We start from the raw sequence: 72,089 nt of genomic DNA, 5'->3' as shown, positions 1-72,089 counted from the left end.
AGCAACTCTTTGTTAGGAACACACTGTCTTCAATCTGCTGTAGGAACACACTGTATTCACTCTGCATTAGGAACACACTGTCTTCACTCTGCTCTAGGAACACACTGTCTTCATTCTGCTCCATGCACATACACCGCAACTCTGCGTTAGGAACACACTGTCTTCACTATGCGTTAGGAACATATTGTCTTCACTCTGCTCTAGGAACACACTGTCTTCACTCTCCTCCTTGCGCATAAACCGCAACTCTGCATTAAGAACACACTGTCTTCACTATGCGTTAGGAACCTACTGTCTTCACTATGCGTTAGGAACACATTGTATTAACTCTGCATTAGGAACACACTGTCTTCACTCTGCTCTAGGAACACACTGTCTTCACTCTGCTCGATGCAAAACACCGCAACTCTGCCTTAGGTACACACTGTCTTCACTCTGCATTAGGAACTCATTGTCTTCATTTTGCTCTAGGAACACACTGTCTTCACTCTGCGTTAGGAACATACTGTCTTCACTCTGCTCTAGGAACAAACTGTCTTCCCTCTGGTTCATGCACATACACCCCAACTCTGCATTAGGAACACATTGTCTTCACTCTGCTCTAGGAAAACACTGTCTTCACTCTGCATTAGGAACACACTGTCTTCACTCTGCATTAGGAACACACTGTCTTCATTCTGCTATAGGAACACACTGTTTTCACTCTGCATTAAGAACAGACTGTCTTCACTCTGCTCTAGGAAAACACTGTCTTCACTCTGCATTAGGAACACACTGTCTTTATTCTGCTCTAGGAACACAATGTCTTCACTCTGCTCCTTGCACATACACCGCAACTCTGCTTTAGGAACACACTGTCTTCACTCTACTCAAGGAACACAATGTCTTCACTCTGCTCCTTGCACATACACCGCAACTCTGCGTTAGGAACACACTGTCTTCACTCTGCTCAAGGAACACAATGTCTTCACTCTGTTCCTTGCACATACACCGCAACTCTGCGTTAGGAACACACTGTCTTCATTCTGCTCTAGGAACACACAGTCTTCACTCTGCATTAGGAATACACTGTCTTCACTCTGCATTAGGAACACACTGTCTTCACTCTGCTCTAGAGACACACTGTCTTCACTCTGCTACATGCACATACACAGCAACTCTTTGTTAGGAACACACTGTCTTCAATCTGCTGTAGGAACACACTGTATTCACTCTGCATTAAAAACACACTGTCTTCACTCTGCTCTAGGAACACACTGTCTTCATTCTGCTCCATGCACATACACCGCAACTCTGCGTTAGGAACACACTGTCTTCACTATGCGTCAGGAACATACTGTCTTCACTCTGCTCTCGGAACACACTGTCTTCACTTTCCTCCATGCGCATACACCGCAACTCTGCGTTAGGAACACACTGTCTTCACTATGCGTTAGGAACACACTGTCTTCATATGCGTTAGGAACACAGTGTCTTCACTATGGGTTAGGAACACACTGTCTTCACTATGCGTTAGGAACACACAGTCTTCACTCTGCTTTAGGAACACACTGTATTCACTCTGCTCTATGAACAAACTGTCTTTACTCTGTTCTAGGAACACACTGTATTCACTCTGCTCCATGCACATACACCGCAACTATGCGATAGGAACACACTGTCTTCAATCTGCGTTAGGAACACATTGTCTTCATTCTGCTCTAGGAACACACTGTCTTCACTCTGCGTTAGGAATATACCGTCTTCACTCTGCTCTAGGAACACACTGTCTTCACTCTGGTTCATGCACATACACCCCAACTCTGTGTTAGGAACACACTGTCTTCACTCTGCTCTAGGAACACACTGTCTTCACTCTGCATTAGGAACACACTGTCTTCACTCTGCATTAGGAACACACTGTCTTCATTCTGCTCTAGGAACTCAGTGTTTTCACTCTGCATTAAGAACAGACTGTCTTCACTCTGCCGTAGGAACACACTGTCTTCACTCTGATTTAGGAACACTGTTTTCACTCTGCTCTAGGAACTCACTGTCTTCACTCTGCATTATGAACACACTGTCTTCACTCTGCTCTAGGAACACACTGTCTTCACTCTGCTCCATGCACATACTTCGCAACTCTGCATTAGGAACGCACTGTCTTCACTCTGCGTTAGGAACACACTGTCTTCATTTTGCTCCAGGAACACACTGTCTTCACTCAGCGTTAGGAACAAACTGTCTTCAATCTGCTCTAGGAACACACTGGCTTCACTCTGCTCCAGCACGTACACCACAACTCTGCGTTAAGGACACATTGTCTTCACTCTGCATTAGGAACACTCTTTTTTCACTCTGCTATAGGAACACACTCTCTTCACTCTGCATTAGGAACACACGGTCTTCACTCTGCATTAGGAAATCACTGTCTTCATTCTGCTCTAGGAACACACTGTCTTCACTCTGCTCTAGGAACACACTCTCTTCACTCTGCATTAGGAACACACTGTCTTCATTCTGCCGTTTGAACACACTGTCTTCACTCTGATTTAGGAACACTGTTTTCACTCTGATCTAGGAACTCACTGTCTTCAATCTGCTCCATGCACGTACACCTCAACTCTGCGTTACAAGAACACTGTCTTCACTCTGCTCTAGAAACACACTGTCTTCACTCTGCTATAGGAAGACACTGTTTCACTATGCATTAGGAACACACTGTCTTCACTATGCGTTAGGAACACTGTAATCACTCTCCTCTAGGAAGACACTGTCTTCAATCTGCCTTAGGAACACACTGTCTTCACTCTGGATTAGGAACACACTGTCTTCACTCTGCTATAGGAACACACTGTCTTCACTCTGCATTAGGAACACACTGTCTTTATTCTGCTCTAGGAACACACTGTCTTCACTCTGCTCCATGCACATACACAGCAACTCTGCGTTAGGAACATACTGTCTTCACTATGCGTTAGGAACATACTGTCCTCACTATGCGTTAAGAACAAACTGTCTTCACTATGCGGTAGGAACAAACTGTCTTCACTATGCGTTAGGAACACACTATCTTCACTCTGTATTAGGAATACACTGTCTTCACTCTGCTCTAGGAACACACTCTCTTCACTCTGCATTAGGAACACACTGTCTTCACTCTCCCGTAGGAACACACTGTCTTCACTCTGGTTTAGGAACACTGTTTTCACTCTGCGCTAGGAACTTACTGTCTTCACTCTGCATTATGAACACACTGTGTTCACTCTGCTCTAGGAACACACTGTCTTCACTCAGTTCCATGCACATACTTCGCAACTCTGCATTAGGAACGCACTGTCTTCACTCTGCATTAGGAATACACTGTCTTCATTCTGCTCCAGGAACACACAGTCTTCACTCAGCGTTAGGAAAAAACTGTCTTCACTCTGCTCTATGAACACACTGGCTTCACTCTGCTCCATGCACGTACACCACATCTCTGCGTTAGGGACACACTGTCTTCACTCTGCTCTAGGAACACACTGTCTTCACTATGCATTAGGAACACACTGTCTTCACTATGCGTTAGGAACACACTGTCTTTACTCTGATCTAGGAAGACACTGTCTTTACTCTGCCTCGGAACACACTGCCCTCACGATGAATTAAAAACACACTGTCTTCTTCACTCTGCTCCATGCACATACACCGTAACTCAGCGTTAGGAACACACTGTCTTCACTATGCATTAAGAATATACTGTCTTCACTCTGCTCTAGGCACACACTGTCTTCACTCTGCTCCATGCACAAACCCCGCAACTCTGCGTTAGGAACACACTGTCTTCACTATGCGTTAGGAACATACTGTCTTCACTATGCGTTAGGGACACACTGTCTTCACTATGCGGTAGGAACACAGTGTCTTCACTCTGCGTTAGGAACACACTGTCTTCACTCTGTATTAGGAACAAACTATCTTCACTCTGCTCTAGGAACACACTGTCATTACATACACCGCACATACACCGCAACTCTGCGTTAGGAACACACTGTCTTCACTCTGCGTAAGGAACACACTGTCTTCATTCTGCTCTAGGAACACACTGTCTTCACTCTGCATTAGGAACATACTGTCTTCAATCTGCTCTAGAAAACACACGGTCTTCAAAATGCTCAGTGCACGTACACCTCAAATCTGCGTTACGAGAACACTGTCTTCACTCTGCTCTAGGAACACACTGTCTTCAGAATGCATTAGGAACACACTGTCTCCATCTGCTCTAGAAACACACTGTCTTCACTCTGCTATAGGAAGACACTGTTTTCACTATGCATTAGGAACACACTGTCTTCACTATGCGTTAGGAACACACTGTAATCACTCTCCTCTAGGAAGACACTGTCTTCACTCTGCCTTAGGAACACACTGTCTTCACTCTGCATTAGGAACACACTGTCTTCACTCTGCTCCATGCACATACACTGCAACTCTGCGTTAGGAACCCACTGTCTTCACTCTGCTCGAGGAACACACTGTCTTCACTCTGCATTAGGAACACACGGTCTTCACTCTGCATTAGGAAAACACTGTCTTCATTCTGCTCTAGGAACACACTGTCTTCACTCTGCTCTAGGAACACACTCTCTTCACTCTGCATTAGGAACACACTGTCTTCACTCTGCCGTAGGAACACACTGTCTTCACTCTGACTTAGGAACACTGTTTTCACTCTGCTCTAGGAACTCACTGTCTTCACTCTGAATTACGAACACACTGTCTTCACTCTGCTCTAGGAACACACTGTCTTCACTCTGCTCCATGCACATACTTCGCAACTCTGCATTAGGAACGCACTGTTTTCATTCTGCCTTAGGAACACACTGTCTTCATTCTGCTCCAGGAACACACTGTCTTCACTCTGCGTTAGGAACACACTTTCTTCATTCTGCTCCAGGAACACACTGTCTTCACTCTGCGTTAGGAACAAACTGTCTTCACTCTGCTCTAGGAACACACTGGCTTCACTCTACTCCATGCACGTACACCACAACTCTGCGTTAGGGACAAACTGTCTTCACGCTACTCTAGGAACACACTGTCTTCACTATGCATTAGGAACACATTGTCTTCACTATGCGTTAGGAACACACTGTCTTCACTCTGCTCTAGGAAGACACTGTCTTCACTCTGCCTTAGGAACACACTGTCCTCACCCTGAATTAAAAACACACTGTCTTCACTCTGCTCCATGCACATACACCATAACTCGGCGTTAGGAACATACTGTCCTCAATATGCATTAGGAACATACTGTCTTCACTCTGCTCTAGGCACACACTGTCTTCACTCTGCTCCATGCACATACCCGGCAACTCTGCGTTAGGAACACACTGTCTTCACTATGCATTAGGAACATACTGTCTTCACTATGTGTTAGGAACACACTGTCTTCACTCTGCGTTAGGAACAAACAGTCTTCATTATGCGTTAGGAACACACTGTCTTCACTCTGCATTAGGAACACACTGTCTTCACTCTGTATTAGGAATAAACTGTTTTCACTCTGCTCTAGGAACACACTGTCATCACTCTGCTCCATGCACATACACCGCAACTCTGCGTTAGGAACACACTGTCTTCACTCTGCGTTAGGAACAAACTGTCTTCACTCTGCATTAGGAACACACTGTCTTCACTCTGAGTTAGGAACAAACTGTCTTCACTCTGCTCTAGGAACACCCTGTCTTCACTCTGCTCCATGCACATACACCGCAACTCTGCGTTAGGAACACACTGTCTTCACTCTGCGTTAGGAACACACTGTCTTCATTCTGCTATAGGAACACACTGTCTTCCCTCTGCGTTAGGAACATAATGTCTTTACTCTGCTCAAGGAACTCACTGTCTTCACTCTGCTTTAGGAACACACTGTCTTCACTCTGCTCTAGGAACACACTGTCTTCACTCTGCTCCACGCACATACTTCGCAACTCTGCATTAGGAACACACTGTCTTCACTCTGCGTTAGGAACACACTGTCTTCACTCTGTATTAGGAACAAACTGTCTTCACTCTGCTCTAGGAACACACTGTCATCACTCTGCTCCATGCCCATACACCGCAACTCTGCGTTAGGAACACACTGTCTTCACTCTGCGTTAGGAACCCACTGTCTTCATTCTGCTCTAGGAACACACTGTCTTCACTCTGCATTAGGAACATACTGTCTTCACTCTGCTCTAGGAACACACTGTCTTCAATCTGCTCCATGCACGTACACCTCAACTCTGCGTTACGAGAACACTGACTTCACTCTGCTCTAGGAACACAATGTCTTCAGTCTACATTAGGAACACACTGTCTCCATCTGTTCTAGGAACACACTGTCTTCAGTCTGCTTTAGGAACACACTCTCTTCCCTCTGCATTAGGAACACACTGTCTTCACTCTGCCGTAGGAACACACTGTCTTCACTCTGATTTAGGAACACTGTTTTCACTCTGCTCTAGGAACTCACTGTCTTCACTCTGCATTACGAACACACTGTCTTCACTCTGCTCTAGGAACACACTGTCTTCACTCTGCTCCATGCACATACTTCGCAACTCTGCATTAGGAACGCACTGTCTTCACTCTGCGTTAGGAACACACTGTCTTCATTTTGCTCCAGGAACACACTGTCTACACTCAGCGTTAGGAACAAACTGTCTTCAATCTGCTCTAGGAACACACTGGCTTCACTCTGCTCCAGCACGTACACCACAACTCTGCGTTAAGGACACATTGTCTTCACTCTGCATTAGGAACACTCTTTTTTCACTCTGCTATAGGAACACACCCTCTTCACTCTGCATTAGGAACACACGGTCTTCACTCTGCATTAGGAAATCACTGTCTTCATTCTGCTCTAGGAACACACTGTCTTCACTCTGCTCTAGGAACATACTCTCTTCACTCTGCATTAGGAACACACTGTCTTCATTCTGCCGTTTGAACACACTGTCTTCACTCTGATTTAGGAACACTGTTTTCACTCTGATCTAGGAACTCACTGTCTTCAATCTGCTCCATGCACGTACACCTCAACTCTGCATTACAAGAACACTGTCTTCACTCTGCTCTAGAAACACACTGTCTTCACTCTGCTATAGGAAGACACTGTCTTCACTATGCATTAGGAACACACTGTCTTCACTATGCGTTAGGAACACACTGTAATCACTCTCCTCTAGGAAGACACTGTCTTCAATCTGCCTTAGGAACACACTGTCTTCACTCTGGATTAGGAACACACTGTCTTCACTCTGCTATAGGAACACACTGTCTTCACTCTGCATTAGGAACACACTGTCTTTATTCTGCTCTAGGAACACACTGTCTTCACTCTGCTCCATGCACATACACAGCAACTCTGCGTTAGGAACACACTGTCTTCACTATGCGTTAGGAACATACTGTCTTCACTATGCGTTAGGAACACACTGTCTTCACTATGCATTAAGAATATACTGTCTTCACTCTGCTCTAGGCACACACTGTCTTCACTCTGCTCCATGCACAAACCCCGCAACTTGCGTTAGGAACACACTGTCTTCACTATGCGTTAGGAACATACTGTCTTCACTATGCGTTAGGAACACACTGTCTTCACTATGCGGTAGGAACACAGTGTCTTCACTCTGCGTTAGGAACACACTGTCTTCACTCTGTGTTAGGAACAAACTGTCTTCACTCTGCTCTAGGAACACACTGTCATCACATACACCGCACATACACCGCAACTCTGCGTTAGGAACACACTGTCTTCACTCTGCGTAAGGAACACACTGTCTTCATTCTGCTCTAGGAACACACTGTCTTCACTCTGCATTAGGAACATACTGTCTTCACTCTGCTCTAGAAAACACACTGTCTTCAAAATGCTCAGTGCACGTACACCTCAACTCTGCGTTACGAGAACACTGTCTTCACTCTGCTCTAGGAACACACTGTCTTCAGTCTGCATTAGGAACACACTGTCTCCATCTGCTCTAGAAACACACTGTCTTCACTCTGCTATAGGAAGACACTGTTTTCACTATGCATTAGGAACACACTGTCTTCACTATGCATTAGGAACACACTGTAATCACTCTCCTCTAGGAAGACACTGTCTTCACTCTGCCTTAGGAACACACTGTCTTCACTCTGCATTAGGAACACACTGTCTTCACTCTGCTGTAGGAACACACTGTCTTCACTCTGCATTAGGAATACACTGTCTTTATTCTGCTCTAGGAACACACTGTCTTCACTCTGCTCCATGCACATACACTGCAACTCTGCGTTAGGAACCCACTGTCTTCACTCTGCTCGAGGAACACACTGTCTTCACTCTGCATTAGGAACACAAGGTCTTGCCGGGCGGTGGTGGCGCACGCCTGTAATCCCAGTACTTGGGAGGCAGAGACAGGCGGATCTCTGTGAGTTCGAGGCCAGCCTGGTCTACCAAGGGAGTTCCAGGACAGGCTCCAAAGCTACAGAGAAACCCTGTCTCGAAAAAACCAAAAAAAAAAAAAAATAGGAACACAAGGTCTTCACTCTGCATTAGGAAAACACTGTCTTCATTCTGCTCTAGGAACACACTGTCTTCACTCTGCTCTAGGAACACACTCTCTTCACTCTGCATTAGGAACACATTGTCTTCACTCTGCCGTAGGAACACACTGTCTTCACTCTGATTTAGGAACACTGTTTTCACTCTGCTCTAGGAACTCACTGTCTTCACTCTGAATTACGAACACACTGTCTTCACTCTGCTCTAGGAACACACTGTCTTCACTCTGCTCCATGCACATACTTTGCAACTCTGCATTAGGAACGCACTGTTTTCATTCTGCGTTAGGAACACACTGTCTTCATTCTGCTCCAGGAACACACTGTCTTCACTCTGCGTTAGGAACACACTTTCTTCATTCTGCTCCAGGAACACACTGTCTTCAATCTGCGTTAGGAACAAACTGTCTTCACTCTGCTCTAGGAACACACTGGCTTCACTCAGCTCCATGCACGTACACCACAACTCTGCGTTAGGGACAAACTGTCTTCACGCTACTCTAGGAACACACTGTCTCATTATGCATTAGGAACACATTGTCTTCACTATGCGTTAGGAACACACTGTCTTCACTCTGCTCTAGGAAGACACTGTCTTCACTCTGCCTTAGGAACACACTGTCCTCACCCTGAATTAAAAACACACTGTCTTCACTCTGCTCCATGCACATACACCATAACTCTGCGTTAGGAACATACTGTCTTCAATATGCATTAGGAACATACTGTCTTCACTCTGCTCTAGGCACACACTGTCTTCATTCTGCTCCATGCACATACCCCGCAACTCTGCGTTAGGAACACACTGTCTTCACTATGCATTAGGAACATACTGTCTTCACTATGTGTTAGGAACACACTGTCTTCACTATGCGGTAGGAACAAACTGTCTTCACTATGCGTTAGGAACACACTGTCTTCACTCTGCATTAGGAACACACTGTCTTCACTCTGTATTAGGAATAAACTGTCTTCACTCTGCTCTAGGAACACACTGTCATCACTCTGCTCCATGCACATAACTGCAACTCTGCGTTAGGAACACACTGTCTTCACTCTGCGTTAGGAACAAACTGTCTTCACTCTGCATTAGGAACACACTGTCTTCACTCTGCGTTAGGAACAAACTGTCTTCACTCTGCTTTAGGAACACACTGTCTTCACTCTGCTCCATGCACATACACCGCAACTCTGCGGTAGGAACACACTGTGTTCACTCTGCGTTAGGAACACACTGTCTCCATTCTGCTCTAGGTACACACTGTCTTCCCTCTGCGTTAGGAACATAATGTCTTCACTCTGCTCTAGGAACTCACTGTCTTCACTCTGCTTTAGGAACACACTGTCTTCACTCTGCTCTAGGAACACACTGTCTTCACTCTGCTCCATGCACATACTTCGAAACTCTGCATTAGGAACGCACTGTCTTCACTCTGCGTTAGGAACACACTGTCTTCACTCTGCTCCATGCACATACACCGTAACTCTGCGTTAGGAACACACTGTCTTCACTATGCATTAGGAACATACTGTCTTCCCTCTGCTCTGGAACACACTGTCTTCACTATGCCCCATGCACATACCCCGCAACTCTGTGTTAGAAACACACTGTCTTCACTATGCGTTAGGAACATACTGTCTTCACTATGCTTTAGGAACACACTGTCTTCACTATGCGGTAGGAACACAGTGTCTTCATTATGCGTTAGGAACACACTGTCTTCACTCTGCATTAGGAACACACTGTCTTCACTCTGTATTAGGAACAAACTGTCTTCACTCTGTTCTAGGAACACACTGTCATCACTCTGCTCCATGCCCATACACCGCAACTCTGCGTTAGGAACACACTGTCTTCACTCTGCGTTAGGAACACACTGTCTTCATTCTGCTCTAGGAACACACTGTCTTCAATCTGTTCAATGCACGTACACCTCAACCTTGCGTTACGAGAACACTGTCTTCACTCTGCTCTAGGAACACAATGTCTTCAGTCTACATTTGGAACACACTGTCTCCATCTGCTCTAGAAACACACTGTCTTCACTCTGCTATAGGAAGACACTGTTTTCACTATGCATTAGGAACACACTGTCTTCACTATGCGTTGGGAACACACTGTAATCACTCTCCTCTAGGAAGACACTGTCTTCACTCTGCCTTAGGAACACACTGTCTTCACACTGTATGAGGAAAACACTGTCTTCACTCTGCTATAGGAACACACTGTATTCACTCTGCATTAGGAACACACTGTCTTTATTCTGCTCTAGGAACACACTGTCTTCACTCTGCTCCATGCACATACACTGCAACTCTGCGTTAGGAACACACTGTCTTCACTCTGCTCGAGGAACACACTGTCTTCACTCTGCATTTGGAACACACGGTCTTCACTCTGCATTAGGAAAACACTGTCTTCGTTCTGCTCTAGGAACACACTGTCTTCACTCTGCTCTAGGAACACACTCTCTTCACTCTGCATTAGGAACACACTGTCTTCACTCTGTCGTAGGAACACACTGTCTTCACTGTGATTTAGGAACACTGTTTTCACTCTGCTCTAGGAACTCACTGTCTTCACTCTGAATTACGAACACAGTGTCTTCACTCTTCTCTAGGAACACACTGTCTTCACTCTGCTCCATGCACATACTTCGCAACTCTGCATTAGGAACGCACTGTCTTCACTCTGCGTTAGGAACACACTGTCTTTATTCTGCTCCAGGAACACACTGTCTTCACTCTGCGTTAGGAACACACTTTCTTCATTCTGCTCCAGGAACACACTGTCTTCACTCAGCGTTAGGAACAAACTGTCTTCACTCTGCTCTAGGAACACACTGGCTTCACTCTGCTCCATGCACGTACACCACAACTCTGCGTTAGGGACAAACTGTCTTCACGCTACTCTGGGAACACACTGTCTTCACTATGCATTAGGAACACACTGTCTTCACTATGCGTTAGGAACACACTGTCTTCACTCTGCTCTAGGAAAAGACTGTCTTCACTCTGCCTTAGGAACACACTGTCCTCACCCTGAATTAAAAACACACTGTCTTCACTCTGCTCCATGCACATACACCGTAACTCTGCGTTAGGAACATACTGTCTTCAATATGCATTAGGAACATACTGTCTTCACTCTGCTCTAGGCACACACTGTCTTCACTCTGCTCCATGCACATACCCCGCAACTCTGCGTTAGGAACACACTGTCTTCACTATGCATTAGGAACATACTGTCTTCACTATGTGTTAAAACACACTGTCTTCACTATGCGGTAGGAACAAACGTCTTCACTATGCGTTAGGAACACACTGTCTTCACTCTGCATTAGGAACACACTGTCTTCACTCTGTATTAGGAATAAACTGTCTTCACTCTGCTCTAGGAACACACTGTCATCACTCGGCTCCATGCACATACACCGCAACTCTGCGTTAGGAACACACTGTCTTCACTCTGCGTTAGGAACAAACTGTCTTCACTCTGCATTAGGAACACACTGACTTCACTCTGCGTTAGGAACAAACTGTCTTCACTCTGCTCTAGGAACACACTGTCTTCACTCTGCTCCATGCACATACACCGCAACTCTGCGTTAGGAACACACTGTCTTCACTCTGCGTTAGGAACACACTGTCTTCATTCTGCTCTAGGAACACACTGTCTTCCCTCTGCGTTAGGAACATAATGTCTTCACTCTGCTCTAGGAACTCACTGTCTTCACTCTGCTTTAGGAACACACTGTCTTCACTCTGCTCTAGGAACACACTGTCTTCACTCTGCTCCATGCACATACTTCGCAAATCTTCATTAGGAACGCACTGTCTTCACTCTGCGTTAGGAACACACTGTCTTCACTCTGCTCCATGCACATATACCGTAACTCTGCGTTAGGAACACACTGTCTTCAATATGCATTAGGAACATACTGTCTTCACTCTGCACTAGGCACACACTGTCTTCACTCTGCTCCATGCACATACCCCGCAACTCTGCGTTAGGAACACACTGTCTTCACTATGCATTAGGAACATACTGTCTTCACTATGTGTTAGGAACACACTGTCTTCACTATGCGGTAGGAACAAACTGTCTTCACTATGCGTTAGGAACACACTGTCTTCACTCTGCATTAGGAACACACTGTCTTCACTCTGTATTAGGAATAAACTGTCTTCACTCTGCTCTAGGAACACACTGTCATCACTCTGCTCCATGCACATAACCGCAACTCTGCGTTAGGAACACACTGTCTTCACTCTGCGTTAGGAACAAACTGTCTTCACTCTGCATTAGGAACACACTTTCTTCACTCTGCGTTAGGAACAAACTGTCTTCACTCTGCTTTAGGAACACACTGTCTTCACTCTGCTCCATGCACATACACCGCAACTCTGCGTTAGGAACACACTGTCTTCACTCTGCGTTAGGAACACACTGTCTCCATTCTGCTCTAGGAACACACTGTCTTACCTCTGCGTTAGGAACATAATGTCTTCACTCTGCTCTAGGAACTCACTGTCTTCACTCTGCTTTAGGAACACACTGTCTTCACTCTGCTCTAGGAACACACTGTCTTCACTCTGCTCCATGCACATACTTCGCAACTCTGCATTAGGAACACACTGTCTTCACTCTGCGTTAGGAACACACTGTCTTCACTCTGCTCCATGCACATACACCGTAACTCTGCGTTAGGAACACACTGTCTTCACTATGCATTAGGAACATACTGTCTTCCCTCTGCTCTAGGAACACACTGTCTTCACTATGCCCCATGCACATACCCCGCAACTCTGTGTTAGGAACACACTGTCTTCACTATGCGTTAGGAACATACTGTCTTCACTATGCGTTAGGAACACACTGTCTTCACTATGCGGTAGGAACACAGTGTCTTCACTATGCGTTAGGAACACACTGTCTTCACTCTGCTTTAGGAACACACTGTCTTCACTCTGTATTAGGAACAAACTGTCTTCACTCTGCTCTAGGAACACACTGTCATCACTCTGCTCCATGCCCATACACCGCAACTCTGCGTTAGGAACACACTGTCTTCACTCTGCGTTAGGAACACACTGTCTTCATTCTGCTCTAGGAACACACTGTCTTCACTCTGCATTAGGAACATACTGTCTTCACTCTGCTCTAGGAACACACTGTCTTCAATCTGTTCCATGCACGTACACCTCAACTCTGCGTTACGAGAACACTGTCTTCACTCTGCTCTACGAACACAATGTCTTCAGTCTACATTAGGAACACACTGTCTCCATCTGCTCTAGAAACACACTGTCTTCACTCTGCTATAGGAAGACACTGTCTTCACTATGCATTAGGAACACACTGTCTTCCCTATGCGTTGGGAACACACTGTAATCACTCTCCTCTAGGAAGACACTGTCTTCACTCTGCATTAGGAACACACTGTCTTCACTCTGTATGAGGAAAACACTGTCTTCACTCTGCTATAGGAACACACTCTCTTCACTCTGCATTAGGAACACACTGTCTTTATTCTGCTCTAGGAACACACTGTCTTCACTCTGCTCCATGCACATACACTGCAACTCTGCATTAGGAACACACTGTCTTCACTCTCCTCGAGGAACACACTGTCTTCACTCTGCTCTAGGAACACACTCTCTTCACTCTGCATTAGGAACACACTGTCTTCACTCTGTCGTAGGAACACACTGTCTTCACTGTGATTTAGGAACACTGTTTTCACTCTGCTCTAGGAACTCACTGTCTTCACTCTGAAATACGAACACACTGTCTTCACTCTGCTCTAGGAACACACTGTCTTCACTCTGCTCCATGCACATACTTCGCAACTCTGCATTAGGAACGCACTGTCTTCACTCTGCGTTAGGAACACACTGTCTTCACTCTGCTCTAGGAACACACTGTCTTCACTCTGCTCCATGCACATACTTCGCAAATCTGCATTAGGAACGCACTGTCTTCACTCTGCGTTAGGAACACACTGTCTTCACTCTGCTCCATGCACATATACCGTAACTCTGCGTTAGGAACACACTGTCTTCAATATGCATTAGGAACATACTGTCTTCACTCTGCACTAGGCACACACTGTCTTCACTCTGCTCCATGCACATACCCCGCAACTCTGCGTTAGGAACACACTGTCTTCACTATGCATTAGGAACATACTGTCTTCACTATGTGTTAGGAACACACTGTCTTCACTATGCGGTAGGAACAAACTGTCTTCACTATGCGTTAGGAACACACTGTCTTCACTCTGCATTAGGAACACACTGTCTTCACTCTGTATTAGGAATAAACTGTCTTCACTCTACTCTAGGAACACACTGTCATCACTCTGCTCCATGCACATAACCGCAACTCTGCGTTAGGAACACACTGTCTTCACTCTGCGTTAGGAACAAACTGTCTTCACTCTGCATTAGGAACACACTGTCTTCACTCTGCGTTAGGAACAAACTGTCTTCACTCTGCTTTAGGAACACACTGTCTTCACTCTGCTCCATGCACATACACCGCAACTCTGCGTTAGGAACACACTGTCTTCACTCTGCGTTAGGAACACACTGTCTCCATTCTGCTCTAGGAACACACTGTCTTACCTCTGCGTTAGGAACATAATGTCTTCACTCTGCTCTAGGAACTCACTGTCTTCACTCTGCTTTAGGAACACACTGTCTTCACTCTGCTCTAGGAACACACTGTCTTCACTCTGCTCCATGCACATACTTCGCAACTCTGCATTAGGAACACACTGTCTTCACTCTGCGTTAGGAACACACTGTCTTCACTCTGCTCCATGCACATACACCGTAACTCTGCGTTAGGAACACACTGTCTTCACTATGCATTAGGAACATACTGTCTTCCCTCTGCTCTAGGAACACACTGTCTTCACTATGCCCCATGCTCATACCCCGCAACTCTGTGTTAGGAACACACTGTCTTCACTATGCGTTAAGAACATACTGTCTTCACTATGCGTTAGGAACACACTGTATTCACTATGCGGTAGGAAAACAGTGTCTTCACTATGCGTTAGGAACACACTGTCTTCACTCTGCATTAGGAACACACTGTCTTCACTCTGTATTAGGAACAAACTGTCTTCACTCTGCTCTAGGAACACACTGTCATCACTCTGCTCCATGCCCATACACCGCAACTCTGCGTTAGGAACACAATGTCTTCACTCTGCGTTAGGAACACACTGTCTTCATTCTGCTCTAGGAACACACTGTCTTCACTCTGCATTAGGAACATACTGTCTTCACTCTGCTCTAGGAACACACTGTCTGCAATCTGTTCCATGCACGTAAACCTCAACTCTGCGTTACGAGAACACTGTCTTCACTCTGCTCTAGGAACACAATGTCTTCAGTCTACAATAGGAACACACTGTCTCCATCTGCTCTAGAAACACACTGTCTTCACTCTGCTATAGGAAGACACTGTCTTCACTATGCATTAGGAACACACTGTCTTCCCTATGCGTTGGGAACACACTGTAATCACTCTCCTCTAGGAAGACACTGTCTTCACTCTGCATTAGGAACACACTGTCTTCACTCTGTATGAGGAAAACACTGTCTTCACTCTGCTATAGGAACACACTCTCTTCACTCTGCATTAGGAACACACTGTCTTTATTCTGCTCTAGGAACACACTGTCTTCACTCTGCTCCATGCACATACACTGCAACTCTGCATTAGGAACACACTGTCTTCACTCTCCTCGAGGAACACACTGTCTTCACTCTGCTCTAGGAACACACTCTCTTCACTCTGCATTAGGAACACACTGTCTTCACTCTGTCGTAGGAACACACTGTCTTCACTGTGATTTAGGAACACTGTTTTCACTCTGCTCTAGGAACTCACTGTCTTCACTCTGAATTACGAACACACTGTCTTCACTCTGCTCTAGGAACACACTGTCTTCACTCTGCTCCATGCACATACTTCGCAACTCTGCATTAGGAACGCACTGTCTTCACTCTGCGTTAGGAACACACTGTCTTCATTCTGCTCCAGGAACACACTGTCTTCACTCTGCGTTAGGAACACACTTTCTTCATTCTGCTCCAGGAACACACTGTCTTCACTCAGCGTTAGGAACAAACTGTCTTCACTCTGCTCTAGGAACACACTGGATTCACTCTGCTCCATGCACATACACTGCAACTCTGCATAACGAACACACTGTCTTCACTCTGCTCTAGGAACACGCTGTCTTCACTCTGCTCCATGCACATACTTCGCAACTCTGCATTAGGAACGCACTGTCTTCACTCTGCCTTAGGAACACACTGTCTTCATTCTGCTCCAGGAACACACTGTCTTCACTCTGTCTTAGGAACAAACTGTCCTCACCCTGAATTAAAAACACACTGTCTTCACTCTGCTCCATGCACATACTTCGCAAATCTGCATTAGGAACGCACTGTCTTCACTCTGCGTTAGGAACACACTGTCTTCACTCTGCTCCATGCACATATACCGTAACTCTGCGTTAGGAACACACTGTCTTCAATATGCATTAGGAACATACTGTCTTCACTCTGCTCTAGGCACACACTGTCTTCACTCTGCTCCATGCACATACCCCGCAACTCTGCGATAGGAACACACTGTCTTCACTATGCATTAGGAACATACTGTCTTCACTATGTGTTAGGAACACACTGTCTTCACTATGCGGTAGGAACAAACTGTCTTCACTATGCGTTAGGAACACACTGTCTTCACTCTGCATTAGGAACACACTGTCTTCACTCAGTATTAGGAATAAACTGTCTTCACTCTGCTCTAGGAACACACTGTCATCACTCTGCTCCATGCACATAACCGCAACTCTGCGTTAGGAACACACTGTCTTCACTCTGCGTTAGGAACAAACTGTCTTCACTCTGCATTAGGAACACACTGTCTTCACTCTGCGTTAGGAACAAACTGTCTTCACTCTGCTTTAGGAACACACTGTCTTCACTCTGCTCCATGCACATACACCGCAACTCTGCGTTAGGAACACACTGTCTTCACTCTGCGTTAGGAACACACTGTCTCCATTCTGCTCTAGGAACACACTGTCTTACCTCTGCGTTAGGAACATAATGTCTTCACTCTGCTCTAGGAACTCACTGTCTTCACTCTGCTTTAGGAACACACTGTCTTCACTCTGCTCTAGGAACACACTGTCTTCACTCTGCTCCATGCACATACTTCGCAACTCTGCATTAGGAACACCTTGTCTTCACTCTGCGTTAGGAACACACTGTCTTCACTCTGCTCCATGCACATACACCGTAACTCTGCGTTAGGAACACACTGTCTTCACTATGCATTAGGAACATACTGTCTTCCCTCTGCCCTAGGAACACACTGTCTTCACTATGCCCCATGCACATACCCCGCAACTCTGTGTTAGGAACACACTGTCTTCACTATGCGTTAGGAACATACTGTCTTCACTATGCGTTAGGAACACACTGTCTTCACTATGCGGTAGGAACACAGTGTCTTCACTATGCGTTAGGAACACACTGTCTTCACTCTGCATTTGGAACACACTGTCTTCACTCTGTATTAGGAACAAACTGTCTTCACTCTGCTCTAGGAACACACTGTCATCACTCTGCTCCATGCCCATACACCGCAATTCTGCGTTAGGAACACACTGTCTTCACTCTGCGTTAGGAACACACTGTCTTCATTCTGCTCTAGGAACACACTGTCTTCACTCTGCATTAGGAACATACTGTCTTCACTCTGCTCTAGGAACACACTGTCTTCAATCTGTTCCATGCACGTACACCTCAACTCTGCGTTACGAGAACACTGTCTTCACTCTGCTCTAGGAACACAATGTCTTCAGTCTACATTAGGAACACACTGTCTCCATCTGCTCTAGAAACACACACTGTCTTCCCTATGCGTTGGGAACACACTGTAATCACTCTCCTCTAGGAAGACACTGTCTTCACTCTGCATTAGGAACACACTGTCTTCACTCTGTATGAGGAAAACACTGTCTTCACTCTGCTATAGGAACACACTCTCTTCACTCTGCATTAGGAACACACTGTCTTTATTCTGCTCTAGGAACACACTGTCTTCACTCTGCTCCATGCACATACACTGCAACTCTGCATTAGGAACACACTGTCTTCACTCTCCTCGAGGAACACACTGTCTTCACTCTGCTCTAGGAACACACTCTCTTCACTCTGCATTAGGAACACACTGTCTTCACTCTGTCGTAGGAACACACTGTCTTCACTGTGATTTAGGAACACTGTTTTCACTCTGCTCTAGGAACTCACTGTCTTCACTCTGAATTACGAACACACTGTCTTCACTCTGCTCTAGGAACACACTGTCTTCACTCTGCTCCATGCACATACTTCGCAACTCTGCATTAGGAACGCACTGTCTTCACTCTGCGTTAGGAACACACTGTCTTCATTCTGCTCCAGGAACACACTGTCTTCACTCTGCGTTAGGAACACACTTTCTTCATTCTGCTCCAGGAACACACTGTCTTCACTCAGCGTTAGGAACAAACTGTCTTCACTCTGCTCTAGGAACACACTGGCTTCACTCTGCTCCATGCACATACACTGCAACTCTGCATAACGAACACACTGTCTTCACTCTGCTCTAGGAACACGCTGTCTTCACTCTGCTCCATGCACATACTTCGCAACTCTGCATTAGGAACGCACTGTCTTCACTCTGCCTTAGGAACACACTGTCTTCATTCTGCTCCAGGAACACACTGTCTTCACTCTGTCTTAGGAACAAACTGTCTTCACTCTGCTCTAGGAACACACTGGCTTCACTCTGCTCCATGCAAGTACACCACTACTCTGCGTTAGGGACACACTGTCTTCACTCTGCTCTAGGAACACACTGTCTTCACTATGCATTAGGAACACACTGTCTTCACTATGCGTTAGGAACACACTGTCTTCACTCTGCTCTAGGAAGACACTGTCTTCACTCTGCCTTAGGAACACACTGCCCTCAGGCTGAATTAAAAACACACTGTCTTCTTCACTCTGCTCCATGCACATACACCGTAATTCTGTGTTAGGAACACACTGTCTTCACTATGCATTAGGAACATACTGTCATCACTCTGCTCTAGGCACACACTGTCTTCACTCTGCTCCATGCACATATCCCGCAAATCTACGTTAGGAACACACTGTTTTCACTATGCGTTAGGAACATACTGTCTTCACTATGCGTTAGGAACACACTGTCTTCACTATGCGGTAGGAACACACTGTCTTCACTATGCGTTAGGAACACACTGTCTTCACTCTGCATTAGGAACACACTGTCTTCACTCTGTATTAGGAACAAACTGTCTTCCCTTTCCTCTAGGAACACACTGTCATCACTCTGCTCCATGCACATACACTGCAACTCTGCGTTAGGAACACACTGTCTTCACTCTGCGTTAGGAACACACTGTCTTCATTCTGCTCTAGGAACACACTGTCTTCACTCTGCCGTAGGAATGCACTGTCTTCACTCTGATTTAGGAACACTGTTTTCACTCTGCTCTAGGAACTCACTGTCTTCACTCTGCATAACGAACACACTGTCTTCACTCTGCTCTAGGAACACACTGTCTTCAATCTGCTCCATGCATGTACACATCAATTCTGCGTTAAGAGAACACTGTCTTCACTCTGCTCTAGGAGCACACTGTCTTCAGTCTGCATTAGGAACACACTGTCTCCATCTGCTCTAGAAACACACTGTCTTCACTCTGCTATAGGAACATACTGTCTTCACTATGCATTAGGAACACACTGTCTTCACTATGCGTTAGGAACACACTGTAATCACTCTCCTCTAGGAAGACACTGTCTTCACTCTGCCTTAGGAACACACTGTCTTCACTCTGCATTAGGAAAACACTGTCTTCACTCTGCTATAGGAACATACTGTCTTCACTCTGCATTAGGAACACACTGTCTTTATTCTGCTCTAGGAACACACTGTCTTCACTCTGCTCCATGCACATACACTGCAACTCTGCGTTAGGAACACACTGTCTTCACTCTGCTCGAGGAACATACTGTCTTCACTCTGCATTAGGAAAACACTGTCTTCATTCTGCTCTAGGAACACACTGTCTTCACTCTGCTCTAGGAACACACTCTCTTCACTCTGCATTAGGAACACACTGTCTTCACTCTGCCGTAGGAACGCACTGTCTTCACTCTGATTTAGGAACACTGTTTTCACTCTGCTCTAGGAACTCACTGTCTTCACTCTGCATTACGAACACAATGTCTTCATTTTGCTCCAGGAACACACTGTCTTCACTCAGCGTTAGGAACAAAGTGTCTTCACTCTGCCTAGGAACACAGTGGCTTCACTCTGCTCCATGCACGTACACCACAACTCTGCGTTAGGGACACACTGTCTTCATTCTGCTCTAGGAACACACTGTCTTCACTATGCATTAGGAACACACTGTCTTCACTATGCGTTAGGAACACACTGTCTTCACTCTGATCTAGATAGTCACTGTCTTTACTCTGCCTAGGAACACACTGCCCTCATGCTGAATTGAATACACACTGTCGTCTTCACTCTGCTACATGCACATACACCGTAACTCTGCGTTAGGAACACACTGTCTTCACTATGCATTAGGAACATACTGTCTTCACTCTGCTCTAGGCACACACTGTCTTCACTCTGCTCCATGCACATACCCCGCAACTCTTCGTTAGGAACACACTGTCTTCACTATGCATTAGGAACATACTGTCTTCAATATGCGTTAGGAACACACTGTCTTCACTATGCGGTAGGAACACAGTGTCTTCACTATGCGTTAGGAACACACTGTCTTCACTCTGCATTAGGAACACACTGTCTTCACTCTGTATTAGGAACAAACTGTCTTCACTCTGCTCTAGGAACACACTGTCATCACATACACCGCACATACACCGCAACTCTGCGTTAGGAACACACTCTCTTCACTCTGCGTTAGGAACACACTGTCTTCACTATGCATTAGGAACATTCTGTCTTCACTATGCGTTAGGAACACACTGTCTTCACTATGCGGTAGGAACACAGTGTCTTCACTATGCGTTAGGAACACACTGTCTTCACTCTGCATTAGGAACATACTGTCTTCACTCTGCTCTAGAAACACACTGTCTTCAATCTGCTCCATGCATGTACACCTCAACTCTGCGTTACGAGAACACTGTCTTCACTCTGCTCTAGGAACACACTGTCTTCAGTCTGCATTAGGAACACACTGTCTCCATCTGCTCTAGAAACACACTGTCTTCACTCTGCTATAGGAAGACACTGTCTTCACTATGCATTAGGAACACACTGTCTTCACTATGCGTTAGGAACATACTGTCTTCACTATGCCTTAGGAACACTCTGTCTTCACTATGCAGTAGGGACACACTGTCTTCACTATGCGTTAGGAACACACTGTCTTCACTCTGCATTAGGAACACACTGTCTTCACTCTGTATTAGGAACAAACTGTCTTCACTCTGTTCTAGGAACACACTGTCATCACTCTGCTCCATGCCCATACACCGCAACTCTGCGTTAGGAACACACTGTCTTCACTCTGCGTTAAGAACACACTGTCTTCATTCTGCTCTACGAACACACTGTCTTCACTCTGCATTAGGAACATACTGTCTTCACTCTGCTCTAGGAACACACTGTCTTCAATCTGCTCCATGCATGTACACCACAACTCTGCGTTACGTGAACACTGTCTTCACTCTGCTCTAGGAACACACTGTCTTCAGTCTGCATTAGGAACACACTGTCTCTATCTGCTCTAGAAACACACTGTCTTCACTCTGCTATAGGAAGACACTGTCTTCACTATGCATTAGGAACACACTGTCTTCACTATGCGTTAGGAACACACTGTAATCACTCTCCTCTAGGAAGACACTGTCTTCACTCTGCCTTAGGAACACACTGTCTTCACTCTGCATTAAGAAAACACTGTCTTCACTCTGCTATAGGAACACACTGTCTTCACTCTGCATTAGGAACACACTGTCTTTATTCTGCTCTAGGAACACACTGTCTTCACTCTGCTCCATGCACATACACTGCAACTCTGCGTTAGGAACACACTGTCTTCACTCTGCTCGAGGACCACACTGTCTTCACTCTGCATTAGGAAAACACTGTCTTCATTCTGCTCTAGGAACACACTGTCTTCACTCTGCTCTAGGAACACACTGGCTTCACTCTGCTCCATGCACGTACACCACAACAATGCGTTAGGGACACACTGTCTTCACTCTGCTCTAGGAACACACTGTCTTCACTATGCATTAGGAACACACTGTCTTCACTATTCTTTAGGACCACACTGTCTTCACACTGATCTAGGAAGACACTGTCTTCACTCTGCCTTAGGAACACACTGTCTTCACTCTGCATTAGGAAAACACTGTCTTCACTCTGCTATAGGAACACACTGTCTTCACTCTGCATTAGGAACACACTGTCTTTATTCTGCTCTAGGAACACACTGTCATCACTCTGCTCCATGCACATACACTGCAACTCTGCGTTAGGAACACACTGTCTTCACTCTGCTCGAGGAACACACTGTCTTCACTCTGCATTAGGAAAACACTGTCTTCATTCTACTCTAGGAATACACTGTCTTCACTCTGCTCTAGGAACACACTGGCTTCACTCTGCATAAGAAAACACTGTCTTCACTCTGCTATAGGAACACACTGACTTCACTCTGCATTAGGAACACACTGTCTTTATTCTGCTCTAGGAACACACTGTCTTCACTCTGCTCCATGCACATATACTGCAACTCTGCGTTAGGAACACACTGTCTTCACTCTGCTCCAGGAACACACTGTCTTCACTCTGCATTAGGAAAACACTGTCTTCATTCTGCTCTAGGAACACACTGTCTTCACTCTGCTCTAGGAACACACTGGCTTCACTCTGCTCCATGCACGTACACCACAACTCTTCGTTAGGGACACACTGTCTTCACTCTGCTCTAGGAACACACTGTCTTCACTATGCATTAGGAACACACTGTCTTCACTATGCTTTAGGAACACACTGTCTTCACTCTGCTCTAGGAACACACTGTCTACACTCTGCCTTAGGAACACACTGTCTTCACTCTGCATTAGGAAAACACTGTCTTCACTCTGATGTAGGAACACACTGTCTTCACTCTGCATTAGGAACACACTGTCTTTATTCTGCTATAGGAACACACTGTCTTCACTCTGCTCCATGCACATTCACTGCAACTCTACGTTAGGAACACACTGTCTTCACTCTGCTCGAGGAACACACTGTCTTCACTCTGCATTAGGAAAACACTGTCTTCATTCTGCTCTAGGAATACACTGTCTTCACTCTGCCCTAGGAACACACTCTCTTCACTCTGCATTAGGAACACACTGTTTTCACTCTGCCTTAGGAAGACACTGTCTTCACTCTGATTTAGGAACACTGTTTTCACTCTGCTCTAGGAACAAACTGTCTTCACTCTGCTCTAGGAACACACTGGCTTCACTTTGCTCCATGCACGTACACCACAACACTGCGTTGGGGACAAACTGTTTTCACGCTACTCTAGGAACACACTGTCTTCACTATGCGTTAGGAACATACTGTCTTCACTCTGCTCTAGGAAGACACTGTCTTCACTCTGCCTTAGGAACACACTGTCCTCACCCTGAATTAAAAACACACTGTCTTCACTCTGCTCCATGCACAAACACCGTAACTCTGCGTTAGGAACATACTCTCTTCAATATGCATTAGGAACATACTGTCTTCACTCTCCTCTAGGCACACACTGTCTTTACTCTGCTCCATGCACATACCCTGCAACTCTGCGTTAGGAACACACTGTCTTCACTATGCATTAGGAACATACTGTCTTCACTATGTGTTAGGAACACACTGTCTTCACTATGCGGTAGGAACAAACTGTCTTCACTATGCGTTAGGAACACACTGTCTTCACTCTGCATTAGGAACACACTGTCTTCACTCTGTATTAGGAATAAACTGTCTTCACTCTGCTCTAGGAACACACTGTCATCCCTATGCTCCATGCACATACACCGCAACTCTGCGTTAGGAACACACTGTCTTCACTCTGTGTTAGGAACAAACTGTCGTCACTCTGCAATAGGAACACACTGTCTTCACTCTGCGTTAGGAACAAACTGTCTTCACTCTGCTCTAGGAACACACTGTCTTCACTCTGCTCCATGCACATACACCGCAACTCTGCGTTAGGAACACACTGTCTTCACTCTGCGTTAGGAACACACTGTCTTCATTCTGCTCTAGGAACACACTGTCTTCCCTCTGCGTTAGGAACATAATGTCTTCACTCTGCTCTAGGAACTCACTGTCTTCACTCTGCTTTAGGAACACACTGTCTTCACTCTGCTCTAGGAACACACTGTCTTCACTCTGCTCCATGCACATACTTCGCAACTCTGCATTAGGAACGCACTGCCTTCACTCTGCGTTAGGAACACACTGTCTTCACTCTGCTCCATGCACATACACCGTAACTCTGCGTTAGGAAAACACTGTCTTCACTATGCATTAGGAACATACTGTCTTCCCTCTGCTCTAGGAACACACTGTCTTCACTCTGCCCCATGCACATATCCCGTAACTCTGTGTTAGGAACACATTGTCTTCACTATGCGTTAGGAACATACTGTCTTCACTATGCGTTAGGAACACACTGTCTTCACTATGCAGTAGGAACACACTGTCTTCACTATGCGTTAGGAACACACTGTCTTCACTCTGCATTAGGAACACACTGTCTTCACTCTGTATTAGGAACAAACTGTCTTCACTCTGCTCTAGGAACACACTGTCATCACTCTGCTCCATGCCCATACACCGCAACTCTGCGTTAGGAACACACTGTCTTCACTCTGCGTTAGGAACACACTGTCTTCATTCTGCTCTAGGAACACACTGTCTTCACTCTGCAATAGGAACATACTGTCTTCACTCTGCTCTAGGAACACACTGTCTTCAATCTGCTCCATGCACGTACACCTCAACTCTGCGTTACGAGAACACTGTCTTCACTCTGCTCTAGGAACACAATGTCTTCAGTCTACATTAGGAACACACTGTCTCCATCTGCTCTAGAAACACACTGTATTCACTCTGCTATAGGAAGACACTGTCTTCACTATGCATTAGGAACACACTGTCTTCACTATGCGTTAGGAACACACTGTAATCACTCTCCTCTAGGAAGACACTGTCTTCACTCTGCCTTAGGAACACACTGTCTTCACTCTATATGAGGAAAACACTGTCTTCACTCTGCTATAGGAACACACTGTCTTCACTCTGCATTAGGAACACACTGTCTCTATTCTGCTCTAGGAACACACTGTCTTCACTCTGCTCCATGCACATACACTGCAACTCTGCGTTAGGAACACACTGTCTTCACTCTGCTCGAGGAACACACTGTCTTCACTCTGCATTAGGAACACACGGTCTTCACTCTGCATTAGGAAAACACTGTCTTAATTCTGCTCTAGGAACACACTGTCTTCACTCTGCTCTAGGAACACACTCTCTTCACTCTGCATTAGGAACACACTGTCTTCACTCTGCCATAGGAACACACTGTCTTCACTCTGATTTAGGAACACTGTTTTCACTCTGCTCTAGGAACTCACTGTCTTCACTCTGAATTACGAACACACTGTCTTCACTCTGCTCTAGGAACACACTGTCTTCACTCTGCTCCATGCACATACTTAGCAACTCTGCATTAGGAACGCACTGTCTTCACTCTGCGTTAGGAACACACTGTCTTCATTCTGCTCCAGGAACACACTGTCTTCACTCTGCGTTAGGAACACACTTTCTTCATTCTGCTCCAGGAACACACTGTCTTCACTCAGCGTTAGGAACAAACTGTCTTCACTCTGCTCTAGGAACACACTGTCTTCACTCTGCTCTAGGAAGACACTGTCTTCACTCAACTCTAGGAACACACTCTCTTCACTCTGCATTAGGAACACACTGTCTTCACTCTGCCGTAGGAACACACTGTCTTCACTCTGATTTAGGAACACAGTTCACTCTGCTATAGGAACACACTGTCTTCACTCTGCATTAGGAACACACTGTCTTTATTCTGCACTAGGAACACACTGTCTTCACTCTGCTCCATGCACATACACTGCAACTCTGCATAACGAACACACTGTCTTCACTCTGCTCGAGGAACACACTGTCTTCACTCTACTCTAGGAACACACTGTCTTCACTCTGCGTTAGGAACCCACTGTCTTCATTCTGCTCTAGAAACACACTGTCTTCACTGTGCCGTAGGAACGCACTGTCTTCACTCTGATTTAGGAACACTGTTTTCACTCTGCTCTAGGAACTCACTGTCTTCACTCTGCATTACGAACACACTGTCTTCACTGTGCTCTAGGAACACACTGTCTTCAATCTGCTCCTTGCATGTACACCTCAATTCTGCGTTACGAGAACACTGTCTTCACTCTGCTCTAGGAACATACTGTCTTCAATATGCATTAGGAACATACTGTCTTCACTCTGCTCTAGGCACACACTGTCTTCACTCTGCTCCATGCACATACCCCGCAACTCTGCGTTAGGAACACACTGTCTTCACTATGCATTAGGAACATACTGTCTTCACTATGTGTTAGGAACACACTGTCTTCACTATGCGGTAGGAACAAACTGTCTTCACTATGCGTTAGGAACACACTGTCTTCACTCTGCATTAGGAACACACTGTCTTCACTCTGTATTAGGAATAAACTGTCTTCACTCTGCTCTAGGAACACACTGTCATCACTCTGCTCCATGCACATACACCGCAACTCTGCGTTAGGAACAAACTGTCTTCACTCTGCATTAGGAACACACTGTCTTCACTCTGCGTTAGGAAAAAACTGTCTTCATTCTGCTCTAGGAACACACTGTCTTCACTCTGCTCCATGCACATACACCGCAACTCTGCGTTAGGAACACACTGTCTTCACTCTGTGTTAGGAACACACTGTCTTCATTCTGCTCTAGGAACACACTGTCTTCCCTCTGCGTTAGGAACTTAATGTCTTCACTCTGCTCTAGGAACTCACTGTCTTCACTCTGCTTTAGGAACACACTGTCTACACTCTGCTCTGGGAACACACTGTCTTCACTCTGCTCCATGCACATACTTCACAACTCTGCATTAGGAACGCACTGTCTTCACTCTGCGTTAGGAACACACTGTCTTCACTCTGCTCCATGCACATACACCGTAACTCTGCGTTAGGAACACACTGTCTTCACTATGCATTAGGAACATACTGTCTTCCCTCTGCTCTAGGAACACACTGTCTTCACTCTGCTCTAGGAACGCACTCTCTTCACTCTGCATTAGGAACACACTGTCTTCACTCTGCCGTAGAAACACACTGTCTTCACTCTGATTTAGAAACACTGTCTTCACTCTGCTCTAGGAACTCACTGTCTTCACTTTGCATTACGAACACACTGTCTTCACTCTGCTCTAGGAACACACTGTCTTCACTCTGCTCCATGCACATACTTCGCAACTCTGCATTAGGAACGCACTGTCTTCACTCTGCGTTAGGAACACACTGTCTTCATTCGGCTCCAGGAACACACTGTCTTCACTCTGCGTTAGAAACAAACTGTCTTCACTCTGCTCTAGGCACACACTGTCTTCACTCTGCTCCATGCACATACCCCGCAACTCTGCGTTAGGAACACACTGTCTTCAATATGCATTAGGAACATACTGTCTTCACTCTGCTCTAGGAAGACACTGTCTTCACTCTGCCTTAGGAACACACTGTCCTCACGCTGAATTAAAATCACACTGTCTTCACTATGCTCCATGCACATACACCGTAACTCTGCGATAGGAACACACTGTCTTCAATAAGCATTAGGAACATACTGTCTTCACTCTGCTCTAGGCACACACTGTCTTCACTCTGCTCCATGCACATACCCCGCAACTCTGCATTAGGAACACACTGTCTTCACTATGCGTTAGGAACATACTGTCTTCACTATGCGTTAGGAACACACATTCTACTATGCGGTAGGAACAAACTGTGTTCATTATGCGTTAGGAACACACTGTCTTCACTCTGCATTAGGAACACACTGTCTTCACTCTGTATTAGGAATAACCTGTCTTCACTCTCCTCTAGGAACACATTGTCTTCACTCTGCTCCATGCACATACTTCGCAACTCTGCATTAGGTACGCACTTTCTTCACTCTGCGTTAGGACCACACTGGCTTCATTCTGCTCCAGGAACACAGTGTATTCACTCTGCGTTAGGAACAAACTGTCTTCACTCTGCTCTAGGAACACACTGGCTTCACTCTGCTCCATGCACGTACACCAAAACTCTGCGGTAGGGACACACTGTCTTCACTCTACTCTAGGAACACACTGTCTTCACTCTGCTCGAGGAACACACTGTCTTCACTCAACTCTAGGAACACACTCTCTTCACTCTGCATTAGGAACACACTGTCTTCACTCTGCCTTAGGAACACACTGTCTTCACTCTGATTTAGGAACACAGTTCACTCTGCTATAGGAACACACTGTCTTCACTCTGCATTAGGAACACACTGTCTTTATTCTGCACTAGGAACACACTGTCTTCACTCTGCTCCATGCACATACACTGCAACTCTGCATAACGAACACACTGTCTTCACTCTGCTCGAGGAACACACTGTCTTCACTCTACTCTAGGAACACACTGTCTTCACTCTGCGTTAGGAACCCACTGTCTTCATTCTGCTCTAGAAACACACTGTCTTCACTGTGCCGTAGGAACGCACTGTCTTCACTCTGATTTAGGAACACTGTTTTCACTCTGCTCTAGGAACTCACTGTCTTCACTCTGCATTACGAACACACTGCCTTCACTGTGCTCTAGGAACACACTGTCTTCAATCTGCTCCTTGCATGTACACCTCAATTCTGCGTTACGAGAACACTGTCTTCACTCTGCTCTAGGAACACACTGTCTTCAGTCTGCATTAGGAACACACTGTCTCCATCTGCTCTAGAAACACACTGTCTTCACTCTGCTATAGGAAGACACTGTCTTCACTATGCATTAGGAACACACTGTCTTCACTATGCGTTAGGAACACACTGTAATCACTCTCCTCTAGGAAGACACTGTCTTCACTCTTCCTTAGGAACACACTGTCTTCACTCTGCATTAGGAAAACACTGTCTTCACTCTGCTATAGGAACATACTGTCTTCACTCTGCATTAGGAACACACTGTCTTTATTCTGCTCTAGGAACACACTGTCTTCACTCTGCTCCATGCACATACACTGCAACCCTGCGTTAGGAACACACTGTCTTCACTCTGCTCGAGGAACACACTGTCTTCACTCTGCATTAGGAAAACACTGTCTTCATTCTGCTCTAGGAACACACTGTCTTCACTCTGCTCTAGGAACACACTCTCTTCACTCTGCATTAGGAACACACTGTCTTCATTCTGCCATAGGAACGCACTGTCTTCACTCTGATTTAGGAACACTGTTTTCACTCTGCTCTAGGAACTCACTGTCTTCACTCTGCATTACGAACACACTGTCTTCATTTTGCTCCAGGAACACACTGTCTTCACTCAGCGTTAGGAACAAAGTGTCTTCACTCTGCTCTAGGAACACAGTGGCTTCACTCTGCTCCATGCACGTACACCACAACTATGCGTTAGGGACACACTGTCTTCACTCTGCTCTAGGAACACACTGTCTTCACTATGCATTAGGAACACACTGTCTTCACTATGCGATAGGAACACACTGTCTTCACTCTGCTCTAGGAAGACACTGTCTTCACTCTGCCTTAGGAACACACTGTCCTCACGCTGAATTAAAATCACATTGTCTTCACTCTGCTCCATGCACATACACCGTAACTCTGCGATAGGAACACACTGTCTTCAATATGCATTAGGAACATACTGTCTTCACTCTGCTCTAGGCACACAGTGCCTTCACTCTGCTCCATGCACATATCCCGCAACTCTGCGTTAGGAACACACTGTCTTCACTATGCGTTAGGAACATACTGTCTTCACTCTGCATTAGGAACACACTGTCTACTATGCGGTAGGAACAAACTGTGTTCACGATGCGTTAGGAACACACTGTCTTCACTCTGCGTTAGAAACACACTGTCTTCACTCTGTATTAGGAATAAACTGTCTTCACTCTCCTCTAGGAACACACTGTCTTCACTCTGCTCCATGCACATACTTCTCAACTCTGCATTAGGAACGCACTTTCTTCACTCTGCGTTAGGAACACACTGTCTTCATTCTGCTCCAGGAACACAGTGTCTTCACTCTGCGTTAGGAACAAACTGTCTTCACTCTGCTCTAGGAACACATTGGCTTCTCTCTGCTCCATGCACGTACACCACAACTCTGCAGTAGGGAAACACTGTCTTCTTTCTACTCTAGGAACACACTGTCTTCACTGTGCTCGAGGAACACACTGTCTTCACTCTACTCTAGGAACACACTCTCTTCACTCTGCCGTAGGAACACACTGTCTTCACTCTGATTTAGGAACACTGTCTTCACTCTGCTATAGGAACACTCTGTCTTCACTCTGCATTAGGAACGCACTGTCTTTATTCTGCTGTAGGAACACACTGTCATCAATCTTCTCCATGCACATACACTGCAACTCTGCGTTAGGAACACACTGTCTTCACTCTGCGTTAGGAACACACTGTCTTTATTCTGCTCTAGGAACACACTGTCATCACTCTGCTCCATGCACATACACCGCAACTCTGCGTTAGGAACACACTGTCTTCACTCTGCGTTAGGAACACACTGTCTTCATTCTGCTCTAGGAACACACTGTCTTCACTCTGCCGTAGGAATGCACTTTCTTCACTCTGATTTAGGAACACTGTTTTCACTCTGCTCTAGGAATTCAATGTTTTCACTCTGCATTACGAACACACTGTCTTCACTCTGCTCTAGGAACACACTGTCTTCAATCTGCTCCATGCATGTACACCTCAATTCTGCGTTACGAGAACACTGTCCTCACTCTGCTCTAGGAACACACTGTCTTCAGTCTGCATTAGGAACACACTGTCTCCATCTGCTCTAGAAACACACCGTCTTCACTCTGCTATAGGAAGACACTGTCTTCACTATGCATTAGGAACACACTGTCTTCACTATGCATTAGGAACACACTGTAATCACTCTCCTCTAGGAAGACACTGTCTTCACTCTGCCTTAGGAACACACGGTCTTCACTCTGCATTAGGAAAACACTGTCTTCACTCTGCTATAGGAACATACTGTCTTTACTCTGCATTAGGAACACACTGTCTTTATTCTGCTCTAGGAACACACTGTCTTCACTCTGCTCCATGCACATACACTGCAACTCTGCGTTAGGAACACACTGTCTTCACTCTGCTCGAGGAACACACTGTCTTCACTCTGCATTAGGAACACACGGTCTTCACTCTGCATAAGGAAAACACTGTCTTCATTCTGCTCTAGGAACACACTGTCTTCACTCTGCTCTAGGAACACACTCTCTTCACTCTGCATTAGGAACACACTGTCTTCACTCTGCCATAGGAACACACTGTCTTCACTCTGATTTAGGCACACTGTTTTCACTCTGCTCTAGGAACTCACTGTTTTCACTCTGAATTACGAACACACTGTCTTCACTCTGCTCTAGGAACACACTGTCTTCACTCTGCTCCATGCACATACTTAGCAACTCTGCATTAGGAACGCACTGTCTTCACTCTGCGTTAGGAACACACTGTCTTCATTCTGCTCCAGGGACACACTGTCTTCACTCTGCGTTAGGAACACACTTTCTTCATTCTGCTCCAGGAACACACTGTCTTCACCCAGCGTTAGGAACAAACTGTCTTCACTCTGCTCTAGGAACACACTGGCTTCACTCTGCTCCATGCACGTACACCACAACTCTGCGTTAGGAACACACTGTCTTCACTCTGCTCTAGGAACACACTGTCTTCACTTTGCTCTAGGAAGACACTGTCTTCACTCTGCCTTAGGAACACACTGTCCTCACCCTGAATTAAAAACACACTGTCTTCACTCTGCTCCATGCACATACACCGTAACTCTGCGTTAGGAACATACTGTCTTCAATATGCATTAGGAACATACTGTCTTCACTCTGCTCTAGGCACACACTGTCTTCACTCTGCTCCATGCACATACCCCGCAACTCGGCGTTAGGAACACACTGTCTTCACTATGCATTAGGAACATACTGTCTTCACTATGTGTTAGGAACACACTATCTTCACTATGCGGTAGGAACAAACTGTCTTCACTATGCGTTAGGAACACACTGTCTTCACTCTGCATTAGGAACACACTGTCTTCACTCTGTATTAGGAATAAACTGTCTTCACTCTGCTCTAGGAACACACTGTCATCACTCTGCTCCATGCACATACACCGCAACTCTGCGTTAGGAACAAACTGTCTTCACTCTGCATTAGGAACACACTGTCTTCACTCTGCGTTAGGAACAAACTGTCTTCACTCTGCTCTAGGAACACACTGTCTTCACTCTGCTCCATGCACATACACCGCAACTCTGCTTTAGGAACACACTGTCTTCACTCTGCGTTAGGAACACACTGTCTTCATTCTGCTCTAGGAACACACTGTCTTCCCTCTGCGTTAGGAACATAATGTCTTCACTCTGCTCTAGGAACTCACTGTCTTCACTCTGCTTTAGGAACACACTGTCTACACTCTGCTCTGGGAACACACTGTCTTCACTCTGCTCCATGCACATACTTCGCAACTCTGCATTAGGAACGCACTGCCTTCACTCTGCGTTAGGAACACACTGTCTTCACTCTCCTCCATGCACATACACCGTAACTCTGCGTTAGGAACACACTGTCTTCACTATGCATTAGGAACATACTGTCTTCCCTCTGCTCTAGGAACACACTGTCTTCACTCTGCTCTAGGAACGCACTCTCTTAACTCTGCATTAGGAACATACTGTCTTCACTCTGCACTAGGAACACACTGGCTTCACTCTGCTCCATGCACGTACACCAAAACTCTGCGGTAGGGACACACTGTCTTCACTCTACTCTAGGAACACACTGTCTTCACTTTGCTCGAGGAACACACTGTCTTCACTCTACTCTAGGAACACACTCTCTTCACTCTGCATTAGGAACACACTGTCTTCACTCTGCCGTAGGAACACACTGTCTTCACTCTGATTAGGAACACTGTCTTCACTCTGCTATAGGAACACACTGTCTTCACTCTGCATTAGGAATACACTGTCTTTAACCTGCACTAGGAACACACTGTCTTCACTCTGCTCCATGAACATACACTGCAACTCTGCATTAGGAACACACTGTCTTCACTCCTCTCTAGGAACACGCTGTCTTCACTCTGTTCCATGCACATACACCGCAACTCTGCGTTTGGAACACACTGTCTTCACTCTGCGTTAGGAACCCACTGTCTTCATTCTGCTCTAGAAACACACTGTCTTCACTGTGCCGTAGGAACGCACTGTCTTCACTCTGATTTAGGAACACTGTTTTCACTCTGCTCTAGGAACTCACTGTCTTCACTCTGCATTACGAACACACTGTCTTCACTGTGCTCTAGGAACACACTGTCTTCAATCTGCTCCTTGCATGTACACCTCAATTCTGCGTTACGAGAACACTGTCTTCACTCTGCTCTAGGAACACACTGTCTTCAGTCTGCATTAGGAACACACTGTCTCCATCTGCTCTAGAAACACACTGTCTTCACTCTGCTATAGGAAGACACTGTCTTCACTATGCATTAGGAACACACTGTCTTCACTATGCGTTAGTTTCACACTGTAACCACTCTCCTCCAGGAAGACACTGTCTTCACTCTTCCTTAGGAACACACTGTCTTCACTCTGCATTAGGAAAACACTGTCTTCACTCTGCTATAGGAACATACTGTCATCACTATGCATTAGGAACATACTGTCTTCACTCTGCTCTAGGCACACACTGGCTTCACTCTGCTCCATGCACGTACACCAAAACTCTGCGTTAGGAACACACTGTCTTCACTCTGCTCCATGCACATACACCGTAACTCTGCGTTAGGAAAACACTGTCTTCACTATGCATTAGGAACATACTGTCTTCCCTCTGCTCTAGGAACACACTGTCTTCACTCTGCCCCATGCACATATCCCGCAACTCTGTGTTAGGAACACATTGTCTTCACTATGCGTTAGGAACATACTGTCTTCACTATGCGTTAGGAACACACTGTCTTCACTATGCAGTAGGAACACACTGTCTTCACTATGCGTTAGGAACACACTGTCTTCACTCTGCATTAGGAACACACTGTCTTCACTCTGTATTAGGAACAAACTGTCTTCACTCTGCTCTAGGAACACACTGTCATCACTCTGCTCCATGCCCATACACCGCAACTCTGCGTTAGGAACACACTGTCTTCACTCTGCGTTAGGAACACACTGTCTTCATTCTGCTCTAGGAACACACTGTCTTCACTCTGCAATAGGAACATACTGTCTTCACTCTGCTCTAGGAACACATTGTCTTCAATCTGCTCCATGCACGTACACCTCAACTCTGCGTTACGAGAACACTGTATTCACTCTGCTCTAGGAACACAATGTCTTCAGTCTACATTAGGAACACACTGTCTCCATCTGCTCTAGAAACACACTGTATTCACTCTGCTATAGGAAGACACTGTCTTCACTATGCATTAGGAACACACTGTCTTCACTATGCGTTAGGAACACACTGTAATCACTCTCCTCTAGGAAGACACTGTCTTCACTCTGCCTTAGGAACACACTGTCTTCACTCTCTATGAGGAAAACACTGTCTTCACTCTGCTATAGGAACACACTGTCTTCACTCTGCATTAGGAACACACTGTCTTTATTCTGCTCTAGGAACACACTGTCTTCACTCTGCTCCATGCACATACACTGCAACTCTGCGTTAGGAACACACTGTCTTCACTCTGCTCGAGGAACACACTGTCTTCACTCTGCATTAGGAACACACGGTCTTCACTCTGCATTAGGAAAACACTGTCTTCATTCTGCTCTAGGAACACACTGTCTTCACTCTGCTCTAGGAACACACTCTCTTCACTCTGCCTTAGGAACACACTGTCTTCACTCTGCCGTAGGAACACACTGTCTTCACACTGATTTAGGAACACTGTCTTCACTCTGCTCTAGGAACTCACTGTCTTCACTCTGCATTACGAACACACTGTCTTCATTCTGCTCTAGGAACACACTGTCTTCACACTGCTCCATGCACATACTTCGCAACTCTGCATTGGGAACGCACTGTCTTCACTCTGCGTTAGGAACAAACTGTCTTCACTCTGAATTAGGAACACACTGTCTTCACTCTGCATTAGGAACACACTGTCTTCATTCTGCTCCAGGAACACAGTGTCTTCACTCTGCGTTAGGAACAAACTGTCTTCACTCTGCTCTAGGAACACACTGGCTTCACTCTGCTCCATGCACGTACACCACAACTCTGCGGTAGGGACACACTGTCTTCACTCTGCTCTAGGAACACACTGTCTTCACTCTGCTCTAGGAACACACCCTCTTCACTCTGCATTAGGAACACACTGTCTTCACTCTGTCGTAGGAACACACTGTCTTTACTCTGATTTAGGAACACTGTTTTCACTCTGCTCTAGGAACTCACTGTCTTCACTCGGCATTACGAACACACTGTCTTCACTCTGCTCTAGGAACACACTGTCTTCACTCTGCTCCATGCACATACTTCGCAACTCTGCATTAGGAACGCACGGTCTTCACTCTGCATAGGAACACACGGTCTTCACTGTGCATTAGGAACACAGTGTCTTCATTCTGCTCTAGGAACACACTGTCTTCACTCTGCTGAAGGAACATACTGTCTTCACTCTGCTCTAGGAACACACTGTCTTCAATCTGCCTTAGGAACACACTGTCTTCACTCTGCTATAGGAACTCACTGTCTTCACTCGGCATTACGAACACACTGTCTTCACTCTGCTCTAGGAACACACTGTCTTCACTCTGCTCCATGCACATACACTGCAACTCTGCGTTAGGAACACACTGTCTTCACTCTGCTCGAGGAACACACTGTCTTCACTCTGCATTAGGAACACACGGTCTTCACTCTGCATTAGGAAAACACTGTCTTCATTCTGCTCTAGGAACACACAGTCTTCACTCTGCTCTAGGAACACACTCTCTTCACTCTGCATTAGGAACACAAGGTCTTCACTCTGCCATAGGAACACACTGTCTTCACTCTGATTTAGGAACACTGTTTTCACTCTGCTCTAGGAACTCACTGTCTTCACTCTGAATTACGAACACACTGTCTTCACTCTGCTCTAGGAACACACTGTCTTCACTATGCATTAGGAACACACTGTCTTCACTATGCGTTAGGAACACACTGTCTTCACTCTGATCTAGATAGACACTGTCTTTACTCTGCCTAGGAACACACTGCACTCATGCTGAATTGAAAACACACTGTCGTCTTCACTCTGCTCCATGCACATACACCGTAACTCTGCGTTAGGAACACACTGTCTTCACTATGCATTAGGAACATACTGTCTTCACTCTGCTCTAGGAACACACTTGTATTCACTCTGCTCCATGCACATACCCCGCAACTCTGCGTTAGGAACACACTGTCTTCACTATGCATTAGGAACATACTGTCTTCACTATGCGTTAGGAACACACTGTCTTCACTAGCGGTAGGAACACAGTGTCTTCACTATGCGTTAGGAACACACTGTCTTCACTCTGCATTAGGAACACACTGTCTTCACTCTGTATTAGGAACAAACTGTCTTCACTCTGCTCTAGGAACACACTGTCATCACATACACCGCACATACACCGCAACTCTGCGTTAGGAACACACTGTCTTCACTCTGCGTTAGGAACACACTGTCTTCACTATGCATTAGGAACATTCTGTCTTCACTATGCGTTAAGAACACACTGTCTTCAATATGCGGTAGGAACACAGTGTCTTCACTATGCGTTAGGAAAACACTGTCTTCACTCTGCATTAGGAACATACTGTCTTCACTCTGCTCTAGAAACACACTGTCTTCAATCTGCTCCATGCACGTACACCTCAACTCTGTGTTACGAGAACACTGTCTTCACTCTGGTCTAGGAACACACTGTCTTCAGTCTGCATTAGGAACACACTGCCTCCATCTGCTCTAGAAACACGCTGTCTTCACTCTGCTATAGGAAGACACTGTATTCACTATGCATTAGGAACACACTGTCTTCACTATGCGTTAGGAACATACTGTCTTCACTATGCCTTAGGAACACTCTGTCTTCACTATGCGGTAGGAAAACACTGTCTTCACTATGCGTTAGGAACACACTGTAATCACTCTCCTCTAGGAAGACACTGCCTTCACTCTGCCTTAGGAACACACTGTCTTCACTCTGCATTAAGAAAACACTGTCTTCACTCTGCTCTAGGAAAACACTGTCTTCACTATGCATTAGGAACACACTGTCTTCACTATGCGTTAGGAACACACTGTCTTCACTCTGATCTAGGAAGACACTGTCTTTACTCTGCCTAGGAACACACTGCCCTCACGATGAATTAAAAACACACTCTCTTCTTCACTCTGCTCCAAGCACATACACCGTAACTCTGCGTTAGGAACACACTGTCTTCATTATGCATTAAGAATATACTGTCTTCACTCTGCTTAGGCACACACTGTCTTCACTCTGCTCCATGCACATACCCCGCAAGTCTGCTTTGGAACACACTGTCTTCACTATGCGTTAGGAACATACTGTCTTCACTATGCGTTAGGAACACACTGTCTTCACTATGCGGTAGGACAAACTGTCTTCACTATGCGTTAGGAACACACTGTCTTCACTCTGCATTAGGAACACACTGTCTTCACTCTGTATTAGGAACAAACTGTCTTCACTCTGCTCTAGGAACACACTGTCATCACAAACACCGCACATATACCGCAACTATCGTTAGGAACACACTGTCTTCAATCTGCGTTAGGAACACACTGTCTTCATTCTGCTCCAAGAACACACTGTCTTCACTCTGCATTAGGAACATACTGTCTTCACTCTGCTCTAGAAACACACTGTCTTCAATGTGCTCCATGCACGTACACCTCAACTCTGCGTTACGAGAACACTGTCTTCACTCTGCTCTAGGAACACACTGTCTTAACTATGCATTAGGAACACACTGTCTTCACTATGCCTTAGGAACACACTGTCTTCACTCTGATCTAGGAAGACACTGTCTTTACTCTGCCTAGGAACACACTGCCCTCACGATGAATTAAAAACACACTGTCTTCTTCACTCTGCTCCATGCAAATACACCGTAACTCTGCGTTAGGAACACACTGTCTTCACTATGCATTAAGAATATACTGTCTTCACTCTGCTTAGGCACACACTGTCTTCACTCTGCTCCATGCACATACCCCGCAAGTCTGCGTTAGGAAGACACTGTCTTCACTATGCCTTAGGAACATACTGTCTTCACTATGCGTTAGGAACACACTGTCTTCACTATGCGGTAGGAACAAACTGTCTTCACTATGCGTTAGGAAGACACTGTCTTCACTCTGCATTAGGAACACACTGTCTTCACTCTGTATTAGGAAGAAACTGTCTTCACTCTGCTCTAGGAACACACTGTCATCACATACACCACACATATACCGCCACTCTGCGTTAGGAACACACTGTCTTCACTCTGTGTTAGGAACACACTGTCTTCATTCTGCTCTAGGAACACACTGTCTTCACTCTGCATTAGGAACATACTGTCTGCACTCTGCTCTAGAAACACACTGTCTTCAATCTGTTCCATGCACGTACACCTCAACTCTGCGTTACGAGAACACTGTCTTCACTCTGCTCTAGGAACACACTGTCCTCACTCTGCATTAGGAACACATGGTCTTCACTCTGCATTAGGAAAACACTGTCTTCATTCTGCTCTAGGAACACACTGTCTTCACTCTGCTCTACGAACACACTCTCTTCACTCTGCTCTAGGAACACACTGTCCTCACTCTGCATTAGGAACACATGGTCTTCACTCTGCATTAGGAAAACACTGTCTTCATTCTGCTCTAGGAACACACTGTCTTCACTCTGCTCTACGAACACACTCTCTTCACTCTGCCTTAGGAACACACTGTCTTCACTCTGCCGTAGGAACACACTGTCTTCACTCTGATTTAGGAACACAGTCTTCACTCTGCTCTAGGAACTCACTGTCTTCACTCTGCATTACGAACACACTGTCTTCACTCTGCTCTAGGAACACACTGTCTTCACTCTGCTCCATGCACATACTTCGCAACTCTGCATTCGGAACGCACTGTCTTCACTCTGCGTTAGGAACACACTGTCTTCACTCTGATTTAGGAACACACTGTCTTCACTCTGCATTAGGAACACACTGATTTCACTCTGCTCTAGGAACACACTGTGATCACTCTGCTCCATGCACATACACCGCAACTCTGCGTTAGGAACACACTGTCTTCACTCTGCGTTAGGAATAAACTGTCTTCATTCTGTTGTAGGAACAAACTGTCTTCACTCTGCATTAGGAACACACTGACTTCACTCTGCATAAGGAACACTGTCTTCACTATACGTTAGGAACACACTGTCTTCACTCTGCTCTAGGAAGACAGTTTCTTCACGCTGCATTAGGAACACACTGTCTTCACTCTGCTCTAGGAAAACACTGTCTTCACTGTGCTCCATGCATATACACCGCAACTCTGCATTAGGAACACACTGTCTTCACTCTGCCCTAGGAAGACACTGTCTTCACTCTGCATTAGGAACACACTGTCTTCACTCTGCATAGGAACACACGGTCTTCACTGTGCATTAGGAACACAGTGTCTTCATTCTGCTCTAGGAACACACTGTCTTCACTCTGCTGAAGGAACATACTGTCTTCACTCTGCTCTAGGAACACACTGTCTTCAATCTGCCTTAGGAACACACTGTCTTCACTCTGCTATAGGAACACACTGTCTTCACTCTGCATTAGGAACACACTGTCTTTATTCTGCTCTAGGAACACACTGTCTTCACTCTGCTCCATGCACATACACTGCAACTCTGCGTTAGGAACACACTGTCTTCACTCTGCTCGAGGAACACACTGTCTTCACTCTGCATTAGGAACACACGGTCTTCACTCTGCATTAGGAAAACACTGTCTTCATTCTGCTCTAGGAACACACTGTCTTCACTCTGCTCTAGGAACACACTCTCTTCACTCTGCCTTAGGAACACACTGTCTTCACTCTGCCGTAGGAACACACTGTCTTCACACTTATTTAGGAACACTGTCTTCATTCTGCTCTAGGAACACACTGTCTTCACACTGCTCCATGCACATACTTCCCAACTCTGCATTGGGAACGCACTGTCTTCACTCTGCGTTAGGAACAAACTGTCTTCACTCTGAATTAGGAACACACTGTCTTCACTCTGCATTAGGAACACACTGTCTTCATTCTGCTCCAGGAACACAGTGTCTTCACTCTGCGTTAGGAACAAACTGTCTTCACTCTGCTCTAGGAACACACTGGCTTCACTCTGCTCCATGCACGTACACCACAACTCTGCGGTAGGGACACACTGTCTTCACTCTGCTCTAGGAACACACTGTCTTCACTCTGCTCTAGGAACACACCCTCTTCACTCTGCATTAGGAACACACTGTCTTCACTCTGCCGTAGGAACACACTGTCTTCACTCTGATTTAGGAACACTGTTTTCACTCTGCTCTAGGAACTCACTGTCTTCACTCGGCATTACGAACACACTGTCTTCACTCTGCTCTAGGAACACACTGTCTTCACTATGCTCCATGCACATACTTCGCAACTCTGCATTAGGAACGCACGGTCTTCACTCTGCATAGGAACACACGGTCTTCAATGTGCATTAGGAACACAGTGTCTTCATTCTGCTCTAGGAACAAACTGTCTTCACTCTGCTGAAGGAACATACTGTCTTCACTCTGCTCTAGGAACACACTGTCTTCAATCTGCCTTAGGAACACACTGTCTTCACTCTGCTATAGGAACACACTGTCTTCACTCTGCATTAGGAACACACTGTCTTTATTCTGCTCTAGGAACACACTGTCTTCACTCTGCTCCATGCACATACACTGCAACTCTGCGTTAGGAACACACTGTCTTCACTCTGCTCGAGGAACACACTGTCTTCACTCTGCATTAGGAACACACGGTCTTCACTCTGCATTAGGAAAACACTGTCTTCATTCTGCTCTAGGAACACACTGTCTTCACTCTGCTCTAGGAACACACTCTCTTCACTCTGCCTTAGGAACACACTGTCTTCACTCTGCCGTAGGAACACACTGTCTTCACACTGATTTAGGAACACTGTCTTCACTCTGCTCTAGGAACTCACTGTCTTCACTCTGCATTACGAACACACTGTCTTCATTCTGCTCTAGGAACACACTGTCTTCACACTGCTCCATGCACATACTTCGCAACTCTGCATTGGGAACGCACTGTCTTCACTCTGCGTTAGGAACAAACTGTCTTCACTCTGAATTAGGAACACACTGTCTTCACTCTGCATTAGGAACACACTGTCTTCATTCTGCTCCAGGAACACAGTGTCTTCACTCTGCGTTAGGAACAAACTGTCTTCACTCTGCTCTAGGAACACACTGGCTTCACTCTGCTCCATGCACGTACACCACAACTCTGCGGTAGGGACACACTGTCTTCACTCTGCTCTAGGAACACACTGTCTTCACTCTGCTCTAGGAACACACCCTCTTCACTCTGCATTAGGAACACACTGTCTTCACTCTGCCGTAGGAACACACTGTCTTCACTCTGATTTAGGAACACTGTTTTCACTCTGCTCTAGGAACTCACTGTCTTCACTCGGCATTACGAACACACTGTCTTCACTCTGCTCTAGGAACACACTGTCTTCACTCTGCTCCATGCACATACTTCGCAACTCTGCATTAGGAACGCACGGTCTTCACTCTGCCTAGGAACACACTGTCTTCATTTGCTCCAGGAACACACTGTCTTCACTCTGTCTTAGGAACAAACACTCTTCACTCTGCTCTAGGAACACACTGGCTTTTCTCTGCTCCATGCAAGTGCACGACTACTCTGCATTAGGGACACACTGTCTTCACTCTGCTCTAGGAAGACACTGTCTTCACTATGCATTAGGAACACACTGTCTTCACTATGCGTTAGGAACACACTGTCTTCACTCTGCGTTAGGAACAAACAGTCTTCACTCTGCATTAGGAACACACTGTCTTCACTCGGCGTTAGGAACAAACTGTCTTCACTCTGCTCTAGGAACACACTGTCTTCACTCTGCTCCATGCACATACACCGAAACTCTGCATTAGGAACACACTGTCTTCACTCTGCTCTAGGAACACACTGTCTTCAATCTGCATTAGGAACACACTGTCTTAACTCTGCATTAGGAACACACTGTCTTCACTCTGCTCTAGGAACACACTGTCTTCACTCTGCTCCATGCACATACACTGCAACTCTGCGTTAGGAACACACTGTCTTCATTCTACGTTAGGAACAAACTGTCTTCATTCTGCTGTAGGAACACACTGTCTTCACTCTGCATTAGGAACACACTGTCTTCACTCTGCCTTAGGAACACACTGTCTTCAGTATGCGTTAAGAACACACTGCCTTCCATCTGCTCTAGGAAGACACTGCCTTCACTCTGCCATAGGAACACACTGTCCTCACGCTGCTTCAGGAACACACTGTCTTCACTCAGCCGTAGGAACACACTGTCTTCACTCTGATTTAGGAACACTGTCTTCACTCTGCGTTAGGAACACACTGTCTTCACTCTGCTCTAGGAACACACTGTGGTCACTCTGCTCCATGCACATACACCGCAACTCTGCGTTAGGAACACACTGTCTTCACTCTGCGTTAGGAATAAACTGTCTTCTTTCTGTTGTAGGAACAAACTGTCTTCACTCTGCATTAGGAACACACTGCCTTCACTCTGCATTAGGAACACTGTCTTCACTATACGTTAGGAACACACTGTATTCACTCTTCTCTAGGAAGACAGTTTCTTCACGCTGCATTAGGAACACACTGTCTTCACTCTGCCCTAGGAAGACACTGTCTTCACTCTGCATTAGGAACACACTGTCTTCACTCTGCATAGGAACACACGGTCTTCACTGTGCATTAGGAACACAGTGTCTTCATTCTGCTCTAGGAACACACTGTCTTCACTCTGCTGAAGGAACATACTGTCTTCACTCTGCTCTAGGAACACACTGTCTTCAATCTGCCTTAGGAACACACTGTCTTCACTCTGCTATAGGAACACACTGGCTTCACTCTGCTCCATGCACGTACACCACAACTCTGCGTTAGGGACACACTGTCTTCACTCTGCTCTAGGAACACACTGTCTTCACTATGCATTAGGAACACACTGTCTTCACTATGCGTTAGGAAAACACTGTCTTCACTCTGCTCTAGGAAGACACTGTCTTCACTCTGCCTTAGGAACACACTGTCCTCACGCTGAATTAAAAACACACTGTCTTCACTCTGGTCCATGCATATACACCGTAACTCTGCGTTAGGAACACACTGTCTTCCCTCTGCATTAGGAACACACTGTCTTTATTCTGCTCTAAGAACACACTGTCTTCACTCTGCTCCATGCACATACACTGCAACTCTGCGTTCGGAACACACTGTCTTCACTCTGCTCGAGGAAAACACTGTCTTCACTCTGCATTAGGAACACACGGTCTTCACTCTGCATTAGGAAAACACTGTCTTCATTCTTCTCTAGGAACACATTGTCTTCACTCTGCTTTGGGAACACACTCTCTTCACTCTGCATTAGGAACACACTTTCTTCACTCTGCTGTAGAAACACAATGTCTTCACTCTGATTTAGGAACACTGTCTTCACTCTGTTCCAGGAACTCACTGTCTTCACTCTGCATTACGAACACACTGTCTTCATTCTGCTCTAGGAACACACTGTCTTCACTCTGCTATATGCACATACTTCGCAACTCTGCATTAGGAACGCACTGTCTTCACTCTGCGTTAGGAACACACTGTCTTCATTCTGCTCCAGGAACACACTGTCTTCACTCTGCTTTAGGAACAAAATGTCTTCACTCTGCTCTAGGAACACACTGGCTTCACTCTGCTCCATGCACATACACCACAACTCTGCGTTAGGGACACACTGTCTTCACTCTGCTCTAGGAACACACTGTCTTCACTATGCATTAGGAACACACTGTCTTCACTATGCGTTAGGAACACACTGTCTTCACTCTGCTCTAGGAAGACACTGTCTTCACTCTGCCTTAGGAACACACTGTCCTCACGCTGAATTAAAAACACACTGTCTTCACTCTGCTCCATGCATATACACCGTAACTCTGCGTTAGGAACACACTGTCTTCAATATGCATTAGGAACATACTGTCTTCACTCTGCTCTAGGCACACACTGTCTTCACTCTGTTCCATGCACATACCCCGCAACTCTGCGTTAGGAACACACTGTTTTCACTATGCCTTAGGAACACACTGTCTTCACTATGCGTTAGGAAAACACTGTCTTCACTATGCGTTAGGAACAAACTGTCATCACTATGCGTTAGGAACACACTGTCTTCACTCTGCATTAGGAACACACTGTCTCACTCTGTATTAGGAATAAACTGTCTTCACTCTGCTCTAGGAACACACTGTCATCACTCTGCTCCATTTACATAAACCGCAACTCTGCGTTAGGAACACACTGTCTTCACTCTGCGTTAGGAACAAACTGTCTTCACTCTGCATTAGGAACACACTGTCTTCACTCGGCGTTAGGAACAAACTGTCTTCACTCTGCTCTAGGAACACATTGTCTTCACTCTGCTCCATGCACATACACCGCAACTCTGCATTAGGAACACACTGTCTTCAAACTGCTCTAGGAACACACTGTCTTCAATCTGCATTAGGAACACACTGTCTTAACTCTGCATTAGGAACACACTGTCTTCACTCTGCTCTAGGAACACACTGTCTTCACTCTGCTCCATGCACATACACTGCAACTCTGCGTTAGGAACACACTGTCTTCCTTCTACGTTAGGAACAAACTGTCTTCATTCTGCTGTAGGAACACACTGTCTTCACTCTGCATTAGGAACACACTGTCTTCACTCTGCCTTAGGAACACACTGTCTTCAGTATGTGTTAAGAACACACTGCCTTCATTCTGCTCTAGGAAGACACTGCCTTCACTCTGCCATAGGAACACACTGTTCTCACGCAGCTTCAGGAACACACTGTCTTCACTCAGCCGTAGGAACACACTGTCTTCACTCTGATTTAGGAACACTGTCTTCACTCTGCGTTAGGAACACACTGTCTTCACTCTGCTCTAGGAACACACTGTCTTCACTCTGATTTAGGAACTCACTGTATTCACTCTGCATTAGGAACACACTGTCTTCACTCTGCTCTAGGAACACACTGTGGTCACTCTGCTCCATGTACATACACCGCAACTCTGCGTTAGGAACACACTGTCTTCACTCTGCGTTAGGAATAAACTGTCTTCTTTCTGTTGTAGGAACAAACTGTCTTCACTCTGCATTAGGAACACACTGCCTTCACTCTGCATTAGGAACACTGTCTTTACTATACGTTAGGAACACACTGTATTCACTCTTCTCTAGGAAGACAGTTTCTTCACGCTGCATTAGGAACACACTGTCTTCACTCTGCTCTAGGAAAACACTGTCTTCACTGTGCTCCATGCATATACACCGCAACTCTGCATTAGGAACACACTGTCTTCACTTTGCCCTAGGAAGACACTGTCTTCACTCTGCATTAGGAACACACTGTCTTCACTCTGCATAGGAACACACGGTCTTCACTGTGCATTAGGAACACAGTGTCTTCATTCTGCTCTAGGAACACACTGTCTTCACTCTGCTGAAGGAACATACTGTCTTCACTCTGCTCTAGGAACACACTGTCTTCAATCTGCCTTAGGAACACACTGTCTTCACTCTGCATTAGGAACACACTGTCTTCACTCTGCATAGGAACACACGGTCTTCACTGTGCATTAGGAACACAGTGTCTTCATTCTGCTCTAGGAACACACTGTCTTCACTCTGCCGTAGGAACACACTGTCTTCACACTGATTTAGGAACACTGTCTTCACTCTGCTCTAGGAACTCACTGTCTTCACTCTGCATTACGAACACACTGTCTTCACTCTGCTCTAGGAACACACTGTCTTCACTCTGCTCCATGCACATACACTGCAACTCTGCATAACGAACACGCTGTCTTCACTCTGCTCCATGCACATACTTCACAACTCTGCATTAGGAACGCACTGTCTTCACTCTGCCTTAGGAACACACTGTCTTCATTCTGCTCCAGGAACACACTGTCTTCACTGTCTTAGGAACAAACTGTCTTCACTCTGCTCTAGGAACACACTGGCTTCACTCTGCTCCATGCAAGTACACCACTACTCTGCGTTAGGGACACACTGTCTTCACTCTGCTCTAGGAACACACTGTCTTCACTCTGCTCCATGCACATATCCCGCAACTCTGCGTTAGGAACACACTGTCTTCACTATGCGTTAGGAACATACTGTCTTCACTCTGCGTTAGGTACACACTGTCTACTATGCGGTAGGAACAAACTGTGTTCACTATGCGTTAGGAACACACTGTCTTCACTCTGCATTAGGAACACACTGTCTTCACTCTGTATTAGGAATAAACTGTCTTCACTCTCCTCTAGGAACACACTGTCTTCACTCTGCTCCATGCACATACTTCGCAACTCTGCATTAGGAACGCACTTTCTGCACTCTGCGTTAGGAACACACTGTCTTCATTCTGCTCCAGGAACAAAGTGTCTTCACTCTGCGTTAGGAACAAACTGTCTTCACTCTGCTCTAGGAACACACTGACTTCACTCTGCTCCATGCACGTACACCACAACTCTGCAGTAGGGACACACTGTCTTCACTCTACTCTAGGAACACACTGTCTTCACTGTGCTCGAGGAACACACTGTCTTCACTCTACTCTAGGAACACACTCTCTTCACTCTGCCGTAGGAACACACTGTCTTCACTCTGATTTAGGAACACTGTCTTCACTCTGCTATAGGAACACTGTGTCTTCACTCTGCATTAGGAACACACTGTCTTTATTCTGCTCTAGGAACACACTGTCTTCACTCTGCTCCATGCACATACACTGCAACTCTGCATAACGAACACACTGTCTTCACTCTGCTCTAGGAACACGCTGTCTTCACTCTGCTCCATGCACATACTTCGCAACTCTGCATTAGGAACGCACTGTCTTCACTCTGCCTTAGGAACACACTGTCTTCATTCTGCTCCAGGAACACACTGTCTTCACTCTGTCTTAGGAACAAACTGTCTTCACTCTGCTCTAGGAACACACTGGCTTCACTCTGCTCCATGCAAGTACACCACTACTCTGCGTTAGGGACACACTGTCTTCACTCTGCTCTAGGAACACACTGTCTTCACTCTGCTCCATGCACATATCCCGCAACTCTGCGTTAGGAACACACTGTCTTCACTATGCGTTAGGAACATACTGTCTTCACTCTGCGTTAGGAACACACTGTCTACTATGCGGTAGGAACAAACTGTGTTCACTATGCGTTAGGAACACACTGTCTTCACTCTGCATTAGGAACACACTGTCTTCACTCTGTATTAGGAATAAACTGTCTTCACTCTCCTCTAGGAACACACTGTCTTCACTCTGCTCCATGCACATACTTCGCAACTCTGCATTAGGAACGCACTTTCTGCACTCTGCGTTAGGAACACACTATCTTCATTCTGCTCCAGGAACAAAGTGTCTTCACTCTGCGTTAGGAACAAACTGTCTTCATTCTGCTCTAGGAACACACTGACTTCACTCTGCTCCATGCACGTACACCACAACTCTGCAGTAGGGACACACTGTCTTCACTCTACTCTAGGAACACACTGTCTTCACTGTGCTCGAGGAACACACTGTCTTCACTCTACTCTAGGAACACACTCTCTTCACTCTACCGTAGGAACACACTGTCTTCACTCTGATTTAGGAACACTGTCTTCACTCTGCTATAGGAACACTCTGTCTTCACTCTGAATTAGGAACACACTGTCTTTATTCTGCTCTAGGAACACACAGTCTTCACTCTGCTCCATGCACATACACTGCAACTCTGCATAACGAACACACTGTCTTCACTCTGCTCTAGGAACACGCTGTCTTCACTCTGCTCCATGCACATACTTCGCAACTCTGCATTAGGAACGCACTGTCTTCACTCTGCCTTAGGAACACACTGTCTTCATTCTGCTCCAGGAACACACTGTCTTCACTCTGTCTTAGGAACAAACTGTCTTCACTCTGCTCTAGGAACACACTGGCTTCACTCTGCTCCATGCAAGTACACCACTACTCTGCGTTAGGGACACACTGTCTTCACTCTGCTCTAGGAACACACTGTCTTCACTATGCATTAGGAACACACTGTCTTCCCTATGCGTTAGGAACACACTGTCTTCACTCTGCTCTAGGAAGACACTGTCTTCACTCTGCTCGAGGAACACACTGTCTTCACTCTGCTCTAGGAACACACCCTCTTCACTCTGCATTAGGAACACACTGTCTTCATTCTGCCGTAGGAACACACTGTCTTCACTCTGATTTAGGAACACTGTCTTCACTCTGCTCTAGGAACTCACTGTCTTCACTCTGCATTACGAACACACTGTCTTCACTCTGCTCTAGGAACACACTGTCTTCACTCTGCTCCATGCACATACTTCGCAACTCTGTATTAGGAACGCACTTTATTCACTCTGCGTTAGGAACACACTGTCTTCATTCTGCTCCAGGAACACAGTGTCTTCAATCTGCGTTAGGAACAAACTGTCTTCACTCTGCTCTAGGAACACACTGGCTTCACTCTGCTCCATGCACGTACACCACAACTCTGCAGTAGGGACACACTGTCTTCACTCTACTCTAGGAACACACTGTCTTCACTGTGCTCGAGGAACACACTGTCTTCACTCTACTCTAGGAACACACTCTCTTCACTCTGCCGTAGGAACACGTTGTCTTCACTCTGATTAAGGAACACTGTCTTCACTCTGCTATAGGAACACTCTGTCTTCACTCTGCATTAGGAACACACTGTCTTTATTCTGCTCTAGGAACACACTGTCTTCACTCTGCTCCATGCACATACACTGCAACTCTGCATAACGAACACACTGTCTTCACTCTGCTCTAGGAACACGCTGTCTTCACTCTGCTCCATGCACATACTTCGCAACTCTGCATTAGGAACGCACTGTCTTCACTCTGCCTTAGGAACACACTGTCTTCATTCTGCTCCAGGAACACACTGTCTTCACTCTGTCTTAGGAACAAACTGTCTTCACTCTGCTCTAGAGACACACTGGCTTCACTCTGCTCCATACAAGTACACCACTACTCTGCGTTAGGGACACACTGTCTTCAATCTGCTCTAGGAACACACTGTCTTCACTCTGCTCCATGCACATATCCCGCAACTCTGCGTTAGGAACACACTGTCTTCACTATGCGTTAGGAACATACTGTCTTCACTCTGCGTTAGGAACACACTGTCTACTATGCGGTAGGAACAAACTGTGTTCACTATGCGTTAGGAACACACTGTCTTCACTCTGCATTAGGAACACACTGTCTTCACTCTGTATTAGGAATAAACTGTCTTCACTCTCCTCTAGGAACACACTGTCTTCACTCTGCTCCATGCACATACTTCGCAACTCTGCATTAGGAACGCACTTTCTGCACTCTGCGTTAGGAACACACTGTCTTCATTCTGCTCCAGGAACAAAGTGTCTTCACTCTGCGCTAGGAACAAACTGTCTTCACTCTGCTCTAGGAACACACTGACTTCACTCTGCTCCATGCACGTACACCACAACTCTGCAGTAGGGACACACTGTCTTCACTCTACTCTAGGAACACACTGTCTTCACTGTGCTCGAGGAACACACTGTCTTCACTCTACTCTAGGAACACACTCTCTTCACTCTGCCGTAGGAACACACCGTCTTCACTCTGATTTAGGAACACTGTCTTCACTCTGCTATAGGAACACTATGTCTTCACTCTGCATTAGGAACACACTGTCTTTATTCTGCTCTAGGAACACACTGTCTTCACTCTGCTCCATGCACATACACTGCAACTCTGCATAATGAACAAACTGTCTTCACTCTGCTCTAGGAACACGCTGTCTTCACTCTGCTCCATGCACATACTTCGCAACTCTGCATTAGGAACACACTGTCTTCACTCTGCCTTAGGAACACACTGTCTTCATTCTGCTCCAGGAACACACTGTCTTCACTCTGTCTTAGGAACAAACTGTCTTCACTCTGCTCTAGGAACACACTGGCATCACTCTGCTCCATACAAGTACACCACTACTCTGCGTTAGGGACACACTGTCTTCAATCTGCTCTAGGAACACACTGTCTTCACTCTGCTCCATGCACATATCCCGCAACTCTGCGTTAGGAACACACTGTCTTCACTATGCGTTAGGAACATACTGTCTTCACTCTGCGTTAGGAACACACTGTCTACTATGCGGTAGGAACAAACTGTGTTCACTATGCGTTAGGAACACACTGTCTTCACTCTGCATTAGGAACACACTGTCTTCACTCTGTATTAGGAATAAACTGTCTTCACTCTCCTCTAGGAATACACTGTCTTCACTCTGCTCCATGCACATACTTCGCAACTCTGCATTAGGAACGCACTTTCTGCACTCTGCGTTAGGAACACACTGTCTTCATTCTGCTCCAGGAACAAAGTGTCTTCACTCTGCGCTAGGAACAAACTGTCTTCACTCTGCTCTAGGAACACACTGACTTCACTCTGCTCCATGCACGTACACCACAACTCTGCAGTAGGGACACACTGTCTTCACTCTACTCTAGGAACACACTGTCTTCACTGTGCTCGAGGAACACACTGTCTTCACTCTACTCTAGGAACACACTCTCTTCACTCTGCCGTAGGAACACACCGTCTTCACTCTGATTTAGGAACACTGTCTTCACTCTGCTATAGGAACACTCTGTCTTCACTCTGCATTAGGAACACACTGTCTTTATTCTGCTCTAGGAACACACTGTCTTCACTCTGCTCCATGCACATACACTGCAACTCTGCATAATGAACACACTGTCTTCACTCTGCTCTAGGAACACGCTGTCTTCACTCTGCTCCATGCACATACTTCGCAACTCTGCATTAGGAACGCACTGTCTTCACTCTGCCTTAGGAACACACTGTCTTCATTCTGCTCCAGGAACACACTGTCTTCATTCTGTCTTAGGAACGAACTGTCTTCACTCTGCTCTAGGAACACACTGGCTTCACCCTGCTCCATGCAAGTACACCACTACTCTGCGTTAGGGACACACTGTCTTCACTCTGCTCTAGGAACACACTGTCTTCACTATGCATTAGGAACACACTGTCTTCCCTATGCGTTAGGAACACACTGTCTTCACTCTGCTCTAGGAAGACACTGTCTTTACTCTACTCTAGGAACACACTCTCTTCACTCTGCCGTAGGAACACATTGTCTTCACGCTGATTTAGGAACACTGTCTTCACTCTGCTATAGGAACACTCTGTCTTCACTCTGCATTAGGAACACACTGTCTTTATTCTGCTCTAGGAACACACTGTCTTCACTCTGCTCCATGCACATACACAGCTACTCTGCATAACGAACACACTGTCTTCACTCTGCTCTAGGAACACGCTGTCTTCACTCTGCTCCATGCACATACTTCACAACTCTGCATTAGGAACGCACTGTCTTCACTCTGCCTTAGGAACACACTGTCTTCATTCTGCTCCAGGAACACACTGTCTTCACTGTCTTAGGAACAAACTGTCTTCACTCTGCTCTAGGAACACACTGGCTTCACTCTGCTCCATGCAAGTACACCACTACTCTGCTTTAGGGACACACTGTCTTCACTCTGCTCTAGGAACACACTGTCTTCACTCTGCTCCATGCACATATCCCGCAACTCTGCGTTAGGAACACACTGTCTTCACTATGCGTTAGGAACATACTGTCTTCACTCTGCGTTAGGTACACACTGTCTACTATGCGGTAGGAACAAACTGTGTTCACTATGCGTTAGGAACACACTGTCTTCACTCTGCATTAGGAACACACTGTCTTCACTCTGTATTAGGAATAAACTGTCTTCACTCTCCTCTAGGAACACACTGTCTTCACTCTGCTCCATGCACATACTTCGCAACTCTGCATTAGGAACGCACTTTCTGCACTCTGCGTTAGGAACACACTGTCTTCATTCTGCTCCAGGAACAAAGTGTCTTCACTCTGCGTTAGGAACAAACTGTCTTCACTCTGCTCTAGGAACACACTGACTTCACTCTGCTCCATGCACGTACACCACAACTCTGCAGTAGGGACACACTGTCTTCACTCTACTCTAGGAACACACTGTCTTCACTGTGCTCGAGGAACACACTGTCTTCACTCTACTCTAGGAACACACTCTCTTCACTCTGCCGTAGGAACACACTGTCTTCACTCTGATTTAGGAACACTGTCTTCACTCTGCTATAGGAACACTGTGTCTTCACTCTGCATTAGGAACACACTGTCTTTATTCTGCTCTAGGAACACACTGTCTTCACTCTGCTCCATGCACATACACTGCAACTCTGCATAACGAACACACTGTCTTCACTCTGCTCTAGGAACACGCTGTCTTCACTATGCTCCATGCACATACTTCGCAACTCTGCATTAGGAACGCACTGTCTTCACTCTGCCTTAGGAACACACTGTCTTCATTCTGCTCCAGGAACACACTGTCTTCACTCTGTCTTAGGAACAAACTGTCTTCACTCTGCTCTAGGAACACACTGGCTTCACTCTGCTCCATGCAAGTACACCACTACTCTGCGTTAGGGACACACTGTCTTCACTCTGCTCTAGGAACACACTGTCTTCACTATGCATTAGGAACACACTGTCTTCCCTATGCGTTAGGAACACACTGTCTTCACTGTGCTCTAGGAAGACACTGTCTTCACTCTGCCTTAGGAACACACTGCCCTCAGGCTGAATTAAAATCACACTGTCTTCTTCACTCTGCTCCATGCACATACACCGTAACTCTGCGTTAGGAACACACTGTCTTCACTATGCATTAGGAACATACTGTCTTCACTCTGCTCTAGGCACACACTGTCTTCACTCTGCTCCATGCACATATCCCGCAAATCTACGTTAGGAACACCTTGTCTTCACTATGCGTTAGGAACATACTGTCTTCACTATGCGTTAGGAACACAGTATCTTCACTATGCGGTAGGAACACACTGTCTTCACTATGCGTTAGGAACACACTGTCTTCACTCTGCATTAGGAACACACTGTCTTCACTCTGTATTAGGAACAAACTGTCTTCACTCTGCTCTAGGAACACACTGTCATCACTCTGCTCCATGCACATACACCGCCACTCTGCGTTAGGAACACACTGTCTTCACTCTGCGTTAGGAACACACTGTCTTCATTCTGCTCTAGGAACACACTGTCTTCACTCTGCCGTAGGAATGCACTTTCTTCACTCTGATTTAGGAACACTGTTTTCACTCTGCTCTAGGAATTCACTGTCTTCACTCTGCATTACGAACACACTATCTTCACTCTGCTCTAGGAACACACTGACTTCACTCTGCTCCATGCACGTACACCACAACTCTGCAGTAGGGACAAACTGTCTTCACTCTACTCTAGGAACACACTGTCTTCACTGTGCTCGAGGAACACACTGTCTTCACTCTACTCTAGGAACACACTCTCTTCACTCTGCCGTAGGAACACACTCTCTTCACTCTGATTTAGGAACACTGTCTTCACTCTGCTATAGGAACACTGTGTCTTCACTCTGCATTAGGAACACACTGTCTTTATTCTGCTCTAGGAACACACTGTCTTCACTCTGCTCCATGCACATACACTGCAACTCTGCATAACGAACACACTGTCTTCACTCTGCTCTAGGAACACGCTGTCTTCACTATGCTCCATGCACATACTTCGCAACTCTGCATTAGGAACGCACTGTCTTCACTCTGCCTTAGGAACACACTGTCTTCATTCTGCTCCAGGAACACACTGTCTTCACTCTGTCTTAGGAACAAACTGTCTTCACTCTGCTCTAGGAACACACTGGCTTCACTCTGCTCCATGCAAGTACACCACTACTCTGCGTTAGGGACACACTGTCTTCACTCTGCTCTAGCAACACACTGTCTTCACTATGCATTAGGAACACACTGTCTTCCCTATGCGTTAGGAACACACTGTCTTCACTCTGCTCTAGGAAGACACTGTCTTCACTCTGCCTTAGGAACACACTGCCCTCAGGCTGAATTAAAATCACACTGTCTTCTTCACTCTGCTCCATGCACATACACCGTAACTCTGCGTTAGGAACACACTGTCTTCACTATGCATTAGGAACATACTGTCTTCACTCTGCTCTAGGCACACACTGTCTTCACTCTGCTCCATGCACATATCCCGCAAATCTACGTTAGGAACACCTTGTCTTCACTATGCGTTAAGAACATACTGTCTTCACTATGCGTTAGGAACACAGTATCTTCACTATGCGGTAGGAACACACTGTCTTCACTATGCGTTAGGAACACACTGTCTTCACTCTGCATTAGGAACACACTGTCTTCACTCTGTATTAGGAACAAACTGTCTTCACTCTGCTCTAGGAACACACTGTCATCACTCTGCTCCATGCACATACACCGCCACTCTGCGTTAGGAACACACTGTCTTCACTCTGCGTTAGGAACACACTGTCTTCATTCTGCACTAGGAACACACTGTCTTCACTCTGCCGTAGGAATGCACTTTCTTCACTCTGATTTAGGAACACTGTTTTCACTCTGCTCTAGGAATTCACTGTCTTCACTCTGCATTACGAACACACTATCTTCACTCTGCTCTAGGAACACACTGTCTTCAATCTGCTCCATGCATGTACACCTCAATTCTGCGTTACGAGAACACTGTCCTCACTCTGCTCTAGGAACACACTGTCTTCAGTCTGCATTAGGAACACACTGTCTCCATCTGCTCTAGAAACACACCGTCTTCACTCTGCTATAGGAAGACACTGTCTTCACTATGCATTAGGAACACACTGTCTTCACTATGCGTTAGGAACACACTGTAATCACTCTCCTCTAGGAAGACACTGTCTTCACTCTGCCTTAGGAACACACTGTCTTCACTCTGCATTAGGAAAACACTGTCTTCACTCTGCTATAGGAACATACTGTCTTTACTCTGCATTAGGAACACACTGTCTTTATTCTGCTCTAGGAACACACTGTCTTCACTCTGCTCCATGCACATACACTGCAACTCTGCGTTAGGAACACACTGTCTTCACTCTGCTCGAGGAACACACTGTCTTCACTCTGCATTAGGAACACACGGTCTTCACTCTGCATTAGGAAAACACTGTCTTCATTCTGCTCTAGGAACACACTGTCTTCACTCTGCTCTAGGAACACACTCTCTTCACTCTGCATTAGGAACACACTGTCTTCACTCTGCCATAGGAACACACTGTCTTCACTCTGATTTAGGAACACTGTTTTCACTCTGCTCTAGGAACTCACTGTCTTCACTCTGAATTACGAACACACTGTCTTCACTCTGCTCTAGTAACACACTGTCTTCACTCTGCTCCATGCACATACTTAGCAACTCTGCATTAGGAACGCACTGTCTTCACTCTGCTCCATGCACATACACTGCAACTCTGCGTTAGGAACACACTGTCTTCACTCTGCTCGAGGAACACACTGTCTTCACTCTGCATTAGGAAAACCCTGTCTTCATTCTGCTCTAGGACCACACTGTCTTCACTCTGCTCTAGGAACACACTCTCTTCACTCCGCATTAGGAACACACTGTCTTCACTCTGCCGTAGGAACGCACTGTCTTCACTCTGATTTAGGAACACTGTTTTCACTCTGCTCTAGGAACTCACTGTCTTCACTCTGCATTACGAACACACTGTCCTCATTTTGCTCCAGGAACACACTGTCTTCACTCAGCGTTAGGAACAAAGTGTCTTCACTCTGCTCTAGGAACACAGTGGCTTCACTCTGCTCCATGCACGTACACCACAACTCTGCGTTAGGGACACACTGTCTTCACTCTGCTCTAGGAACACACTGTCTTCACTATGCATTAGGAACACACTGTCTTCACTATGCGTTAGGAACACACTGTCTTCACTCTGATCTAGATAGACACTGTCTTTACTCTGCCTAGGAACACACTGCACTCATGCTGAATTGAAAACACACTGTAGTCTTCACTCTGCTCCATGCACATACACCGTAACTCTGCGTTAGGAACACACTGTCTTCACTATGCATTAGGAACATACTGTCTTCACTCTGCTCTAGGCACACACTTGTCTTCACTCTGCTCCATGCACATACCCCGCAACTCTGCGTTAGGAACACACTGTCTTCACTATGCATTAGGAACATACTGTCTTCACTATGCGTTAGGAACACACTGTCTTCACTAGCGGTAGGAACACAGTGTCTTCACTATGCGTTAGGAACACACTGTCTTCACTCTGCATTAGGAACACACTGTCTTCACTCTGTATTAGGAACAAACTGTCTTCACTCTGCTCTAGGAACACACTGTCATCACATACACCGCACATACACCGCAACTCTGCGTTAGGAACACACTGTCTTCACTTTGCGTTAGGAACACACTGTCTTCACTATGCATTAGGAACATACTGTCTTCACTATGCGTTAAGAACACACTGTCTTCACTATGCGGTAGGAACACAGTGTCTTCACTATGCTTTAGGAACACACTGTCTTCACTCTGCATTAGGAACATACTGTCTTCACTCTGCTCTAGAAACACACTGTCTTCAATCTGCTCCATGCACGTACACCTCAACTCTGTGTTACGAGAACACTGTCTTCACTCTGGTCTAGGAACACACTGTCTTCAGTCTGCATTAGGAACACACTGCCTCCATCTGCTCTAGAAACACGCTGTCTTCACTCTGCTATAGGAAGACACTGTATTCACTATGCATTAGGAACACACTGTCTTCACTATGCGTTAGGAACATACTGTCTTCACTATGCGTTAGGAACACACTGTAATCACTCTCCTCTAGGAAGACACTGTCTTCACTCTGCCTTAGGAACACACTGTCTTCACTCTGCATTAAGAAAACACTGTCTTCACTCTGCTCTAGGAACACACTGTCTTCACTATGCATTAGGAACACACTGTCTTCACTATGCGTTAGGAACACACTGTCTTCACTCTGATCTAGGAAGACACTGTCTTTACTCTGCCTAGGAACACACTGCCCTCACGATGAATTAAAAACACACTCTCTTCTTCACTCTGCTCCAAGCACATACACCGTAACTCTGCGTTAGGAACACACTGTCTTCATTATGCATTAAGAATATACTGTCTTCACTCTGCTTAGGCACACACTGTCTTCACTCTGCTCCATGCACATACCCCGCAAGTCTGCATTAGGAACACACTGTCTTCACTATGCGTTAGGAACATACTGTCTTCACTATGCGTTAGGAACACACTGTCTTCACTATGCGGTAGGACAAACTGTCTTCACTATGCGTTAGGAACACACTGTCTTCACTCTGCATTAGGAACACACTGTCTTCACTCTGTATTAGGAACAAACTGTCTTCACTCTGCTCTAGGAACACACTGTCATCACAAACACCGCACATATACCGCAACTCTCGTTAGGAACACACTGTCTTCACTCTGCGTTAGGAACACACTGTCTTCATTCTGCTATAGGAACACACTGTCTTCACTCTGCATTAGGAACATACTGTCTTCACTCTGCTCTAGAAACACACTGTCTTCAATGTGCTCCATGCACGTACACCTCAACTCTGCGTTACGAGAACACTGTCTTCACTCTGCTCTAGGAACACACTGTCTTCACTCTGCTCCATGCACATACTGCGCAACTCTGCATTAGGAACGCACTGTCTTCACTCTGCGTTAGGAACACACTGTCTTCATTTTGCTCCAGGAACACACTGTCTTCACTCAGCGTTAGGAACAAACTGTCTTCACTCTACTCTAGGAACACACTGGCTTCACTCTACTCCATGCATGTAGACCACAACACTGTGTTAGGGACACACTGTCTTCACTCTGCTCTAGGAACACACTGTCTTAACTATGCATTAGGAACACACTGTCTTCACTATGCCTTAGGAACACACTGTCTTCACTCTGATCTAGGAAGACACTGTCTTTACTCTGCCTAGGAACACACTGCCCTCACGATGAATTAAAAACACACTGTCTTCTTCACTCTGCTCCATGCACATACACCGTAACTCTGCATTAGGAACACACTGTCTTCACTATGCATTAAGAATATACTGTCTTCACTCTGCTTAGGCACACACTGTCTTCACTCTGCTCCATGCACATACCCCGCAAGTCTGCGTTAGGAACACACTGTCTTCACTATGCCTTAGGAACATACTGTCTTCACTATGCGTTAGGAACACACTGTCTTCACTATGCGGTAGGAACAAACTGTCTTCACTATGCGTTAGGAAGACACTGTCTTCACTCTGCATTAGGAACACACTGTCTTCACTCTGTATTAGGAAGAAACTGTCTTCACTCTGCTCTAGGAACACACTGTCATCACATACACCACACATATACCGCCACTCTGCGTTAGGAACACACTGTCTTCACTCTGCGTTAGGAACACACTGTCTTCATTCTGCTCTAGGAACACACTGTCTTCACTCTGCATTAGGAACATACTGTCTTCACTCTGCTCTAGAAACACACTGTCTTCAATCTGTTCCATGCACGTACACCTCAACTCTGCGTTACGAGAACACTGTCTTCACTCTGCTCTAGGAACACACTGTCCTCACTCTGCATTAGGAACACATGGTCTTCACTCTGCATTAGGAAAACACTGTCTTCATTCTGCTCTAGGAACACACTGTCTTCACTCTGCTCTACGAACACACTCTCTTCACTCTGCCTTAGGAACACACTGTCTTCACTCTGCCGTAGGAACACACTGTCTTCACTCTGATTTAGGAACACAGTCTTCACTCTGCTCTAGGAACTCACTGTCTTCACTGTGCATTACGAACACACTGTCTTCACTCTGCTCTAGGAACACACTGTCTTCACTCTGCTCCATGCACATACTTCGCAACTCTGCATTCGGAACGCACTGTCTTCACTCTGCGTTAGGAACACACTGTATTCACTCTGCTCTAGGAACACACTGTCTTCACTCTGATTTAGGAACACAGTGTCTTCACTCTGCATTAGGAACACACTGATTTCACTCTGCTCTAGGAACACACTGTGGTCACTCTGCTCCATGCACATACACCGCAACTCTGCGTTAGGAACACACTGTCTTCACTATGCATTAGGAACATACTGTCTTCACTATGCGTTAGGAACACACTGTCTTCACTAGCGGTAGGAACACAGTGTCTTCACTATGCGTTAGGAACACACTGTCTTCACTCTGCATTAGGAACACACTGTCTTCACTCTGTATTAGGAACAAACTGTCTTCACTCTGCTCTAGGAACACACTGTCATCACATACACCGCACATACACCGCAACTCTGCGTTAGGAACACACTGTCTTCACTTTGCGTTAGGAACACACTGTCTTCACTATGCATTAGGAACATACTGTCTTCACTATGCGTTAAGAACACACTGTCTTCACTATGCGGTAGGAACACAGTGTCTTCACTATGCGTTAGGAACACACTGTCTTCACTCTGCATTAGGAACATACTGTCTTCACTCTGCTCTAGAAACACACTGTCTTCAATCTGCTCCATGCACGTACACCTCAACTCTGTGTTACGAGAACACTGTCTTCACTCTGGTCTAGGAACACACTGTCTTCAGTCTGCATTAGGAACACACTGCCTCCATCTGCTCTAGAAACACGCTGTCTTCACTCTGCTATAGGAAGACACTGTATTCACTATGCATTAGGAACACACTGTCTTCACTATGCGTTAGGAACATACTGTCTTCACTATGCGTTAGGAACACACTGTAATCACTCTCCTCTAGGAAGACACTGTCTTCACTCTGCCTTAGGAACACACTGTCTTCACTCTGCATTAAGAAAACACTGTCTTCACTCTGCTCTAGGAACACACTGTCTTCACTATGCATTAGGAACACACTGTCTTCACTCTGCATTAGGAACACAATGTCTTCACTCTACTCCATGCACATACACCGCAACTCTGCGTTAGGAACACACTGTCTTCACTCTGCTGTAGGAACATACTGTATTAACTCTGCATTAGGAACACACTGTCTTCACTCTGCTCTAGGAAAACACTGTCTTCACTCTGCTCCATGCACATACACTGCATCTCTGCGTTAGGAACACACTGTCAAATCTGCTCTAGGAACACACTGTCTTCACACTGCATTAGGAACACACTGTCTTCACTCTGCATTAGGAACTCACTGTCTTCACTCTGCTCTAGGAACACACTGTCTTCACTATGCATTAGGAATGCACTGTCTTCTCTCTGCTCTAGGAACACACTGTCTTCACTCTGCCTTAGGAACACACTGTCCTCACTCTGCATTAGGAATACACTGTCTTCACTCTGCTGTAGGAACACACTGTCTTCACTCTGCTCCATGCACATACACCGCAACTCTGTGTTAGGAACACACTGTCTTCACTCTGCTCTAGGAACACAGGGTTGTCACTCTGCATTAGGAACACACTGTCTTCACTCTGCTCTAGGAACACACTGTTTTCACTCTGCTCTAGGAACTCACTGTCTTCACTCTGGTCCATGCACATACACCGCACCTCTGCGTTAAGAACAAACTGTCTTCACTATGCGTTAGGAACAAACTGTCTACACTCTGCTCTAGGAACACACTGTCTTCACTCTGCATCAGGAACACACTGTCTTCACTCTGCATTAGGAACACACTGTCGTCACTCTCCATTAGGAACACACTGTCTTCACTCTGCATTAGGAACACAATGTCTTCACTCTGCTCCATGCACATACACAGCAACTCTTTGTTAAGAACACACAGTCTTCACTCTGCTGTAGGAACATACTGTATTAACTCTGCATTAGGAACACACTGTCTTCACTCTGCTCTAAGAAAACACTGTCTTCACTCTACTCCATGCACATACACTGCAACTCTGCGTTAGGAACACATTGTCTTCACTCTGCGTTAGGAAAACACTGTCTTCACTATGCGTTAAGTACATACTGTCTTCACTGTGCGTTTCGAACACACTGTCTTCACTCTACGTTAGGAACACACTGTCTTCACTCTGCTCTAGGAACGCACTGTCTTCATTGTGCATTAGGAACACACTGTCTTCACTCTGCATTAGGAACACACAGTCTTCACTCTGCTTGGAATACACTGTCTTCACTCTGTTCTATGCACATACTTCGCAACTCTGCATTAGGAACGCACTGTCTTCACTCTGCATTAGGAACATAATGTCTTCACTATGCTCTAGGAACACACTGTCTTCACTCTGATCTAGGAAGACACTGTCTTTACTCTGCCTAGGAACACACTGCCCTCACGATGAATTAAAAACACACTCTCTTCTTCACTCTGCTCCAAGCACATACACCGTAACTCTGCGTTAGGAACACACTGTCTTCATTATGCATTAAGAATATACTGTCTTCACTCTGCTTAGGCACACACTGTCTTCACTCTGCTCCATGCACATACCCCGCAAGTCTGCGTTAGGAACACACTGTCTTCACTATGCGTTAGGAACATGCTGTCTTCACTATGCGTTAGGAACACACTGTCTTCACTATGCTGTAGGACAAACTGTCTTCACTATGCGTTAGGAACACACTGTCTTCACTCTGCATTAGGAACACACTGTCTTCACTCTGTATTAGGAACAAACTGTCTTCACTCTGCTCTAGGAACACACTGTCATCACAAACACCGCACATATACCGCAACTCTCGTTAGGAACACACTGTCTTCACTCTGCGTTAGGAACACACTGTCTTCATTCTGCTATAGGAACACACTGTCTTCACTCTGCATTAGGAACATACTGTCTTCACTCTGCTCTAGAAACACACTGTCTTCAATGTGCTCCATGCACGTACACCTCAACTCTGCGTTACGAGAACACTGTCTTCACTCTGCTCTAGGAACACACTGTCTTCACTCTGCTCCATGCACATACTGCGCAACTCTGCATAAGGAACGCACTGTCTTCACTCTGCGTTAGGAACACACTGTCTTCATTTTGCTCCAGGAACACACTGTCTTCACTCAGCGTTAGGAACAAACTGTCTTCACTCTGCTCTAGGAACACACTGGCTTCACTCTACTCCATGCATGTAGACCACAACACTGTGTTAGGGACACACTGTCTTCACTTTGCTCTAGGAACACACTGTCTTAACTATGCATTAGGAACACACTGTCTTCACTATGCCTTAGGAACACACTGTCTTCACTCTGATCTAGGAAGACACTGTCTTTACTCTGCCTAGGAACACACTGCCCTCACGATGAATTAAAAACACACTGTCTTCTTCACTCTGCTCCATGCACATACACCGTAACTCTGCGTTAGGAACACACTGTCTTCACTATGCATTAAGAATATACTGTCTTCACTCTGCTTAGGCACACACTGTCTTCACTCTGCTCCATGCACATACCCCGCAAGTCTGCGTTAGGAACACACTGTCTTCACTATGCCTTAGGAACATACTGTCTTCACTATGCGTTAGGAACACACTGTCTTCACTATGCGGTAGGAACAAACTGTCTTCACTATGCGTTAGGAAGACACTGTCTTCACTCTGCATTAGGAACACACTGTCTTCACTCTGTATTAGGAAGAAACTGTCTTCACTCTGCTCTAGGAACACACTGTCATCACATACACCACACATATACCGCCACTCTGCGTTAGGAACACACTGTCTTCACTCTGCGTTAGGAACACACTGTCTTCATTCTGCTCTAGGAACACACTGTCTTCACTCTGCATTAGGAGCATACTGTCTTCACTCTGCTCTAGAAACACACTGTCTTCAATCTGTTCCATGCACGTACACCTCAACTCTGCGTTACGAGAACACTGTCTTCACTCTGCTCTAGGAACACACTGTCCTCACTCTGCATTAGGAACACATGGTCTTCACTCTGCATTAGGAAAACACTGTCTTCATTCTGCTCTAGGAACACACTGTCTTCACTCTGCTCTACGAACACACTCTCTTCACTCTGCCTTAGGAACACACTGTCTTCACTCTGCCGTAGGAACACACTGTCTTCACTCTGATTTAGGAACACAGTCTTCACTCTGCTCTAGGAACTCACTGTCTTCACTGTGCATTACGAACACACTGTCTTCACTCTGCTCTAGGAACACACTGTCTTCACTCTGCTCCATGCACATACTTCGCAACTCTGCATTCGGAACGCACTGTCTTCACTCTGCGTTAGGAACACACTGTATTCACTCTGCTCTAGGAACACACTGTCTTCACTCTGATTTAGGAACACACTGTCTTCACTCTGCATTAGGAACACACTGATTTCACTCTGCTCTAGGAACACACTGTGGTCACTCTGCTCCATGCACATACACCGCAACTCTGCGTTAGGAACACACTGTCTTCACTCTGCGTTAGGAATAAACTGTCTTCATTCTGTTGTAGGAACAAACTGTTTTCACTCTGCATTAGGAACACACTGCCTTCACTCTGCATAAGGAAAACTGTCTTCACTATACGTTAGGAACACACTGTCTTCACTCTGCTCTAGGAAGACAGTTTCTTCACGCTGCATTAGGAACACACTGTCTTCACTCTGCTCTAGGAAAACACTGTCTTCACTGTGCTCCATGCATATACACCGCAATTCTGCATTAGGAACACACTGTCTTCACTCTGCCCTAGGAAGACACTGTCTTCACTCTGCATTAGGAACACACTGTCTTCACTCTGCATAGGAACACACGGTTTTCACTGTGCATTAGGAACACAGTGTCTTCATTCTGCTCTAGGAACACACTGTCTTCACTCTGCTGAAGGAACATACTGTCTTCACTCTGCTCTAGGAACACACTGTCTTCAATCTGCCTTAGGAACACACTGTCTTCACTCTGCTATAGGAACACACTGTCTTCACTCTGCATTAGGAACACACTGTCTTTATTCTGCTCTAGGAACACACTGTCTTCACTCTGCTCCATGCACATCCACTGCAACTCTGCGTTTGGAACACACTGTCTTCACTCTGCTCGAGGAACACACTGTCTTCACTCTGCATTAGGAACACACGGTCTTCACTCTTCATTAGGAAAACACTGTCTTCATTCTGCTCTAGGAACACACTGTCTTCACTCTGCTCTAGGAACACACTCTCTTCACTCTGCCTTAGGAACACACTGTCTTCACTCTGCCGTAGGAACACACTGTCTTCACACTGATTTAGGAACACTGTCTTCACTCTGCTCTAGGAACTCACTGTCTTCACTCTGCATTACGAACACACTGTCTTCATTCTGCTCTAGGAACACACTGTCTTCACTCTGCTCCATGCACATACTTCGCAACTCTGCATTGGGAACGCACTGTCTTCACTCTGCGTTAGGAACAAACTGTCTTCACTCTGAATTAGGAACACACTGTCTTCACTCTGCATTAGGAACACACTGTCTTCATTCTGCTCCAGGAACACAGTGTCTTCACTCTGCGTTAGGAACAAACTGTCTTCACTCTGCTCTAGGAACACACTGGCTTCACTCTGCTCCATGCACGTACACCACAACTCTGCGGTAGGGACACACTGTCTTCACTCTGCTCTAGGAACACACTGTCTTCACTCTGCTCGAGGAACACACTGTCTTCACTCTGCTCTAGGAACACACCCTCTTCACTCTGCATTAGGAACACACTGTCTTCACTCTGCCGTAGGAACACACTGTCTTCACTCTGATTTAGGAACACTGTCTTCACTCTGCTCTAGGAACTCACTGTCTTCACTCGGTATTACGAACACACTGTCTTCACTCTGCTCTAGGAACACACTGTCTTCACTCTGCTCCATGCACATACTTCGCAACTCTGCATTAGGAACGCACGGTCTTCACTCTGCCTAGGAACACACTGTCTTCATTCTGCTCCAGGAACACACTGTCTTCACTCTGTCTTAGGAACAAACACTCTTCACTCTGCTCTAGGAACACACTGGCTTCACTCTGCTCCATGCAAGTACACGACTACTCTGCGTTAGGGACACACTGTCTTCACTCTGCTCTAGGAAGACACTGTCTTCACTATGCATTAGGAACACACTGTCTTCACTATGCGTTAGGAACACACTGTCTTCACTCTGATCTAGGAAGACACTGTCTTCACTCTGCCTTAGGAACACACTGCCCTCACGCTGAATTAAAAACACACTGTCTTCTTCACTCTGCTCCATGCACATACACCGTAACTCTGCGTTAGGAACACACTGTCTTCACTATGCATAAGGAACATACTGTCTTCACTCTGCTCTAGGCACACACTGTCTTCACTCTGCTCCATGCACATACCCCGCAACTCTGCGTTAGGAACACACTGTCTTCACTATGCGTTAGGAACATACTGTCTTCACTATGCGTGAGGAACACACGGTCTTCACTATGCGGTAGGAACACACTGTCTTCACTATGCGTTAGGAACACACTGTCTTCACTCTGCATTAGGAACACACTGTCTTCACTCTGGATTAGGAACAACTGTCTTCACTCTGCTCTAGGAACACTCTGTCATCTCTCTGCTCCATGCACATACACCGCAACTCTGCGTTAGGAACACACTGTCTTCACTCTGAGTTAGGAACACACTGTCTTCATTCTACTCTAGGAACACACTGTCTTCACTCTGCATTATGAACATACTGTCTTCACTGTGCTCTAGAAACACACTGTCTTCAATCTGCTCCATGCATGTACAACTCAACTCTGCGTTTCGAGAACACTGTCTTCACTCTTCTCTAGGAACACACTGTCTTCAGTCTGCATTAGGAACACACTGTCTCCATCTGCTCTAGAAACACACTGTCTTCACTCTGCTATAGGAAGACACTATCTTCACTATGCATTAGGAACACACTGTCTTCACTATGCGTTAGGAACACACTGTAATCACTCTCCTCTAGGAAGACACTGTCTTCACTCTGCCTTAGGAACACACTGTGTTCACTCTGCATTAGGAACACACTGTCTTCACTCTGCTATAGGAACACACTGTCTTCCCTCTGCATAAGGAACACACTGTCTTTATTCTGCTCTAAGAACACACTGTCTTCACTCTGCTCCATGCACATACACTGCAACTCTGCGTTCGGAACACACTGTCTTCAATCTGCTCGAGGAAAACACTGTCTTCACTCTGCATTAGGAACACACGGTCTTCACTCTGCATTAGGAAAACACTGTCTTCATTCTTCTCTAGGAACACACTGTCTTCACTCTGCTCTAGGAACACACTCTCTTCACTCTGCATTAGGAACACACTGTCTTCACTCTGCCGTAGAAACACAATGTCTTCACTCTGATTTAGGAACACTGTCTTCACTCTGTTCTAGGAACTCACTGTCTTCACTCTGCATTACGAACACACTGTCTTCACTCTGCTCTAGGAACACACTGTCTTCAATCTGCTATATGCACATACTTCGCAACTCTGCATTAGGAACGCACTGTCTTCACTCTGCGTTAGGAACACACTGTCTTCATTCTGCTCCAGGAAAACACTGTCTTCACTCTGCTTTAGGAACAAACTGTCTTCACTCTGCTCTAGGAACACACTGGCTTCACTCTGCTCCATGCACGTACACCACAACTCTGCGTTAGGGACACACTGTCTTCACTCTGCTCTAGGAAGACACTGTCTTCACTCTGCCTTAGGAACACACTGTCCTCACGCTGAATTAAAAACACACTGTCTTCACTCTGCTCCATGCATATACACTGTAACTCTGCGTTAGGAACACACTGTCTTCAATATGCATTAGGAACATACTGTCTTCACTCTGCTCTAGGCACACACTGTCTTCACTTTGTTCCATGCACATACCCCGGAACTCTGCGTTAGGAACACACTGTTTTCACTATGCGTTAGGAACATACTGTCTTCACTATGCGTTAGGAACACACTGTCTTCATTATGCGTTAGGAACAAACTGTCTTCACTATGCGTTAGGAACACACTGTCTTCACTCTGCATTAGGAACACACTGTTTTCACTCTGTATTAGGAATAAACTGTCTTCATTCTGCTCTAGGAACACACTGTCATCACTCTGCTCCATGCACATACACCGCAACTCTGCGTTAGGAACACACTGTCTTCACTCTGCGTTAGGAACAAACAGTCTTCACTCTGCATTAGGAACACACTGTCTTCACTCGGCGTTAGGAACTAACTGTCTTCACTCTGCTCTAGGAACACACTGTCTTCACTCTGCTCCATGCACATACACCGAAACTTTGCATTAGGAACACACTGTCTTCACTCTGCTCTAGGAACACACTGTCTTCAATCTGCATTAGGAACACACTGTCTTAACTCTGCATTAGGAACACACTGTCTTCACTCTGCTCTAGGAACACACTGTCTTCACTCTGCTCCATGCACATACACTGCAACTCTGCGTTAGGAACACACTGTCTTCATTCTACGTTAGGAACAAACTGTCTTCATTCTGCTGTAGGAACACACTGTCTTCACTCTGCATTAGGAACACACTGTCTTCACTCTGCCTTAGGAACACACTGTCTTCAGTATGCGTTAAGAACACACTGCCTTCCATCTGCTCTAGGAAGACACTGCCTTCACTCTGCCATAGGAACACACTGTCCTCACGCTGCTTCAGGAACACACTGTCTTCACTCAGCCGTAGGAACACACTGTCTTCACTCTGATTTAGGAACACTGTCTTCACTCTGCGTTAGGAACACACTGTCTTCACTCTGCTCTAGGAACACTCTGTCATCTCTCTGCTCCATGCACATACACCGCAACTCTGCGTTAGGAACACACTGTCTTCACTCTGAGTTAGGAACACACTGTCTTCATTCTACTCTAGGAACACACTGTCTTCACTCTGCATTATGAACATACTGTCTTCACTGTGCTCTAGAAACACACTGTCTTCAATCTGCTCCATGCATGTACAACTCAACTCTGCGTTTCGAGAACACTGTCTTCACTCTTCTCTAGGAACACACTGTCTTCAGTCTGCATTAGGAACACACTGTCTCCATCTGCTCTAGAAACACACTGTCTTCACTCTGCTATAGGAAGACACTATCTTCACTATGCATTAGGAACACACTGTCTTCACTATGCGTTAGGAACACACTGTAATCACTCTCCTCTAGGAAGACACTGTCTTCACTCTGCCTTAGGAACACACTGTGTTCACTCTGCATTAGGAACACACTGTCTTCACTCTGCTATAGGAACACACTGTCTTCCCTCTGCATAAGGAACACACTGTCTTTATTCTGCTCTAAGAACACACTGTCTTCACTCTGCTCCATGCACATACACTGCAACTCTGCGTTCGGCACACACTGTCTTCAATCTGCTCGAGGAAAACACTGTCTTCACTCTGCATTAGGAACACACGGTCTTCACTCTGCATTAGGAAAACACTGTCTTCATTCTTCTCTAGGAACACACTGTCTTCACTCTGCTCTAGGAACACACTCTCTTCACTCTGCATTAGGAACACACTGTCTTCACTCTGCCGTAGAAACACAATGTCTTCACTCTGATTTAGGAACACTGTCTTCACTCTGTTCTAGGAACTCACTGTCTTCACTCTGCATTACGAACACACTGTCTTCACTCTGCTCTAGGAACACACTGTCTTCAATCTGCTATATGCACATACTTCGCAACTCTGCATTAGGAACGCACTGTCTTCACTCTGCGTTAGGAACACACTGTCTTCATTCTGCTCCAGGAAAACACTGTCTTCACTCTGCTTTAGGAACAAACTGTCTTCACTCTGCTCTAGGAACACACTGGCTTCACTCTGCTCCATGCACGTACACCACAACTCTGCGTTAGGGACACACTGTCTTCACTCTGCTCTAGGAAGACACTGTCTTCACTCTGCCTTAGGAACACACTGTCCTCACGCTGAATTAAAAACACACTGTCTTCACTCTGCTCCATGCATATACACTGTAACTCTGCGTTAGGAACACACTGTCTTCAATATGCATTAGGAACATACTGTCTTCACTCTGCTCTAGGCACACACTGTCTTCACTTTGTTCCATGCACATACCCCGGAACTCTGCGTTAGGAACACACTGTTTTCACTATGCGTTAGGAACATACTGTCTTCACTATGCGTTAGGAACACACTGTCTTCATTATGCGTTAGGAACAAACTGTCTTCACTATGCGTTAGGAACACACTGTCTTCACTCTGCATTAGGAACACACTGTTTTCACTCTGTATTAGGAATAAACTGTCTTCATTCTGCTCTAGGAACACACTGTCATCACTCTGCTCCATGCACATACACCGCAACTCTGCGTTAGGAACACACTGTCTTCACTCTGCGTTAGGAACAAACAGTCTTCACTCTGCATTAGGAACACACTGTCTTCACTCGGCGTTAGGAACTAACTGTCTTCACTCTGCTCTAGGAACACACTGTCTTCACTCTGCTCCATGCACATACACCGAAACTTTGCATTAGGAACACACTGTCTTCACTCTGCTCTAGGAACACACTGTCTTCAATCTGCATTAGGAACACACTGTCTTAACTCTGCATTAGGAACACACTGTCTTCACTCTGCTCTAGGAACACACTGTCTTCACTCTGCTCCATGCACATACACTGCAACTCTGCGTTAGGAACACACTGTCTTCATTCTACGTTAGGAACAAACTGTCTTCATTCTGCTGTAGGAACACACTGTCTTCACTCTGCATTAGGAACACACTGTCTTCACTCTGCCTTAGGAACACACTGTCTTCAGTATGCGTTAAGAACACACTGCCTTCCATCTGCTCTAGGAAGACACTGCCTTCACTCTGCCATAGGAACACACTGTCCTCACGCTGCTTCAGGAACACACTGTCTTCACTCAGCCGTAGGAACACACTGTCTTCACTCTGATTTAGGAACACTGTCTTCACTCTGCGTTAGGAACACACTGTCTTCACTCTGCTCTAGGAACACACTGTCTTCACTCTGATTTAGGAACACACTGTCTTCACTCTGCATTAGGAACACACTGTCTTCACTCTGCTCTAGGAACACACTGTGGTCACTCTGCTCCATGCACATACACCGCAACTCTGTGTTAGGAACACACTGTCTTCACTCTGCGTTAGGAATAAACTGTCTTCTTTCTGTTGTAGGAACAAACTGTCTTCACTCTGCATTAGGAACACACTGCCTTCACTCTGCATTAGGAACACTGTCTTCACTATACGTTAGGAACACACTGTATTCACTCTTCTCTAGGAAGACAGTTTCTTCACGCTGCATTAGGAACACACTGTCTTCACTCTGCTCTAGGAAAACACTGTCTTCACTGTGCTCCATGCACATACTTCGCAACTCTGCATTAGGAACGCACTGTCTTCACTCTGCCTTAGGAACACACTGTCTTCATTCTGCTCCAGGAACACACTGTCTTCACTCTGTCTTAGGAACAAACTGTCTTCACTCTGCTCTAGGAACACACTGGCTTCACTCTGCTCCATGCAAGTACACCACTACTCTGCGTTAGGGACACACTGTCTTCACTCTGCTCTAGGAACACACTGTCTTCACTATGCATTAGGAACACACTGTC

The sequence above is a fragment of the Microtus pennsylvanicus genome, chromosome 1 (genome assembly GCF_037038515.1).
Source record: "Microtus pennsylvanicus isolate mMicPen1 chromosome 1, mMicPen1.hap1, whole genome shotgun sequence".
Lineage (NCBI taxonomy): Eukaryota > Metazoa > Chordata > Mammalia > Rodentia > Cricetidae > Microtus > Microtus pennsylvanicus.
The sequence above is the reverse complement of the archived record's forward strand: the minus strand, read 5'-3'. Positions refer to the sequence as shown.